This window comes from Magallana gigas, chromosome 1 (assembly GCF_963853765.1).
Source record: "Magallana gigas chromosome 1, xbMagGiga1.1, whole genome shotgun sequence".
In the NCBI taxonomy this organism is placed as follows: domain Eukaryota; kingdom Metazoa; phylum Mollusca; class Bivalvia; order Ostreida; family Ostreidae; genus Magallana; species Magallana gigas.
The window spans coordinates 31071889-31132836 of NC_088853.1; the positions used below are offsets into that span (position 1 = coordinate 31071889).

General features: G+C 32.3%; 3 protein-coding genes and 1 long non-coding RNA gene across 4 annotated transcripts; 3 read left to right on the top strand and 1 right to left on the bottom strand.

Annotated features, from left to right (window-relative positions):
• Positions 1 to 33391: 33391 nt before the first annotated feature.
• LOC136269977 (uncharacterized) lies at positions 33392 to 35384 on the top strand. The gene is made up of 4 exons (XR_010707599.1): positions 33392 to 34348; positions 34595 to 34672; positions 34759 to 34881; positions 35311 to 35384. It is a non-coding gene; the product is annotated as an uncharacterized lncRNA (long non-coding RNA).
• Positions 35385 to 35742: 358 nt separating this feature from the next.
• On the top strand, positions 35743 to 39640 carry LOC136275814 (chitin synthase chs-2-like). The gene is made up of 5 exons (XM_066085856.1): positions 35743 to 35933; positions 36459 to 36563; positions 37506 to 37641; positions 38137 to 38337; positions 39459 to 39640. Exons 1-5 carry the CDS (start codon positions 35859 to 35861, stop codon positions 39638 to 39640), a joined length of 699 nt encoding a protein of 232 aa, XP_065941928.1. The 5' UTR covers positions 35743 to 35858.
• LOC105336663 (chitin synthase) lies at positions 39488 to 47410 on the top strand. Its single transcript, XM_066066037.1, has 7 exons — positions 39488 to 39608; positions 39973 to 40699; positions 41623 to 41723; positions 41802 to 41967; positions 42054 to 42175; positions 46360 to 46505; positions 46854 to 47410. Exons 2-7 carry the CDS (start codon positions 40571 to 40573, stop codon positions 47000 to 47002), a joined length of 813 nt encoding a protein of 270 aa, XP_065922109.1. The 5' UTR covers positions 39488 to 39608; positions 39973 to 40570; the 3' UTR covers positions 47003 to 47410.
• Positions 47411 to 50999: 3589 nt separating this feature from the next.
• On the bottom strand, positions 51000 to 55677 carry LOC136275815 (putative nuclease HARBI1). Its single transcript, XM_066085858.1, has 5 exons — positions 55540 to 55677; positions 55221 to 55338; positions 52109 to 52128; positions 51251 to 51588; positions 51000 to 51123 (listed from the first exon to the last, which is right to left on the bottom strand). Exons 1-5 carry the CDS (start codon positions 55675 to 55677, stop codon positions 51000 to 51002), a joined length of 738 nt encoding a protein of 245 aa, XP_065941930.1.
• Positions 55678 to 60948: the final 5271 nt, after the last annotated feature.

A 60948-nucleotide genomic window follows, 5' to 3' on the forward strand; every position in this document is an offset into this window, starting at 1 on the left:
CTGTTTTTCCACTCACATTCTTTTACTTTAGAATTGATATCTGGTAAAAATATAAATATGCATGTTAATATATACGCTACACATTTCGTTAAAATATTTATGTTTCCTAATTTTTGCAGATTTAAATTTGAATGTTATCGAAATCGTCATTCTTATAATATTTGAGGACTCACTATATGCTGTAAGAACTTTTATAAAGATTGGGTGAATAATATGAGATTAAACAATGAAATGAAAAACCTGCTAGATCAAAAATTCAGCCTGCGGTGCTATAATAACAACAAAACCTAAAATCAACAAAATGAAATGAAAAGTACTTTCGAATGAAAAAAGAATCAAATAAAAACTCATTTAAATTGGTGATATTTGTATTTTTTTACCAAATATATGCTTTGACTCTATCAAAACCAATCAATATATCGTACGTTTAGTGGTTTTGTGACAAGCTGAGGTGTTATCTTTTAATAAAGTTAAGAAAGTTACAAGCAGATCTAACGGATTATAATGTTGAAGATCTTACTGTATGTGACATTTTTAAGATTTGTTTTAAAACTACCAAAGATTCTTCTGTTCAATGGCTTCAATTTATTATTTTACACAAAATTCTTCCAGTTGGCTTCTACCTTAAAAAAATTAATGTCAAAACTACTGACAGATGTGGGTTCTGTAAATGTAATGTTGAAACTATTATACATGTTTTTATTTCTTGTGAGAAAATACATACCCTGTGGAGTGAACTTAGTTTATACATTTACAGAAAGACCTCTGAAAGAGTCGGATTGTCTAATATTATACTTGGCCAACTTCCACTGTCGTTTCATAACAAAGTCACTAATTTTATAATTCTTTATATGAAACAATATATTTATTGCTGTCTTATGTCAAATAATATTCCATGCTTAATTGGTTTCCTTTGTTATTTAAAACTAAAATACAATATTGAAAGATATGCTGCAATACAAACTTGTAAATTACAATATTTTGAAAAATTATGGAATAGTTGGAAAGGTATCTTTGATGCTGATATCTAATTTATTTTCATTATGACTATTTTTTCTATTTCTCTTTTGTCACTTAAACTTTTTTTTTCTTTTTTCTTTTCATGTAGGCAAGTAACCACTAAATAATACGTTTAGGTGTTTTTTCATAAGTGTGGGTGTGTATGTGTGTTGGTGTGACTGAATGTCTTTTCTGTATGTCTTTTCCTTGAAAAAGAAATAAATTATTAAAAAAAAAAAGAAAGTTACAAGCGTTTAAGACGGCGCAGCGGTAACATAAAAAACCTGTTAAGACCTAAGCGGTATTTGAATTAAATAAGAATAACAGAATTGCTTTGAAATGCATTTAGTGAAATAGAAGTCTAAAATCAAAGTACTGAAGTACTGACGGGAGTTGATTTTATCGATTATCTTTTATTTTTTAATAAACGATATGTTTTTGTTGGGTTTTTTTTGCATGGTAAGTATTTTCCTATATTATTTGAATTACGCATATTTTTATTTTATGAATTCTCCGACAGGAATCTCGTGAAAACCCCATATGAATCTTGTTGTGTAATATTCAAATTAATTCCATCAAACTACGTATTAGTAATCGAAATAGTTCTGAGAAATTGCATAGATTCAGGCAATATTAAATTCTAGTCTCGTTCATCCTGATCGACGTTCATGTCCGACAAGCGAGAGCTAGAAACTCTGTGTTTGTCGGAGATTTACGGAGACAGTCGAGCGCCTGGTTGTTTAGACTATATTTAACTCTGGCGTAGGAATACATACAATGTCCGACTACAATTAATATTTAAATTGTTCGTACCATTTCAAGTCTGACAATTTACAAGGTATCTATGGATAAGTTTCCTTGAAAACAAGTCTTAAGAATACACTACATCGAGTATATCGATTAGAACTATATGTTGTCAGCGATGCTGATTTGTGCTTTGGCCCAAACACTGTTTCACTTTCGGTTTGCCAGAGTAACTGCATAGGAGAGTTGATTAAAATCAACTCCCAAAAATTGAAAATATTCGGACAAGTATGATTTCAGTAAGTAAAGAAAGAAACCTCGACAGTTTAATTTGAAATCAAAATGTAGAACAACACATTTTGGTCAGACGGACGTTAGACAAAGAGTAATACAGGGAAAGTTTATAGTCGGCAGATTGTTGGTAAAAATTTTAATCCAAAACAAGAAATGCAGATTGAATGTGCACTCGCGTTACATGTATTTTTTTCAATATTTTTTTCGAAAAAAAAAAACCGTAAATGTTATCATAGACGATGTAGAGGGTTCAACAATAACATAAGATTGGACATTTTTCCGACCTCGCTCATTGCACCGCTTGTTACTATTTATTTATTTCTCAAGAAATAATTAAAGTATAGATTTGATTTTTTTTAACATCGTTTGCCTACGCTATTTTGGGACAACCCTCGATTTAGATGTCCAGAAATAAGTTATTTAGAATTAAAACCTAGTTATTTAAAGACATAAAAATCTGAATCAATTGTGTGTTTTAATTGAAAAGGTAAAAAGTAGACCGACATGTTATATTTTGACAGTTTAACGTTTTTATTGCTAATTTGGCGTGAATGAAGAACCACGAAGAAGTAATCTTTCAGTGGTAAGCAATATCATATAACTATTGATAATACAATTTGCCAGACAAAATGCTGCCATAACATATAAACTGTCACAGGCTTAGATATGAACATGAATTCTAGATTTTTAATTTTACAAAAACGCAAAATTTAAATAATTTATTACGTTTGACGAAGACATCGTTGGAATTTGTCAATTCACCTCTAAAAAGATGACAGAAAAAAACCCGAAAAACAAAACAAAACAGGATGGTTTCTCTTAAAACACAACATCGGTAGTAACAATCCCTATAAACCGGCTAGAATATTTTTGTACCCAATCCCTAGTAAACAGACGGAATGTATAAATTGAATGGTCTACTAAAATAACAATATGAGATTTAAAAAGTTGGTCTTTGTGCGTTTAGATTTAAACTGCCATTAAAAATAAGTTGAACAAGCTTTGAAAAGTCTCTTTTATGAAAACGTTGAATAAACGGACGGATAACAATGACTAAAGGAAAGGTAGATCGTTGCAGGTCAGTGTTCCTAATTCAGTTTTGGTAAATGACCTCTGAGAAATAGAGATTATTTCCAAAAAAAAAATATGAATTCGTAGTAGAGTTACAAAAATAAAACAGGAAAATCCAGTGACATTTCTTTTGAATCAATCTTTTTGTAAGTAATTGTGTTTTATCCCTTATATTCTTTAAACGGTATCATATTTTTTCGTTGAAAATGAAAGTGAAAAATTACCAAAATCAGAACAAAAATGATACAAAGACAATGAATGAAATACTATAGTATGTAATTTATTTTAAGAAGTTAAAAATAATCAGAATATTCCTAACAAAGAAAGTAATTTGTTTTATTTGATTCAGAAAAAATGGCATTAAAATCCTACTGACATAACGAATAAAAAGGTATTTAAAGCTGAACACCGCTTGTAAATAGGCATCATCACACAGATACCTAGTATAAAAACCCTTCGATTTCGTTACACCCGATTGCACACCTGAAACTCGTGGCTGACGTGTAATATTCCTTTCGTGGTCTTTGAAATTTATGCATTTTATTCATATTTTATGTGAATATTCTGTTTTTAAATTATATTTAGACCAGTTTAATTAATGTTAATATTCTCCTGGCTTGGAAAAAGAGCGTAACAAATTTGATAATTTCATGGCGACCGAGTAACACGGTGGGGAAAGATGTACGCCCACACAGGTGAGACTTCTACAGCAAAATATTTTAAAATGCTAAGAGGTCTCCAGCTTATATAGAGGTTGTAGGGATAACGGTAATAATATAGAAATATGGCGAACAGTGCCTACATGTACTTACAAGCGACGTTCAGCTTTATCTATTTATGGTATAATCTGCACATCACGGGTTCGTGAAAAAAAAGTTATGTTTGAAAATTAAAGACTTACAGGATGCATTGCTTTAGATAGGGCACCAGTGTAAACATATCCGGGATAGCCCATGGTGGAAATGCTCTATAAAAAAAATAAACGAAACACATCTTTGAAAACTTATGTTAGAAACGTTGAAGGTGTTATGAATAAAATACCGGTATGTATTCAAAAAAAGGAATTGACAAAAAGTGTTATATCAATGGCTTGAAAGTACCGTTTAACCTTATGAAGCTCAGTTTTTAGTGGTAATAAAAACATAGGTATCTTATCAAAGACCTGCACACACAGAGAGAGAGAGAGAGAGAGAGAGAGAGAGAGAGAGAGAGAGAGAGAGAGAGAGAGAGAGAGAGAGAGAGAGAAACAGAGAGAGAAACAGAGAGACAGAGTGACAGTTTCTTGTATGCAATTTTCCATGTTTCATTTGATTTACATTAAAACTTATAAACAGAAGAGCACCGCCCTCTACATATAACGTGTGTATAGGTGTGTGTATCTATATATATAATTATCTCTTTAATATGCATTAGGTTCCAGATTCCTTACACTCTTTACAATTTCATATCAGAAGCAATTGTTGAAGATATCGATGAAAAGGGCTAGTTATAGACATCTATTTTTCCGATCAGGACGCTCAAAATTTTTAATATTTTTTTTGAAAAAATGGTATGAGGGCATATTGGGAAAAAAAAACCTGTTTAATATCATATATCTAAAAAAAACTATTTTTTTAAACATTAACCAGTAAGTGTTAAATAAAATTTCAAGAACAAAAATAAAGTTGCTATTCCATCTATAGAATTTAATGTACATCAAATAAAAAATAAGGGATGTTAAGTGAATGATAAGGTACTATTTGTAGACGCTGCAACCTTATCTTCTTAATGTTTTTTGAGTCGTTTGCCGTAAAGTTTAATCACCTACTTAAAAGAACGCCTATCAATTAACCTGTCTTTCAAATGCATAATGTAACCGACAAACATTTAATACGATATTCATATTATTTCATACAATGAAATTATCAGATTTAATCATTGAGATGTCTGTGTCTCAGAATTGATACAATATTTGATAGGTTATCCATTGTTTTTTAGCATTACCTTACAGTTAAACTTGTTACTCGAGTGTAAATACTCGATTCTTGATAATGTTCACTTTAACAGTTTTGATTATATATATATATATATATATATATATATATATATATATATATATATATATAATAAAAGAAAAAAAGCAACACTAACTGCAAAACATAAGCGCTTATATATATATATATATATATTTTAAATAAACCCTTTAGCAAAGAGTCTTTGTGTACCTTAAACATTTGGTATGAGAATGATATTTTAGCAAATCATTTCCTTTTCTATTTCATCAGGATTTTTTTCAAACAATTGAATGACAGACTTGTAAATGAGTTAGGTTATTTACATTGCGACTGACTTTTTTTTCTATCATTAAATAGATATCATTCTATCATTAAATAGATATCATTCTTTATGTGAACTATGCAAAAGAGAAAATCATCATACAAATACACAACAATTACTTTAAAATATTTGATCACATTACAAAATCGTTAACTTTTTAAAGAAAGAAAAACTGATCTCATGTTTAAACATTATTATAAAGAGCTAAAGTTTTAATTAAACGTTACATTTATTGAATGTCTTGTAAATCATTAAAAAATGTTGTTATATAAAAAGAAAATATATCTTAACTTACTGGAAACACAAAATTCTCACTCATTTTCTCAAGTATAATGTTTAAGTTATTCGTTGCTTCTACTCTCCTTGATGTATCTTCTGCTTATAAATTGTTCCATTGTTATGTGTTTCAATGACTTCTTGGAAAGGGAAAAAAACCCGCATGACGTCAACGTTAAAAACCATTTCTTGGTAAAGTATGCTATAGCTTTGAATAATGGTTTCGGGATACATGTACTTTCATTTTAAATGAATTTTTTGTGGAAAAAAAACCATAATTGTAACAGTAAAATTACATCTTTGGTGAAGTTTAATCATTAAAACTTTCTTTCATTTCGACCAAGACGGGTTGAATCTGTGTAATTCATTCTATTAATAAGTAACTAAAAGGTGACTTTTTCAGACATTTTACTTAAGTTCCAGTTTCATACTGTGCTAGATAATTATTTAAATTATAAAATGATATATATTTTATATACAGCTGGACGGTTGGTGTCCATAAGTGTTTATATATTTCATATTTTATCCCTGTTCATCATTAGTTATAAAATTTAAATCAAAATTTTTTTGTTTGTTAAATATTAGAATCTATGTTTACTAGAAAGGTACTGTAAAATATTTAATGTACTGGTGTAATCAATCAATTTACTTGGCAATTACAATTGACAAGTGCACATAAAGCATATCTCCACTTCCTAGGAGGTCCATCTTTTTGGTTTTAAAGTATCTTTTGTGCATATCTGCAGTTTTATTAAGAAATTACATGTCGTATTAGTAATTAAATGATGTCATCAATAATCTCTTTTGTGTGTGAAGGGAATCTTTTGTATTTAGAAGTTGATCTTTCAGTACTTTTAAGTTAAAATAATGTAGCATGACTATTGGCAATGCTAATATAGAAATGCATTATAAAGTAACAGACGATGAGAATAGACATCGCTCTTTCATTGTGTAACGATTACAGCGTACCCAATGTTATTATCAAACTGATTCTTTCTGACTAAACATTCAATGTTTAAAGATATGATACACAGATATATGTTTAATACACTGTGAAATTTGAGTCTCTTTCAAAGTTACCGAAAATAACCATCACCCTATTGAAACTTAATGCATGGGGAATCCGGAACTTTATTTTACATTTTCATTGTTTTTGATAATGACGAATATAAACTTTACAACCTAAAACACCAGATGCCCTGTGGATTTTCGCATAATTATGCCCTTTAGTAACATCGTTCATTTAAATCTCCTGTGATCAGAAAATATAATTATCTATCTTAAAATCGACCGGTTTCAATTGAATGATATATTACAATAACTACACGAGGTCTTTGTGTGTTTCGATTTAAACTGCTATTGGAAATTCATTTGCACCAGCTTTTAAAAGTCTCTATTATGAGAACGATGAATTGACGGATGGATAACAATGACTAAAGGTAAGGTAGATCGTTGCAGGTCAGTGTTCCTAATTAGTCATAGTAGATGGTATCTAAGAAGCTATGACTGAAAAAGAAAAACCAAAGCGATTATTTCCAAAACAGGAACCATGAATTCTTGGTATTCAATTTACAAGAAAGTATCGGTTACTCAAACATTACTTTTTTTTCGGTTCTAATCTATGATCTTTAATCTCTCTCTCTCTCTCTCTCTCTCTCTCTCTCTCTCTCTCTCTCTCTCTCTCTCTCTCTCTCTATATATATATATATAATTTGTGTGCTAATAGAAGGAAAGGGAAACGAAATAATAAAAAAAAAACAAAAACAAATTATTCAATATTTAGAATAAATAGTTTCGTCTGTACTGTAACAGTCATGAGAGATGAAGCCACGCATTGTTATTAATTCATAATTTCCTGATGTTGAATTGTAAGATTCGCTTTCCATTCCTTGGTGCTTAAGTTAAGACATTTTATTGCCCGGAGTATGGAGGGTAATCCTGTTCAAAAATCCAGACATGTAAACTTGTAAATCCGAATATGTAATCGTGTTGGTGTGTGAGTCTGAGTATGAATATGTACTATTCTGATCAAGTAACCTATAAAACTCAGGGATAAACACTATAGAATTGACCCCGCCGCAGGCCTTCAATATAATTTTTCCTACAGATGATAAGTGCAGCTGTAAAATGGTGTTTGTTATTTACATGTACATGTAACCTGCCACTATAATACAGACTTTCCATCTGTAGTCTCTGAATTTGTGTTTTCGTTTTCTGAATCAACAAATGTAAAGTCTAAAAGTTTGTCGAATTTTGACATGACCATATATGGAAACAGTGACGTCACCGATAGAAAAGGGCTAGCTGCAGGTACAGGCATGCCGTAATCGCAGGAAATGGGACGGAATAAATACATTTTTCCGCAAAAAATTACAAAAACTTTGAAGGTCGTTTATTCTAACTTATTCAGAAATATAACAAAAATAACAAGAGAAATGCTGTCAATGTGACAGCAAACCAGGTTTTCTTTTGTGTGAACAGTATCCATAATCCATTTGTCAATTCTGAATTGATAAATACTACCTATCCAAAGAACTGGGGTACTCTATATGCAATGTATATTTTGATAAATTATCAGAAATCAAAATCTTAGCAATTTGCATACCCTTGTTATATGTATAATTGATATGCAAAAATACAATTTCCTATCTCGAAAACTGTACGAGGAGTTATCGGTACAATAAGGGCACCTTTTTGGCAGCCACTCGTCCGCCCACATTTTCACTATTTCAATAATAGAAAATCACAGTTAAAAATTCTCTCTAAAACTCTAAGGATACAGAAGCAATGGAGCCACATGGGACCTCACGGCGGTCTCCGAACCTCATGCCGCTCAAAATATGTTTACCCCCTTTGCATCTCTTTTCTAGAAAAGAGTACGCATTAACTTATATTCCACTTTAAATTACATGTCAAATTTTTTTTAGAGAAATAAGATATTGGGCATTTCTTTTTAACCCTTATCGTATAATACCATGAGAATTATATTACAGAAATTAGCGTTTCGTCACATCGGCGACGATTTTTGTATGCATGACCCTCTTCCTGTTTGGCCCAGTTTCAATCATAGCTTTAAAAAAATTCTAAAAATAATACCGGTATTTAGATAGAAAAAGTATCGTTCATTAAAAGTTTATTGCAACAATTAAGCTGAATATCATGTTTATTTCTCATCCATTCCGGCGATTACGGCATGCCGTTTCCCTGCAGCAAGGCAGTTGCCATATAAGGTCATGTCAAAATTCAACAAACTTGTAGACCTCCGCTACAAATGGAAATTCGACAAAAAAATCCAACAAATACTGGTTATATAATCGAAAGTAATCATGATTACCAGAAGGAAAAATAATCTAATGTAATCAGCTTGTAATCGATCTCTTTTTAAAAGCCAATTCTTTTTAAAGCAAATTGTTATTGTTATTTAATCGATAATTTCGGAAAGTACTCTACCCTATCCTTGATCCTAGGCAATTTAACATAGTAATTTAACTCGTGTGAATGAGACGTATTTATATTAATATTTAAAATCTTCTGCTGTGAACAACGCGAAATCTGATCAATTATGTGCACAACAAACCTCGATTTTATCCAAGTGCACATCTTTCGTTTTATTCATATCCTTAAAAGCTTCGTATGATCATGTTCTGTTCCGATATATTATGACCTCTACATCTTGCGTATATCGAACAAAAAACAATCAACCTTTTCTGACAAAAAAGGTCCAAAAAGTTAAAGAAAAAAGGTAATTTTTAGCTTTAATTGATACCTTGTCCTTTTAAAATTCTGTTCGTTTTGGAAAAATTACGATTACACTTTGCTTGCTTCGACATATTTAAATGAGAATATTCATATTTTCTTTTGGAATGATTTTTTACGATATTTTATGTAACTTTAAGTTTGATCATTAACCAATCCTTATACTCTATGGGAATTTTTAGCTCTTTTAATGTTATAATCATGTTATATAAATTCATGTTATAATTTTGACCATTTCAAACGGTTCACACATTTTCGTGAAGTTTTGTAGGCATTTTTGATCACTCTGTGTATCGATTCCTTCATGTTTCTGGGAATGCCAACATTCAATATGATGTTTGCAAGTTATGCACTTTTTAAAAATTATTTCTGTGTTTTTTAATGATTTTGCAGATTATATGAAAGATTGATCACTTGTTTCTATTAAACAAAATCCAAATCTATGCCTCAGCAATAAAAACAGTATACTGGTCACTATCTCTCTGGACACAGGCATCTAGGTTCTTAAAAAAACAAAGCTACGAAACACAGCCGAAGATTCAAAATACCAACCGATGCGTCATAGGATTAAAAAAGAAACCCGTATTGTGAATCATTATAAAAATAATTAATTTGCTAAATATACTCCAATCAATTTGAGGAGAACTTCATTTAATATACAGTTTATAAATCCAATGCGAAATCTATATTTTGCACAGGAATGGTGGCATTAATACAACAACTTTTTTCCGTTCAAAATCAATTAAATGTCCTTCCTCGATGTATAATTTATTTAGCATAACGAACAAAAGCATTTCATAGTTGCCATTAACTACTAGTCGTTAAAACGTAACCATGTTTCCAGTGTTTTAATATGTGTATGCCCACAAGAAATCTAATGAAAAAAGTATCAAACAAACTGAAGTTTTATCAGAGCACAAATGTTTCTGTTTATCTATAATTTTCAGTGCCTTGTATGATCACGTTCTCTCCCTCGTTTAGTTATGAGATCTATATATTGTGCATCTGTTTGTACTTATATGCTGTTTGCTTCAACAGTATTAAATTATAGAATTCATACTTTCCTAAGAAGTGACTGTCTTCTCTCTATACTAGGTAAAATCTGATCCTCAACGAACCTCTTTACTCATGAACATACCCTATCACTGTGCCTCAATTCTTGGTTCAATTGCACTATGGTATTTAGGCTATGAATGCTTTTTTAGATGTCGTCGGTCCTACATGTATAACTCACCAAGGCAGTGCAGACAAAATATTATACCGCGCGATTGACTACTTCTCATCTGATTACATACATTTAAATTTCACACATTAAGTCTTAAATGTACTTCATTTTTCATTAGAAATATCCGTGATCTCTTATTACAAATATTCGTCATTTTTCATTAGCAGTATTCCTTTTTAAAGGGACTTTGACACGATTTGACTTCAAATTTTCAAATTTTATTTTGCCATTTTTAAATGTTAATACTTATACATGTAGAAGTTTATAATGCTATGTCAAAAATTGAAACTCAAATATCAAGTTATAAGCAAGATACAGAGTTCATAATATTTTGTTTTGTAAACAAAGCTCGAATATTATCATTTTTTACATATGTGTTTTATTGTTGTAAGTTTCAATCAAATCACAGGATGAAGCTCTGCCATTTAGTCAATTAAATGTTAACTGAATGGTCTGGAAATGTGACTGAATGGCACAGCTATGCCATTCAGTCACATTTCAGTTACCTTTCAATTGACTGAATGTCAAAGATTCATCCTGTGAATGTACCTTTCTTTTGTTAATATTGGTATTTATGGAGATATCGAATTTGTTTTTTATATGTCATTTTGTCTACGAAATGATAATTCTCTACATTACATTTTTGTAAACAACTACATGCATAAGACTCGATCCTTGTTTACATAAAAAACCTTCTTTAAAAAATTCTTACCTCTGTATCTCGCTTGTAATTTGACTTTAACATTCATTATATTAATCAATCATTTGAAATGCACCAGTCAACCATTCCATACATAAAAAAAGATTTTTTTTTTTATCTCAAATCGTGTCCAAGTCCTTTTAACTAAAAAAAAACTAGTCTTCCTCTTTGTTTTATCAGATTGACCCAAGACATACACCTAAGTCAGAGTCATGGAACATTACTAGCAATGGTCAATAAAAGATTTGTAAAAAGGCTAATGTTGCTGTATACTAAAATAAACTGTTAATTTTTTTTCCGTGTTTGTGATTTATGTATACTCTTAACATTTTTATTCATTATCATTTGATTGTTAACACAAAGTTGGGTTGTTGGTTATTTAGGTGTATTAGCCTCAGTTTCAAACGGGGCGTAGTTTGAAGCCACGTGTTGTCTTCGCTGATATCTTCCCAAGGATTTCAACAAACCAGTTACTTTCCTCTACTACATCGACCAGTCGTTTAGTAGACGGAACCTTTGATTCTCATAAGTAACAAAGATCTACTGCATTTCTGGTTATTCTTTATTAAAATGGCAAAACGTTTTAATAAACGGAACAAAACCAGAACAAAACTATCGTAGATCTAAATCTAATCTAATAAAATTTAAAAATACATACAAAAATAACGAGAACAACTCTCAGAAGTATGAACTCAATCTTTCTAAGTACAAAGTCAACTAACACGAGTACTCTGTGCTTAGTAAAGGTTTAAAATTTATACCGACTCCACAAAACAGCAACATTAAAAAAGTCATCTTGAACGACTTTGACGAGTTTGCTAGAAAACTCCGATGCAAGTATCATTTTGACAACGGGGAAAATCTTCCAATTCACCCATTCAAAAAACCATCTGGTTACAACCCCCCGTTCACATGTTATGCATTAGAGGATTACATCGACAAAACTAAATTAGAATCGTCATCTATTCCAATCAAGAAAATTCAAAATAATACGTCTAAGCGTGAAAGAGAAGCACTGACGTCTCTGAGAAACAATAACAATATTGTTATCAAAAAAGCGGACAAAAGCAATACAATTGTTATTATGGACAAAGACCAATATATTGCAGAGGACATGCGCCAACTCAAATCAAAACATTACATGCAAGTTGATAAACCAGATCTACAGAACCTGCATCATACCATACAAAATAGAGTAACGCAAATGTACTCTAGGGGCTCAATAGATAAGAAAACGTATCGTTATCTCTGCGATAACAAACCATCGCTAAAATGCGGTCATCTATACTTGCTCCCTAAAATACACAAAATCAAAGATGAAGTCCGATATGCCCTTCAAAACGGCCTATGCAGCATCAGACAATTACCAACCTGGCCGCCCGATTATTTCACAGTGTGATACGCCAACACGGAAAATCGGCGCATATTGCGATTACTTTCTCATTCCCATAGTACAAAATCAATCAACTTATATTAAGGACACCGCCGATTTTATCAATAAAATTGAGACTCTCGAACTTCCAGCAGGCAGAAGTGTTACTAATTACATATGATGTAACTAGTATGTATACCAACATGGAATTCGGCGAATTACTCAGAGCCGTCAATGAAACTTACAAAAACGCAAACAAACCACAAATCGACATTCCTTATCCAGATAGCGAAGATCTTATCTTCTTATTGAAATGCGTCTTGCAAAACAATTACTTTGAGTTCAATGGAAAATACTTTAAACAAATCATAGGATGCAGTATATGTGCAATACCATCTCTAGAAATTTCAGATACAAGAATGTATCAAATCACCAACTATATAATTTAAAAATTCAAATTCGCCAATCAAGTTCTTTACCACGGGCGATTTAGAGACGATGGTTTTATAGCCTTTAACGGCACACAAAATGAAATTCTAGAATTTTTTGACGTCGGCAATACATGTCACGAACACCTGAAATTTACGTATGAAATCTCAGAAAAAAAGCGTCAATTTTCTGGACACTACTATATACAAAGGCGTAAGGTTTCAGGAAAATAACATACTTGATATTAAATCATATATAAAATCAACAAACACAGAAAAAGTACCCACAGCCCTTCTGTCTTTAAAGGGTTTATAAAAGGCGAATGCATCAAATATTTGATCACATTACAAAATAGTTAACTTTTTAAAGAAAGAAAAACTGATCTCATGTTTAAACATTATTATAAAGAGCTAAAGTTTTAATTAAACGTTACATTTATTGAATGTCTTGTAAATCATTAAAAAATGTTGTTATATAAAAAGAAAATATATCTTAACTTACTGGAAACACAAAATTCTCACTCATTTTCTCAAGTATAATGTTTAAGTTATTCGTTGCTTCTACTCTCCTTGATGTATCTTCTGCTTATAAATTGTTCCATTGTTATGTGTTTCAATGACTTCTTGGAAAGGGAAAAAAACCCGCATGACGTCAACGTTAAAAACCATTTCTTGATAAAGTATGCTATAGCTTTGAATAATCGTTTCGGGATACATGTACTTTCATTTTAAATGAACTTTTTGTGGAAAAAAACCATAATTGTAACAGTAAAATTATTCGTTGCTTCTACTCTCCTTGATGTATCTTCTGCTTATAAATTGTTCCATTGTTATGTGTTTCAATGACTTCTTGGAAAGGGAAAAAAACCCGCATGACGTCAACGTTAAAAACCATTTCTTGGTAAAGTATGCTATAGCTTTGAATAATCGTTTCGGGATACATGTACTTTCATTTTAAATGAATTTTTTGTGGAAAAAAAAACATAATTGTAACAGTAAAATTACATCTTTGGTGAAGTTTATTCACTAAAACTTTCTTTCATTTCGACCAAGACGGGTTGAATCTGTGTAATTCATTCTATTAATAAGTAACTAAAAGGTGACTTTTTCAGACATTTTACTTACGTTCCAGTTTCATACTGTGCTAGATAATTATTTGAATTATAAAATGATATATATTTTATATACAGCTGGACGGTTGGTGTCCATAAGTGTTTATATATTTCATATTTTATCCCTGTTCATCATTAGTTATATAATTTAAATCAAAATTGGAATACACCAATACACTTTTTTGTTTTTTGTTTTTTTGGTTTGTTAAATATTAGAATCTATGTTTTTCAGAAAGGTACTGTAAAATATTTAATGTACTGGTGTCAGCAATCAATTTACTTGGCAATTACAATTGACAAGTGCACATAAAACATATCTACACTTCCTAGGAGGTCAATCTTTTTGGTTTTAAAGTATCTTTTGTGCATATCTGCAGTTTTATTAAGAAATTACATGTCGTATTAGTAATTAAATGTTGTCATCAATAATCTCTTTTGTGTGTAAAGGGAATCTTTTGTATTTAGAAGTTGATCTTTCAGTACTTTTAAGTTAAAATAATGTAGCATGACTATTGGCAATGCTAATATAGAAATGCATTATAAAGTAACAGACGATGAGAATAGACATCGCTCTTTCATTGTGTAACGATTACAGCGTACCCAATGTTATTATCAAACTGATTCTTTCTGACTAAACATTCAATGTTTAAAGATATGATACACAGATATATGTTTAATACACTGTGAAATTTGAGTCTCTTTCAAAGTTACCGAAAATAACCATCACCCTATTGAAACTTAATGCATGGGGAATCCGGAACTTTATTTTACATTTTCATTGTTTTTGATAATGACGAATATAAACTTTACAACCTAAAACACCAGATGCCCTGTGGATTTTCGCATAATTATGCCCTTTAGTAACATCGTTCATTTAAATCTCCTGTGATCAGAAAATATAATTATCTATCTTAAAATCGACCGGTTTCAATTGAATGATATATTACAATAACTACACGAGGTCTTTGTGTGTTTCGATTTAAACTGCTATTGGAAATTCATTTGCACCAGCTTTTAAAAGTCTCTATTATGAGAACGATGAATTGACGGATAGATAACAATGACTAAAGGTAAGGTAGATCGTTGCAGGTCAGTGTTCCTAATTAGTCATAGTAGATGGTATCTAAGAAGCTATGACAGAAAAAGAAAAACCAAAGCGATTATTTCCAAAACAGGAACCATGAATTCTTGGTATTCAATTTACAGGAAAGTATCGGTTACTCAAACATTACTTTTTTTTCGGTTCTAATCTATGATCTTTAATCTCTCTCTCTCTCTCTCTCTCTCTCTCTCTCTCTCTCTCTCTCTCTATATATATATATATATATATAATTTGTGTGCTAATAGAAGGAAAGGGAAACGAAATAATAAAAAAAACCAAAAACAAATTATTCAATATTTAGAATAAATAGTTTCGTCTGTACTGTAACAGTCATGAGAGATGAAGCCACGCATTGTTATTAATTCATAATTTCCTGATGTTGAATTGTAAGATTCGCTTTCCATTCCTTGGTGCTTAAGTTAAGGCATTTTATTGCCCGGAGTATGGAGGGTAATCCTGTTCAAAAATCCAGACATGTAAACTTGTAAATCCGAATATGTAATCGTGTTGGTGTGTGAGTCTGAGTATGAATATGTACTATTCTGATCAAGTAACCTATAAAACTCAGGGATAAACACTTTAGAATTGACCCCGCCGCAGGCCTTCAATATAATTTTTCCTACAGATGATAAGTGCAGCTGTAAAATGGTGTTTGTTATTTACATGTACATGTAACCTGCCACTATAATACAGACTTTCCATCTGTAGTCTCTGAATTTGTATTTTCGTTTTCTGAATCAACAAATGTAAAGTCTAAAAGTTTGTCGAATTTTGACATGACCATATATGGAAACAGTGACGTCACCGATAGAAAAGGGCTAGCTGCAGGTAAAGGCATGCCGTAATCGCAGGAATTGGGACGGAATAAATACATTTTTCCGCAAAAAATTACAAAAACTTTGCAGGTCGTTTATTCTAACTTATTCAGAAATATAACAAAAATAACAAGAGAAATGCTGTCAATGTGACAGCAAACCAGGTTTTCTTTTGTGTGAACAGTATCCATAATCCATTTGTCAATTCTGAATTGATAAATACTACCTATCCAAAGAAATGGGGTACTCTATATGCAATGTATATTTTGATAAATTATCAGAAATCAAAATCTTAGCAATTTGCATACCCTTGTTATATGTATAATTGATATGCAAAAATACAATTTCCTATCTCGAAAACTGTACGAGGAGTTATCGGTACAATAAGGGCACCTTTTTGGCAGCCACTCGTCCGCCCACATTTTCACTATTTCAATAATAGAAAATCCCAGTTAAAAATTCTCTCTAAAACTCTAAGGATACAGAAGCAATGGAGCCACATGGGACCTCACGGCGGTCTCCGAACCTCATGCCGCTCAAAATATATTTACCCCCTTTGCATCTCTTTTCTAGAAAAGAGTACGCATTAACTTATATTCCACTTTAAATTACATGTCAAATTTTTTTTAGAGAAATAAGATATTGGGCATTTCTTTTTAACCCATATCGTATAATACCATGAGAATTATATTACAGAAATTAGCGTTTCGTCACATCGGCGACGATTTTTGTATGCATGACCCTCTTCCTGTTTGGCCCAGTTTCAATCATAGCTTAAAAAAAATTCTAAAAATAATACCGGTATTTAGATAGAAAACGTATCGTTCATTAAAAGTTTATTGCAACAATTAAGCTGAATATCATGTTTATTTCTAATCCATTCCGGCGATTACGGCATGCCGTTTCCCCGCAGCAAGGCAGTTGCCATATAAGGTCATGTCAAAATTCAACAAACTTGTAGACCTCCGCTACAAATGGAAATTCGACAAAAAAATCCAACAAATACTGGTTATATAATCGAAAGTAATCATGATTACCAGAAGGAAAAATAATCTAATATAATCAGCTAGTAATCGATCTCTTTTTAAAAGCCAATTCTTTTAAAAGCAAATTGTTATTGTTATTTAATCGATAATTTCGGAAAGTACTCTACCCTATCCTTGATCCTAGGCAATTTAACATAGTAATTTAACTCGTGTGAATGAGACGTATTTATATTAATATTTAAAATCTTCTGCTGTGAACAACGCGAAATCTGATCAATTATGTGCACAACAAACCTCGATTTTATCCAAGTGCACATCTTTCGTTTTATTCATATCCTTAAAAGCTTCGTATGATCATGTTCTGTTCCGATATATTATGACCTCTATATCTTGCGTATATCGAACAAAAAACAATCAACCTTTTCTGACAAAAAAGGTCCAAAAAGTTAAAGAAAAAAGGTAATTTTTAGCTTTAATTGATACCTTGTCCTTTTAAAATTCTGTTCGTTTTGGAAAAATTACGATTACACTTTGCTTGCTTCGACATATTTAAATGAGAATATTCATATTTTCTTTCGGAATGATTTTTTACGATATTTTATGTAACTTTAAGTTTGATCATTAACCAATCTTTATACTCTATGGGAATTTTTGGCTCTTTTAATGTTATAATCATGTTATATAAATTCATGTTATAATTTTAACCACTTCAAACGGTTCACACATTTTCGTGAAGTTTTGTAGGCATTTTTGATCACTCTGTGTATCGATTCCTTCATGTTTCTGGGAATGCCAACCTTCAATATGATGTTTGCAAGTTATGCACTTTTTAAAAATTATTTCTGTGTTTTTTAATGATTTTGCAGATTATATGAAAGATTGATCACTTGTTTCTATTAAACAAAATCCAAATCTATGCCTCAGCAATAAAAACAGTATACTGGTCACTATCTCTCTGGTCACAGGCATCTAGGTTCTTAAAAAAACAAAGCTACGAAATACAGCCGAAGATTCAAAATACCAACCGATGGGTCATAGGATTAAAAAAGAAACCCGTATTGTGAATCATTATAAAAATAATTAATTTGCTAAATATACTCCAATCAATTTGAGGAGAACTTCATTTAAAATACAGTTTTTAAATCCAATGCGAAATCTATATTTTGCACAGGAATGGTGGCATTAATACAACAACTTTTTTCCGTTTAAAATCAATTAAATGTCCTTCCTTGATGTGTAATTTACTTAGCATAACGAACAAAAGCATTTCATAGTTGCCATTAACTACTAGTCGTTAAAACGTAACCATGTTTCCAGTGTTTTAATATGTGTATGCCCACAAGAAATTCTAATGAAAAAAGTAGCAAACAAACTGAAGTTTTATCAGAGCACAAATGTTTCTGTTTATCTATAATTTTCAGTGCCTTGTATGATCACGTTCTCTCCCTCGTTTAGTTATGAGATCTATATATTGTGCATCTGTTTGTACTTATATGCTGTTTGCTTCAACAGTATTAAATTATAGAATTCATACTTTCCTAAGAAGTGACTGTCTTCTCTCTATACTAGGTAAAATCTGATCCTCAACGAACCTCTTTACTCATGAACATACCCTATCACTGTGCCTCAATTCTTGGTTCAATTGCACTATGGTATTTAGGCTATGAATGCTTTTTTAGATGTCGTCGGTCCTACATGTATAACTCACCAAGGCAGTGCAGACAAAATATTATACCGCGCGATTGACTACTTCTCATCTGATTACATACATATAAATTTCACACATTAAGTCTTAAATGTACTTCATTTTTCATTAGAAATATCCGTGATCTCTTATTACAAATATTCGTCATTTTTCATTAGCAGTATTCCTTTTTAAAGGGACTTTGACACGATTTGACTTCAAATTTTCAAATTTTATTTTGCCATTTTTAAATGTTAATACTTATACATGAAGAAGTTTATAATGCTATGTCAAAAATTGAAACTCAAATATCAAGTTATAAGCAAGATACAGAGTTCATAATATTTTGTTTTGTAAACAAAGCTCGAATATTATCATTTTTTACATATGTGTTTTATTGTTGTAAGTTTCAATCAAATCACAGGATGAAGCTCTGCCATTTAGTCAATTAAATGTTAACTGAATGGTCTGGAAATGTGACTGAATGGCACAGCTATGCCATTCAGTCACATTTCAGTTACCTTTCAATTGACTGAATGGCAAAGATTCATCCTGTGAATGTACCTTTCTTTTGTTAATATTGGTATTTATGGAGATATCGAATTTGTTTTTTATATGTCATTTTGTCTACGAAATGATAATTCTCTACATTACATTTTTGTAAACAACTACATGCATAAGACTCGATCCTTGTTTACATAAAAAACCTTCTTTAAAAAATTCTTACCTCTGTATCTCGCTTGTAATTTGACTTTAACATTCATTATATTAATCAATCATTTGAAATGCACCAATCAACCATTCCATACATAAAAAAAGATTTATTTTTTTTTATCTCAAATCGTGTCCAAGTCCCTTTCACTAAAAAAACAACCTAGTCTTCCTCTTTGTTTAATCAGATTGACCCAAGACATACACCTAAGTCAGAGTCATGGAACATTACTAGCAATGGTCAATAAAAGATTTGTAAAAAGGCTAATGTTGCTGTATACTAAAATAAACTGTTAATTTTTTTTCCGTGTTTGTGATTTATGTATACTCTTAACATTTTTATTCATTATCATTTGATTGTTAACACAAAGTTGGGTTGTTGGTTATTTAGGTGTATTAGCCTCAGTTTCAAACGGGGCGTAGTTTGAAGCCACGTGTTGTCTTCACTGATATCTTCCCAAGGATTTCAACAAACCAGTTACTTTCCTCTACTACATCGACCAGTCGTTTAGTAGACGGAACCTTTGATTCTCATAAGTAACAAAGATCTACTGCATTTCTGGTTGTTCTTTATTAAAATGGCAAGACGTTTTAATAAACGGAACAAAACCAGAAAAAAACTATCGTAGATCTAAATCTAATCTAATAAAATTTAAAAATACATACAAAAATAACGAGAACAACTCTCAGAAGTATGAACTCAATCTTTCTAAGTACAAAGTCAACCAACACGAGTACTCTGTGCTTAGTAAAGGTTTAAAATTTATACCGACTCCACAAAACAGCAACATTAAAAAAGTCATCTTGAACGACTTTGACGAGTTTGCTAGAAAACTCCGATGCAAGTATCATTTTGACAACGGGGAAAATCTTCCAATTCACCCATTCAAAAAACCATCTGGTTACAACCCCCCGTTCACATGTTATGCATTAGAGGATTACATCGACAAAACTAAATTAGAATCGTCATCTATTCCAATCAAGAAAATTCAAAATAATACGTCTAAGCGTGAAAGAGAAGCACTGACGTCTCTGAGAAACAATAACAATATTGTTATCAAAAAAGCGGACAAAAGCAATACAATTGTTATTATGGACAAAGACCAATATATTGCAGAGGACATGCGCCAACTCAAATCAAAACATTACATGCAAGTTGATAAACCAGATCTACAGAACCTGCATCATACCATACAAAATAGAGTAACGCAAATGTACTCTAGGGGCTCAATGGATAAGAAAACGTATCGTTATCTCTGCGATAACAAACCATCGCTAAAATGCGGTCATCTATACTTGCTCCCTAAAATACACAAAATCAAAGATGAAGTCCGATATGCCCTTCAAAACGGCCTATGCAGCATCAGACAATTACCAACCTGGCCGCCCGATTATTTCACAGTGTGATACGCCAACACGGAAAATAGGCGCATATTGCGATTACTTTCTCATTCCCATAGTACAAAATCAATCAACTTATATTAAGGACACCGCCGATTTTATCAATAAAATTGAGACTCTCGAACTTCCAGCAGGCAGAAGTGTTACTAATTACATATGATGTAACTAGTATGTATACCAACATGGAATTCGGCGAATTACTCAGAGCCGTCAATGAAACTTACAAAAACGCAAACAAACCACAAATCGACATTCCTTATCCAGATAGCGAAGATCTTATCTTCTTATTGAAATGCGTCTTGCAAAACAATTACTTTGAGTTCAATGGAAAATACTTTAAACAAATCATAGGATGCAGTATATGTGCAATTCCATCTCTAGAAATTTCAGATACAAGAATGTATCAAATCACCAACTATATAATTTAAAAATTCAAATTCGCCAATCAAGTTCTTTACCACGGGCGATTTAGAGACGATGGTTTTATAGTCTTTAACGGCACACAAAATGAAATTCTAGAATTTTTTGACGTCGGCAATACATGTCACGAACACCTGAAATTCACGTATGAAATCTCAGAAAAAAAGCGTCAATTTTCTGGACACTACTATATACAAAGGCGTAAGGTTTCAGGAAAATAACATACTTGATATTAAATCATATATAAAATCAACAAACAATTTTCAATATCTACACAGAAAAAGTACCCACAGCCCTTCTGTCTTTAAAGGGTTTATAAAAGGCGAATGCATCAGACATACAAGGAATACCAGTTATCCTTGCATTCTATTTACAATTCTAACGAATTTCAAGACACACCTATCAAATAGAGGTTACTCTGATAAGGAAATAGATCCCATTATTCGTACAATGGAAAACATAAATAGAAAAAAAGTACTTGGGTAAAACAGATCTAAAATGCAAACAACGACAACCAAATGTCATGATAACCAAGTACAACCCACACTTAAAGGGTCTCAAAAAACGCATCCTGAAATACTGGAATGTCCTTAAAAATGATGAAATATGCAAAGAATTATTTACCAGTGAACCTATAATCGCTTACAGTAAACATAAGAATATCGGCGAAATGATAATTCCATTACGATTACAATAATGTGAAAATCATAATACATGTAGGTAGACCCCTGATGAGGTGGGCCTTTAGAGTTAAACCATAACTCTTACAAATACCGCCGAAACACTTTATGCATCCATAATAACAATTTCAGTGTACTAACGTGTACTCATAATGTGGTCTAGAGTGTCGGGTCTTAATAAATTAACAACAAGTTTGGTTGATTGATGTCGTCCTTTTTCAAAACTTGAAAAATCAATGTTTAGGGAAAGAAATGTTTTGGCATGGCACCACGTGTTTGTAATAAACACATTAAATGCTGCTAACTTGTCTTGATCACGTTTTCTGTTCAAAACCAAGTCCTGTTCTAACAGTATTCCACAGTACAAAGGATAAACAAATAATGTATAAAAGAATTCAAAGAGTATATGGTAACCTATACCTTACAAACATAAACCAAACAATATGGTGTCCTTATAATAAAATGTTGGGTATATGTTGCCCATTGTAAATGTTTTAAGATGGAATAACACACACTCACAAAATGGCATACCTCTGATCAAAACAATATTCCTTTTTTTTTTTTTTTTAAAGAGGATTTTATCGACAGGAGCATGAAACTCACTCATTGCCATTAAGTCTTTCATAACCAAATAATTTACTGTTACTTTTTTTAGGCATGTTAAAAAATATTCCACCTTAAAACAGTGAATGAAGACTATTTATTCATAAAGAAACTATAATTTGTTGTAAATGATGATATGCATCCCTAGAATATTCCTTAAAGGCCGAACATTTTACAAACGCCCCCTTTTTTACCTGTACAAACTTCAAAATGATGCCGCTTGTCAATCAAGTTTAAAACAATAGCACCCAGTTTGATTGACGTGATCGTCCGAGCGTGATCTTGCCAGGTCCGCGGATTTCTGTTTACTAGCAATTAACAACGTTATCGTTGATATCTTCCGTCATGTACCGGTATTAAATGGGGGAATTGAAAAGTGATTTTTAAACATTACCAGTATTAAAATTGATTATGAAAAATAATTATTCAGTGATTGAAAATACGCACAATTTATATTTGAATTATGTTGAATGTGTGTGACCTAATAAATTCAACGAAAATCCATGGACAGCTCCAAAACATATAAAATTTTCTTTTACAACAAACGTACAATATGCTACTAAAGCTATATTTACTGGTAAGAAGTTGGTGTATGTAAGCGTCACTCCATGGAAATGAACTCCATTAATTGTCGACGTATAATGGCTGTCTTTACATTCCACATTCTTACTGATCGTATGGTTTTCTTATACTATTATAATTGTTAAAATTATCTTTTTAAACAATGTCAAGTGCTAAACACAGTGTACTGAGTTATACTATTATAGCAGAATTATTTTACTGCATTTTTTCAATTGTGCTTTACACACGTGTGCTTAGAGAAAATTCGGACGACATATACCATTTCCGTATAAAATCGCTTCGTATGGTCATTAGAACAATAAGATATTTAAACTAAGACCAATTCTGACTAATTCTTTATTTCCTGTGTATTAATTTGCTTCCTGTGTATAACGATTAGCAACGTTCACGACCACAGGTAGACTGCAAGCCCCGGAGGCTTTCACACCTCTAATAATTAAGCCCCGCCCTCACCTGAGATTTACCACCCGGTAAAAATGTTCGGCCTTTAATTGTAAACAAACAAAATATTTCAATAATTAAACATGTTAACAGTAATATTGTATTCTGACAATTTACCATCTTATAACAATATTGCAGTTGTTTAAAGGAATCAATACGCACCTTTCGATTTGTGCTATCCTCTCTTGTTTCGGGAACCATATGTGTCCGGCAGTCCAATAAAATGACAAGAGCCATAGTGAAGCCAGAACAAAGTAGTAGTTAGATCTCAAATAGTTCGCGTCACAATTAGAACCACAGTCAAAATTAAAATTATCAAACAAAAAATCCTCATTGTTTTCACATATAAAAGTTATTAGCGCTGTTGCTGCTGGTGTAGAGAGCAGGCATGGACTAGCAAACGAAAATACTTGCATTTGTAGCTTACAAGTAAGACATGCTAGAAAGTAACAGACTATACTCGATATGACTAAAAGTATTATATCTAAAACGTTTTGATGACTCTGCTTTGTTAATTCCTCCCAAATTTCTGGTTCAAAGATATGTAATTTTGCTACTAAACTCGTAATAAGAAATGAAGTTAAAATTTTTGACAAAGACACAAAGATATTAATGAAAGCTCGATTTTTCTTGATATCAGATTGAATGAGTGAAATGAATCCTTTACTAATTTCACGGTCTTTCTTCTCTTCCAAAATTTCAAGAAAGTTTTCCAGCCATGCGAGTGATGTTAAAAATATAGCAAATAATGTCAGGAAACGTGATCCTAAACCATTTATGCAATCTGTGATAATGTCACCGGTAGGGGTAAGTCCAACAGACTGACAAACAGCAAGTACAACACACTGAAATAAAGAAAAATCATTACATGCTTCTTGTGCGATGTACATACTTTTAACGATCGTTTGTTTAGCTTAATATTGATTGATACAATAATTCTTAAACTTGAGAAAAAAAAATAAAACAAGAAACACTTGGACCACATCGCTCAACTGATCATTTCTATCTCTAAAATGAATTAAATTTTGACACACTTTAAGGAGACAGTGCAGCGGAAACACATGTGTAATTTTACTTAAGATTTACTCGTTTTATCGTTAGGAATAAGGAACAATTTTGACTGTGTCAGTTAAAGTACATAGAAATCCCTTTCACATACCTAATTCATATAATTATGAGCTTCCGAAAATGTTAGGGTCATACAAACTGAAATAATCTTACATCGTTTAAATTTTGATTAACAATAATTGACACCTGCCCAAAACTACATAATCTTCGCCCGAATACGGTCATAATGGAATACGAAGTAAAACAGACTCTCTAAACGGAACACATCAACACTTTCTCGATAAATTATAATTTGTTTACCAATTTCAGTTCATTTTAAAATGAGTAGACATAGATATGTCAATGAACCCCTCAAGGGGTCTCACAAAATAAATTAAGCAACTCCTGTGATAAACACGCAAAATACACGACACAAAAATAACTCTGATTATTTTGAAGCAGTGAACAATTATTATCTGTGAGGAGTAGAAAAGACATATTTCTATTAACAAGCCTGTCCAGGAGAATCTTGGCGAGCCTTGTATGTGTTTTGTTTATAATAAATACGCATGCGTAATAGTATTTAATTTAAGGTTGATCTCAGTAACACGTTACGATATATATATATATATATATATATATATATATATATATATATATATATATATATATATATATATATATATATATATATATATTATACGTAATAATTAATTTTAATGAAATAATTAGATTTATTTCATGGAACAAATTTTCATTTTATGAAAGTTTATACATTTATGAGTAGTACAGAAATGCCTAGCCCCATTGATTAGTTTATTCAATTTTTTTTATGCAAAATGCGCCGTACTGTCTCTTTAAAAAGCTCTGGTAAACTCTCAAAAAATATAATTCAATGCTTTTAAAGCTGCTTGGTCCGATTTTATATTAAATTTAAGCACGCTTTTAAACGATGGCTATGCTTAGTGTATGTATAATAATAGACATTGCAGTAGTTTTACCCGTCAATTATGCCAAATTTCAAAGAATAAAAATACGTGCAAAATGTGTTAACAAAACAACGACATTAAAAGGTACCTCGTTATTTCGCCTCATGTTAATTTTCACCCCTGACGACGAGACGGGTATAGTTGTATTACGAATTTGAAATCGCCTTAAATAAAGGTCGAAATGATCAGACAAATTACAAATAAACATGTGTACGTTTTGTTCGCTAATATATCTAAAGTCTACTTTCTTTACAATCGATGCATAGCACGCGGGTTGAATAACCCTAATCATTCGGGGGACGAAACCAAGCGGTTTCCTTTTCTAAACATTCCCGTGATGCATTTTGGTTTGTTTTTTCGTTTGCCCAAAGAGAAATTATTTCTATTTACTTTGAATATTTGTAACTTTGAAAGGGGACTGATTCTGCTGATGTAAATAGGAGAAAGTCCATATCTTTCTAAGATAAATGATTTGTATGAAAAAAAAAATTGATACTGTAATTACAAAAAAAAAATCGGACCAAGCAGAAGAAGAAATGAATTCATGAAAGAATTGGTTCGCCATATTAATTTCAATCGTCTCTACTGTCAGTGGGGTATATATACCGGTCAAGAAAGTTACGGCCGGTTGCTTTCCGATTGAGAGGCACTCAGATTGCACAGACTTCTATATTATACTTGAACGCTTGTAAAAAAAAATAAAGGAAACAACAAACAATAAAACACAAAAAAAATATTTATTCCTTGAAAGAATTTCCAAAGTATTAGTATTCTTTTTGGCACAAATAGTGCTGCCTTATTTCGCATGCGCATCAAAAAAAAAACCACGTGGGTCGTTCATATAGCGTGCATAATGTCTTATTCTTTTTTGAGACCCCAGTGGCACTACTTTAGACACAGTAGATACGTGATAGTAAATCCAAGAAAGTAACAAAGTAACATTATTCCCATCGGTTTCTACTAAAACACTCCCGTTTCTAAATAGCTGCAATAATGTAGCCCTCTCCGATTTTTTATATCTGATGTTTACTGGAGAGGGCTACAATTCCACAGGATCTCCGTAATGGTGCAGAATTAAGTTTTTAATGCGGCTGACTTCGGTCTGAAAAGATCGATTTTATATTTGTCTTCCTTGAGATAAAATGATTTTTTAATTCAGGTTGAACAAATTAATCGTATATAAATCAAAACCAGATAAAACACATCAGCATGTTTACCAGTCGTCTTTTTCAGCAGCCATGACAGTTCTCGCGTGATTTTATGGGATGTACGCTTGGAGTTTTGATGGGCTTGATAACGTGAATGTCAGTGTAAATAATTGATCTTACCTCGTTATATCACTAAAACATCATTTAAGGAAATGGTATATAATGAAAAATTCATATTTACCGCGTTAATTATGTTTATAATAGGGGAATTCCTACATTCAGTTCAAGATCCGCTCCTGAATTCTCATTGGCTGTCCCAAAATAAAACCGGTCAAGGGCAGTAGACATGGCGGACAAATTCAACTTTCGTTGTTGACATACACGAAAAGTAACCGATATATGGACTATACTTGATATTTTTGGATTAATTTATGCCATAGACATCTACAACGTTTGAGTTCAGGTAAGAAATGCAAATGTTATTGTCATTTATAAACGATTTGAGACGAAATCGTTGCGGGAGTGAAGCACTTGCACCATTACGGAGATCCTATTGAGTTGTAGCCCTCTCCCTAAAAAAAAATAAATTTTTGTTATACCTTTAGTATGTATATATTACGTTTTAAACAGATATAAACTTCAAACACATTCAATGTACAGGTAGCAACCATTATCTTACTTCCGCTCAATCTAAATAAAATATGCAAAAACACTTTGAAAAATCATATATATTTTGATTTTGTTTTAAAGTGCCTTTTTAATTTTATTTTTACAAAAAAAAATTTCTGGTATTTTTTTTTTTTTTTTTTTTTTTGTGCTTTTTGAGAAATATTTCTGAAATTGTTTTATTGATGCTGAAATCAAAATACCCAAGATATCTACTCCCCATGTCAATTTTAACCTATAATAAAAAAAAGGTTTTATCGCCAAAACTCGGCCTCTATCTCTGCAGCGTAATGGGTGTAACTTTGATTTACTGGCGATTTGAGTCCTGAGTTTGAATACTAAAGAGTCTTTGTTTATATAATAAGTTGAAAAAACTTTAAAATAAAAGTTTAACCTTAATTGATTGTTTCTGTCATTTTCAAGTCAGACAGATTGTAAAAATCCATATCGTAACAAATTTATAGGTTTCGGCTTGTATGTTGTTTTGCATTTTATTACATGCAGTTTTGTGATATAATTATATTAAATTCAATGTGAATAACAAACATTGTCAAAGGAAATTGAAATACACCTATTACGATAAAAGTAAAAGAAATTATCTTGCTTTCAAAGCATTTTTCATCCACGTATCAAGCCAAGGGAATTCTTACCTTATTTTCATCGTTGCAATCTGGAATGAGTGATTTCGGTGTTTGTGTATCGACATACAAATGATTGGTATTCTACAAAAAAATAAGTGATCATGTTAGGGGAAAAAAGGTTATACCGAAGCATCGGTGGTTGCACCCCTTGATCTTTGTGAAGCTGGTCTACGTAGAGCCACTAAGACAAGCAGTTGGTTGGAAAGATATGTGTAATATAAACAATACAAGACTTATTAAGTTTGTCTTATTTAAAAGGCAGAATTATGATACGAACAAAATTAATTTCGGATAATTTTAAAGTTTGTGATCATTGCTGAGCATCGGAGATCGTTAAAAATTATACACAGTTATAAATAATTTAACTGCATACAATTATAATAAAACAAATATTTACGATGTTTTATGTGCAAACAAGATGCATATTGTTTATATAAGAATCTGTTTTTCCACTCACATTCTTTTATTTTAGAATTGATATTTGGTAAAAATATACATATGCATGTTAATATATACGCTACAAATTTCCTTAAAATATTTATGTTTCTTCATATTTGCAGATTCAAATTTACATGTTATCGAAATCGTCATTCTTATAATATTTGAGGGCTCAATATATGCTGTAAGAAGTTTTATAAAGATTGGGTGAATAATATGAGATTAAAAAAATGAAATGAAATACCTGCTAGATCAAAAATTCAGCCTTTAGTGCTATAATAACAACAAAAATTAAAATCAACAAAATGAAATGAAAAGTACTTTCGAATGAAAAAAAAAATCAAATAAAAAATCATTTAATGATATTTGTATTTTTCACCAAATATATGCTTTGACTCTATCAAAACCAATCAATATATAGTACGTTTAGTGGTTTTGTGACAAGCTGAGGTGTTATCTTTTAATTAAGTTAAGAAAGTTACAAGCGTTTAAGGCGGCGCAGCAGTAACATAAAAAACCTGTACTGGCACTGTACCAGTTATCGGCTAAAATTTAACGATTTCTTTTCGTATTTCCTTATTTCTTGATATTTTTTAAAAACACTTGACATACTTTAAATGGTGAACACCTTGTTTATCCATATTTTAAATTATATTATTTTTTAGAACCCAAAACATTGTTTTGTGATTTTTAAAACGCCCCGAATTTGCCGAGTTTTCACGATTTAGTGTACCAGTTATCGGCTTCGTGATAATAACATAGTAAAATTCCTGTGTATGTTGATTTTATACATTGCAACATGCAATTTGAATTATGTCCCTTGTGGGGTCAGACTAAAGGTCGTAGGGGTTATGATACATAAACACACCTCTTAAAATTATTCGTTTGTTATCATACGGTAATGCACAAAATCGTTGACTATTCAATACATATTTGTGCAATCAGGCGTTCAACTGCACAATGAATCTCACCGAATTTAGTGAACTCCCTTTGTTTATGCATGTTATATGTATTGATATAATATGTCAAATCAAAGAAGGGATATAATAATGTATCACAGAGGTAATATTCTATTTTTAACTTATTACGTCACATCCCTCACTGCTGAAAGTGCACACATGTAAATCAGCGGTAAACAATGATCTTTTAAGCTCATATTTAAAACATATTCCAGAAAGTTTTCAAGCAAACTTACTTTTCTTCGAAACAGACGACTGAATTAAAAAATCTCAGTCGCGTGCTATTAACCCGAACTGTCAGTTTAGCCGATAACTGGTACAGTGTCAGTAAAGACCTAAGCGGTATATATTCAAAAAAAGGAATTTACAAAAAGTTTAACCTTATGAAGCTCAGTTTTTAGTGGTAATAAAAACATATGTGTTGCTGTAATGTACAAACACGTCTTATCAAAGAGCTGCACACAGAAAGAGAGGGGGGGGGGGAGAGAGAGAGAGAGAGAGAGGGAAGAGAGAGTGTTACAGTTTCTTGTATGCAATTTTCCATGATTCGTTTGCTTTACATTAAACTTTATAAACAGAAGAGCACCGCCCTCTACATATAAAGTGTGTATAGGTGTGTGTATCCATATATATAATTATCTCTTTAAAATGCATTAGGTTCCGAATTCCTTACACTCATTACAATTTCATATCAGAAGCAATTGGTGAAGATATTGTTGAAAAGGGCCATCCTTAGACATCTATTTTTCCGATCAGGACGCTCAAAATTTTTAATAATTTTTTTGAAAAAATGGTATGAGGGCATATTGAAAAAAAACCTGTTTAATACCATGTATCTAAATAAAAAAAACTTACTTTTAAAACATTAACCAGTAAGTGTTAAATAAAATTTCAGAAACAAAAATAAACTTGCTATTACGTCTATACAATTTAATGTACATCAAATAAAAATTAAGGTATATAAAATGAATGATAAGGTACTATTTGTAGACACTGCAACCTTATCTTCTTCATGTTTTTGAGTCGTTTGCCGTAAAGTATAATCACATATTTAAAAGATCGCCTATCAATTAACCTGTCTTTCAAATGCATAATGTAAACGACAAACATTTAATACGATATTCATATAATTTCATACAATGAAATTATCAGATTTAATCATTGAGATGTGTGTGTCTCAGAATTGATAAAATATTTGATAGGTTATTCATAGTTTTTAAGCATTACCTTACAGTTAAACTTGTTACTCGAGTGTAAATCCTTGATTCTTGATAATGTTCACTTTAACAGTTTTGATTATATATATATATATATATATATATATATATATATATATATATATATATATATATATATATATATATATATATATATATATATATATATATATATATATATATATATATATATTAAATAAACCCTTTAGCAAAGAGTCTTTGTGTACTTTAAACATTTGGTATGAGAGTGATATTTTAGAAAATCATTTCCTTTTCTATTTAATCAGGATTTTTTTTTCAAAAAAAATTGAATGGCAGACTTGTAAATGAGTTAGCTTATTTACATTGCGACTGACTTTTTTCTATCATTAAATAGATATCATTCTTTATGTGAACGATGCAAAAGAGAAAATCATCATACAAATACACAAAAATGACTTTAAAATATTTGATCACATTACAAAATCGTTAACTTTTTAAAGAAAGAAAAACTAATCTCATGTTTAAACGTTACATTTATTGAATGTCTTGTAAATCATCGAAAAATGTTGTTATAGAAGAAGAAAATATATCTTAAATTACTTGAAACACAAAATTCTCACTCATTTTCTCAAGTATAATGCATAAGTTATTCGTTGCTTCTACACTTCCTGATGTATCTTCTGCTTATAACATGTTCCATTGTTACGTGTTTCAATGACTTCTTGGAAAGGGAAAAAAACCCGCATGACGTTAACGTTATAAAATCATTTCTTGTAAAAGTATGCTATAGCTTTCAATGATCGTTTCGGGATACATGTACTTTCATTTTAAATAATTTTTTTTTGTGAAAAAAAACCATAATTGTAACAGTAAAATTACATCTTTAGTAAAGTTTATTCATTAAAACTTTCTTTAATTTCGACCCATATAGGTTGAATCTGTAATTCATCATATTAATAAGTAACTAAAAGGTGACTTTTGCAGACATTTTACTTACGTTCCAGTTTCATACTGTGCTAGATAATTATTTGAATTATAAAATGATATATATTTTATATACAGCTGGACGGTTGGTGTCCATAAGTGTTTATATATTTTATATTTTATCCCTGTTCAACATAAGTTAAAAATCTAAATCAGAATACACCAATACTGGGTTGTTGTTTTTTTTAAATATTAGAATCTATGTCTATCGGAAAGGTACTGTAAAATATTTAACGAATTAGTATTATCAATCAGTTTACTTGACAATTACAATTGACAAGTGCACATAAAACATATATACACTTCCTAGGAGGTCAATATTTTTGATTTCAAAGTATCTTTTGTGCACTGTTGCAGTTGCATCAAGAAATTACATGTCGTATTAGTAATTAAGTGATGTTGATCTTTCAGTACTTTCATGTTGTTAAAATATTGTAGCATGAATATTGGTAATGCTAATATAGAAATGCATTATAAAGTTACAGACGATGAGAATTATGATTAAAACACTGTAAAATTTGAGTCTCTTTCAAAACTACCGAAAATAACCATCACCTTATTGAAACTTAATGCACAGGAAATCCGGAACTTTATTTTACATTTTCATTGTCTTTGATAATGACGAATATAAACTTTACTGCCATGTAAAAACAGATGCCCTGTGGATGTTTGCATAATCATACCCGTTAGAAACATCGTTCATTCAAATCTCCTGTGATCAGAATATATAATTATCTATCCTAAAATCGACTGGTTTCGGGTTAATGCATTTAGACATCTTATTTAATGAGACTTTAACAATATTGAGTGTTATCGACGGTGCACCTGAAACTGTTTTGTACAACGGAATGCGAAATTTGAATTAAGTGTAATGTACGGCACACAATAATGGCATGGGCCATGTACAGCTCACCAGTTTAAATAATTGTAAAAGCTTTTTTACAAAGAAAAGAAGACTTCAAAATAAAACTGATGTAGTAATTATTTATTGGGTTTTTTTCCAGAAATTTATATATGAAGCGTAATCTGTTGTCAAAATAATCGCATTTGAAAAAAATATTCGTACGAAATTTGCACGATCTAAGCGAGCTTTGTGCGATGTAAACGCATTAAATCTTGCGATATATTTAGCGTCTACATCTATAGCTATATATGGGACTGTTTTACAACGAAAGCGACTGTTGAAAGATAATGCCGTGGATTCGCGCGAGAGACCAGGTGATTAGACTAATCAGTTCAGGTTAAAAACAATTAAACACAAATGTAATTGTTTTGAAAATGCTAAATAAATTCATGAATTTACAGCAATTTTGCATGACAAGCACATGTGATATTTTTCTTCGCCAATGCTGCACCAAAAAATAGTCCTTGTCAGATTCTAAACTTGATTACTAATCTATGTCAAGTTGTAAATTATTAAAAAAGAAAGGAAGAAAATATGATATTTTAATTTACTTTTACTTGATTATATGAAAGTTTAATCAAATTTACTTTGACAACTCGATAACCAGATAAGACTTCTTCATTAAGTTTAACAAACATACATAGTCCCCATTTTTTTTTTCTTTTTATTTTGTAGTGCATTGTACTGGCTGTCTGTCAGTCTGTTGGACTCTGCCTCCTCGTGTTTCATTTGCTGTCAAAAATAGGAACAATTCAAGGACTTCTGGTGCTGAGTGCAACAGGGGTTATCCCAAGTCTTCTAAAATTGCCTCACACTCTCAAAAAAAGCAATTTGCATCAACAAACTACAAACAAAAAACGTAATTCGCTACCAAAAAAGATCTTCATTTTTTCGGTGGATATGCTAGCACTTCTTTTGCAGATGTCAGTCGGAGCATTGATTTTCATTCCGGACGTGAAGTTCTTTTGTCGAATATCAACACTCCATGGGAACAAAGTGCATACCCCTAACGGTGATATAATCACAGAATGCATCAATGGTTTTGGGTCATGTTTCATGGCATTATTTGCTTTATTCTTAGCATCATTCGCATGGTGGGAAAACTTTCTTGAAAGTTTAAAAGAAAAGAAAAATTGTGACCACATACGATTGAAAACACTCATTTCAGACATCCAAGCCGACTTAAACAAAAACCGTGCATACATTAATATATTTGTATCTTTGTTCAAAATTCTAACGTCATTTGTTCTTACAAGTTTTCTTGCAAAATGCAAACTATATGATCCAGAGACATGGATGGAATTAGCAGAACATAGTTTTCATGATGTTTTAAATATAATACTTTTAGTCTGATCTAGTATTGTTTGTTACTGTAAAGCATGTCTTGCTTGTAAATTACAAATGCAAATATTTTCATTTGCTATTCCATGTCTGCTCTCTACACCAATAGCATCGGGCATAATGGCTTATTTATGTTTAAGAAGAGGGGATTTTTTGTCCAGGAATTTTAATTTTGACTGTGACTCTGATTGTGACGTCAATTATTTAAAGTCCAACTACTATCTTGTTCTGGCCTCTTTATGGATCCTGTCACTGTATTGGATTGCCGGACACATATGGTTTCCAAAGCAGAAGAGGATAGCAACAATCGAAAGGTACAGACCCCTGAGAGTGAATGAAAGTAAATAACAATTTTAAAAAATATTTATCAATGCAATCGATTTTACAATTATATATATTTTCTAGCAACGTATTAAAACATTTAAAGTAGAGAAAAAACAAAATATAAATTAAAGATTCAGATTTGTGTGAAGGTTAAAATTTTAAAATATGACCTCATTTTGTTGATTTTATGATGTGTAAATATACCTAACCATTGAACTTTGTATCATCTATTATAGCTTATTTGTTAATCCTTTTAACTGTGGAATACTGTTAGAACAGGACTTGGTTCTGAATAGAAAACGTGATCAAGACAAGTAAGCTAGATTTCATATTTTAATTACTAAAAATAATGGGTTATATACATTTTGTACATTTTTATATTCAAATTCTATTTTGACAGAGTTCAAACACAAAAGGATAAGAACAAGTTTGACAAAGATAATATACCTATGGTTTACGCATGCGCAACAATGTGGCACGAATCACGAATGGAAATGAAACAACTGTTGAAGTCCCTATTGAGGTAATATTTCAGTGAATATAATACAGTGAAAATTTATATCTTAGGGTACCTGTACCTTCTTGATTTTTTCATAAAGCCCATTTACAAATTTTGATTGAGATTTCAAAATGCCTTGCTATTCTTTATTCATTTAATGTCATGATCAAAATAATTACAAATACTTACCTGGGGCGTTAGAAATTTTGACTAATAGTATATATACATGTACATGTATGAATTATAAAATTATTAAAAAATAAAAATGTTGACTTATCGTGGCCAAAAAACTGTTGGTTTGGTCTTACATATAGTTGATATAGAGGGATTTAATAATAATATAATATGATAATGCACTTTAATAATTAACAATTTTAATTGAAATGTCTATACATTATACTATAATCGTTGAAAATGAGCAAAATAAAAAACTTGTAAGCATTCATATTGTAGAGTGGATAAAGATCAAGCTGAACGAGAAAATCAATATCCGAACGATTTTTATCGATTTGAAGGTAATTGTTTTTAAAGAACAAATCACTGGTCATCGGACTTGGATAATATTTGATGGTAAGACAGAACTGAAAAATGTGTAAAAGTAATATGGATTTTTTTTGGAAAAAGTAATTTTTCATGAAATATTGAAATAAATTTAACTAACACTTTTTTTTATAGTTCATATGTTTTGATGACGCATATAAAGATAACGGATGTGTTAACGAATTCGTCACAAAATAAAACTCAGTCATAGACGATGCTACAAAGTAACACTATAGCATTCACATATATAAAATAACATACACAGTTTCAATTTTACTTTTACAAACTCACACATATGTATGTTGTTACTCCTATGGTCGAAGAGGTTTTGACATTTTATGAATGAAAATCCTATGAATATCTGACAATAATTCATTTTTAGTAAGCGCAATTCTGAGCGAATTGATCTGGAGGGGCCATATAAATTCCCAACATGTTATGGAGAGCAGAAAGTCTACAAAATGCCTGAAGGAAACTTCATGTTTATTCATTTGAAAGATAAAACTAAAATACGACGTAAAAAGAGATGGTCACAGGTCAGTCTTTTCTTTAGCACAAACATGTTCAATTTGCATGTACTATGATTAGCATTGCAAATTTGATAAACAAAAGTTGACAAAATCAGAGGTACTAGGAGCAAGCTTACATGATACCCTCCCTTTTTATGTAAAGAAAAACTGTCCCGAAGTTCTTGAATAAGGAAGTTATTAACCAGATACGAATTTTGCATTTTTCTTTCGAATGACATTGAAAATCGCCATATGGCCTTACGACAAATTATAACACTTCTTTGTCATATGCAATGCTTGCGTGAAGTAAGAACGTCCAATGATCCTCCATAAGAATAGAAACTATTGAGTAAACAGACAAGTTGATTACTATGTACCTCCAAATATTTTCTACGGGGGGTATGACAACAGCATAGATAAAATAATGCAAATATTGAAATATTGCTTCTTCTTATTTACACTATTTCGACAGTTTTAAAATGCACCTTAGCAATCAAAAGGATTCGAACTTAACTTTATTAAATACTTATTCATCTGATCTACTTAAAACAGGTCATGTATTTGTACTACTTGCTGGGATATAGACTTCATATGGAGAAAGAATACATGCAGAAAAAAGACAACAACGTTGACATCGATGATCTTTTTAAAATGAAGGTAACAATGATTATTTACTTCACCTGCTATTACATGTACAAAGAACGTATTCATATCGAATAACATGTCACTTTACATGTATATTTGCTTCCGACGCCACTGTCATATAAACATATGTATACACATATACATTATTTTCTTATCCGAGAGGTATATATGCTGAATTTCATTATCATTCAAATTCTGAAATTAATGAATTTGATAAAACGTAAAACGATATATTATTTCACTTTTAAATGTAGCCGATATGATAATACTTATGACACATTTTGTTGACCAGATTTGAAATAGGAAAAATTATATTGGCAAAACTTCAACACCAAAAATGATGTAATTGAAACCTAGTATCTTTCTGAAAAAATATCAAATCAACAATTATGCAACACAATTAATATTGTAGGAATCAATTTCTGGATTCTTCAATCTGTAATGCATCTAGATAAACAATGTACAAAAAAGCTTTACTTTTTTCATTTACCTTAAATGGTGAATAAGTTAAATTTCAACTGTCCTTTGATTGATTCATATGTGTACTATTAAGGTAGAATGACACATTGTCATAAAATGGCTGGCTTCTGATCGAAACGACATTTTGTTTTATTAAAAGGATTTTATCAACTGCAACTTATAACCTACCTCATAGCCAGGCTTGTGATTACTTCATACCGAGTTCGAATCCCGCAGGGGCTTTTGTTGTTACTTACTTAATTAATATTTTTAGATATTAATTTTTTATCCCCAAAATGCAATTTTTTCGCTTATTTGACATAATTATGTATAGTTAATTTATCATTATATCTTTCATAATCAAACAATTTACAGTTAATTTGAGTGACTTTTTTAAGGTGTGTTATTCCACATTAAAAGTAGATATATTTGTAACATGTTGTTTTATATTTTAGAAATTAGGATTGCATGCTTAAACTTATGATATGATTGTAGGCTGAGAATACCTTTATTCTTGCACTGGACGGTGATGTGGATTTCACACATGGTGCTGTCAGAATTCTCATCGATAGAATGAAGAAAGACAAAACTGTTGGGGCAGCCTGTGGACGAATACACTCTATTGGAAACGGTCTGTGTCTCCTCAAATGTGCTCACTTTTTTTAACTTGTTGGATACAACTATATTATTATGAATTTACTATATTCATCACACATTATGTATGGGTAAGATCTTTTCTTCAGAAGACTAAATTGTATCTGTCGTATTACTAATACAGAATCGTTATCGGATCTTTTAGATATACATGTAACATCACTAACTTGACAAACTCTGACGTCAACATATTATTGCTTGCCGAATTGAAAGCTCGATCTTTGATAAACAGATAAAAAAATTAACTTAAAATCGTCCTTTCTTTCTTCAGTCATTCCAAAAAATTTGCAAATCTTAAACACCTGTTTTGTTTTTCGTAGATCCACGTTACATACATGTTAAATCATTTAAATATATAGGTACACGTGTTGCAGTTTCCATTGATCATTTCTTTTGTTCTCTTTTTTTTCTGCAACGGGAATAAATTCCATTGCAAAATATCAAGCTTATTAATAGATTCGTTTTATTGTAGGGCCAATTGTGTGGTATCAAAAATTTGAATATGCAATTGCCCATTGGCTACAAAAAGCTACTGAACACGTCCTGGGGTGTGTGTTGTGTTCTCCAGGATGTTTCAGTCTTTTCCGAGGATCTGCTTTAATGGATGACAATGTAATGGGAAAGTATGTTCAGGTTCCCACAAATGCAACTGAAGTCCTGATGTACGACTTAGGCAAGTTATTTAGTCAATTTTGTAGTCTTTAGCACATATGATCATACTGTTCAAAACAACAAGTATCTTTGAAAATCATAATTCAATTTATAAAGTTGTATGTTTATTTTCATTTTAAAAATGTCCAATTGATTTGCTAATGTTTTTTCTTTAAAAATAATTAACAACTTAATACTTCACTAATAGATTATACTTACACTTCTCAGGTGCTTAATCCTCGCTTACGATAGATAATTCTCACTAATATTTCACTCATCATGTATTTTATTTTTCTGGTATACTCTAGGTTTAGTGTTGTACTGTTACGGAGAAAACACTTAATATTATAATCTGGTGTAATATGTCAAGGTCATGATATAGACCATATTATATCTATTGCATGTGAAATGTCTATATAGATCTAGCATATTGATTAGAGAAAAGGTGAGCAAAATCATATAACCAACGCCCCCCCCCCCCCCCCCCCCCACACACACACTTATTATAAAAAGTAGCGTCATTGGTCCGAATCTTGACTATTTATGAGATAATTTTATTATTAAAATACATAGGCGTCCAGTAATAATATCGTTAAAGGTTAAAATTCACATCCACTGATAATAAAAAAAAAATTACGCGAATAATGTACATATGCAGGCAAACATCGTGTTTCTTGAAAGCGTGTACCTATTAAATTAAGACTTATATTAATAAAACAATCGGATATGAATTGAATAATACTTACTATGTTTTCTGCTGCACGTACATGTACCAGAGATATAGACAGAGGGGTATGCAAGGATGCATCTTATCAAATCATTAATTTATTAGGTTATATTATACTTCTGAGATACAAAGTGATGATTCGTTATCTGGACGTAACCTTATCTCTTTTTATTGCTCTTTCTATTACGCTTCATGTACGATAAAGGGTCTTAAAGGATTCGTTACCTGGACGTAACTTTGTCTTTACTTATTGTTTTTTTTTTCATTTCAATACTTGTTTTATAAAGGGTCATGCTTTTAAACGATAATAAGTAAAAAAAAAAAAGCTTTCTAAATTAAGAGCTCTGAACTGACCATTTTTACGTGAAATATGTAATTTTCAAACTAAACACCTTATCCAAAACTGATTTTTGCAGGTGAGGACCGCTGGCTGTGCACACTTCTGTTTCAACAAAGAAAGCGCTGGGGTCCGACAACGCTTGCAAATATCATGGCACTTCTACAAAACTTGGAGAAAGTTGTAAAAGAAAATCCAAATATAAGCTGGCTGTACATTATATATTTAGGTGAGCATGTAAATGGGAGGAAGATACGATAAACGAACTTTTATTCGCGTGCTTGAAATTTTCGTGATTTTCGCAAAAACCTCAATATCTCTAATATTTTTTTCGCCGCGGACTAGTATTTGCCATGCATTTGTACTTAAACATCAGGTATTGAAAAGGCTTAGTCGCGAACCAGCTTATCCCGGGTACATCGCGAAATAAAGTCGTTACGAATAAAAGTTGGTTTACAATTACAGTATATCTTGCTACGATCTGTGTCAGCAAAGTTCGACGCAAGAAAAAAAGTGCTAAATTATTGCAGTTCTTGAATTTTCATTGATTAAATGTGTAACCTCTATGTTCCTTTACGTGTATCTTTATCTAGGTTCTTTAATGGTTTCAACTATCATAGGGCCATCAACAATTCTGATGCTCATCGCCGGAGCTTTCGTAACGGTATTTGATATAAGCATTGTGAATGCATATATTGCCTCCGTTATTCCAGGAGTTCTGTTCTTTGTCATATGCCTTGTGTGTTCAACAAAGGTGCAGCTAATCGTAGCCCAAGTTCTCAGTGGATTTTATGTCATAATAATGATGGTGGTAATGGTTGGACTTCTCATTACTGCACTAACTCAGTCATTTTACCATCCGAGTGTGATATTTTTACTTGGGCTTGTCCTTATATTTGTCGTTGCGGCGTTGTTGCATCCTCTAGAATGGGTTAATATCTTATACGGATTCCTATATTTCGTATCCATTCCAAGTGGATTTTTAGTACAGTTATTTACTCGCTGTGTAATCTAAATGACGTGGCATGGGGAACAAGAGAAAATTCAACACCAGGAAAAGAAAAAATCAAAGACAATGGAGTTTTGTCAAATATATTTTCCCCCGTTTCAAATCTAGTAAAGAACAGTTTTCAACGAGATAGTTCCGACAAAGAAAAACTCTTTTTAAATCTTCTACAAGAGACAATAAGCATGCTTGGTCATAAAAATCAAAGTGCAGATAGTGTGTACAAAAGTGACTTGCCATCTGGTGATGTAGCTGATCAACCACCCAAGGATGAGAACAGCACCCACGAAAAAGACGCTCAAACTACACCTAAGGTTGGTACGCTGGCAAACTCTAAGAATATAATCATCACACTTACATTTTTTCTACATGATCAAAAACTTAAAACATCACGTAGTTTAGCTCGAAATTTGCATTTGTTATATTGTTAAATGGACGTTTTCGGTTGAAAAGCGGCATAGAAAAAAATATTGTTATATCCTCATATATAATCAACTATGCAGTTCTTATCAATTAGCAATCCTATCAATACTATTATTTCAAATGTTAATTGTTGACTGGTCTGCCCGTAAAATATTGAAGTTATCTGTTAGGTTGCAGTTTATTAATATTTGTCAAGTATTGCGCATATATAATTGTGCGATGACTGGTCGTTACCCTTTCTGGTAGTTGCACCTGTAAATGATATTCATTTTGATATATCTTTTGTACCTGAAAAATAAAATAAAGACATAGTTACGTATCAAGGCAAAAGAATGGCTTTTGAGAAGGTGTCACCACGCAACAAATCCATAGTAACGCAATTGTAAAAGCTTTTTAATGCAAAAACGTGGTATCATCTTTCTAAAAGGCATTATAACACCTTTTGTCAAGCGTTATAATGCGTATCCAAAGAGCACTAAAACGCTTTTCTAAAAAGTTTTATACTATAAATGTTTTAGTGCGAACACAGATTTTTCGAAATCTCGAATAAGTCGTTCGCGTCCCCGATAACATTCTTTACACATCTTTGCAAACTTTAACGGTTATATCGAATTCAGATTAAACGCGTTATAACTTATAATTTTTCAGTAACATATGTTTATACATGTAAAAGGTTTTCCAAATGTATATTTGTAAACGGTTGGGATATTGAAATAACGTGCATCAGGTTTTGTTCCATTTAGAATTTTAAATTTAGAAATAATTTCTTTGACGTTAAAAATTGAAAATACATACTTTTTCTTTCTTAATGCAGGCTAATAATTCTAAATGTTGGATAGACGAAGGCCCATTCCAAGGGGAAAAACTAACTATGGATAAAAATGAAAGCAAGTTTTGGCAGGATCTCGTCGAAAAGTGAGTTCCATCTTCATAGCTTATATTTTGTAAGACTTTGCAGCAAGGTGAAATATATTTGCAACTTTTTGGTTGTAGATACTTAGATCCTAAAGATGTAAAGATGAAAAAAGACTTAACAGGAGAATTAAAGGAACTCCGAAACAATGTATGCAGTGGTATGGCCCTTGTGAATATCTTGTGGATAACCGTCAACTTCATGTTCCAGTTCAGAAGCCCAACTGTAGTAACTTTTCAACTTCCGGTATGTCAAAAAATTTTAACCTCAGCATAGAAAATAAGGAATCGTAATAATAACCACCATTATTTCATACTATTTGTAAATTGTAGATAGAAGATTATGGAGACGAACATGGCATCTATGAGATGAAAATCGAGATGTTGGGGCTGTTGTTTATCATATTTTTTCTTGTTCTTCTTTTAATCCAGTTCTGTGGCATGGTCATGCACAGGTAAGATAAATTTTAGGTATTCGTGGCACATTATTTTAAACTTTGTCACTACCTGCATCTTATTAGATGGTGCTCTGGGAATGCATTGTAAAGTGTAAAGAACAAAGATTGTGTTAAAATTTCAAGGATCTGCGATAAATAGTTTCTTAGAAATCTTTGACGAAAATGTCTTTAAACATATGGCAAAAACAAAATCGCCATTTAACAAGAAGATTACTGCCGATAGGTCAATAAAATCTAACCAAATGACAAACCTAAGCAAGGAGTGTGTTTAAAGTTTTAGCATCTATGGTTAATAGTTGCTGAGAAATCTGACCAAAATTTGTTGAAAATATTAGGCTTAAAATTCAAAGTAGTGATTTAACAGGAAGTTGACCTCTGATGTATTTTAAAATTTAAAATGCACGCATGCTTAAGCGAAGGTTGTGTTAAAATTTCAAGCATCTGCGCGTACAAGTTGCGGACAACATCATATACTGTGGAATCATTAGAATTCGTGGTGGCTCAATTTTCGTGGTAATCGTGGGTAGGCCTCACCCACAAATTTACATCCTCTACGAAAACTAATGATAATAAATTTCTTTACATACTGAAATTAAAAACCGACGCATCCACGGAAATTACATTTCCACGAATAAGCAAAATGCTGACAATCCACGAACATTGGCCCCCTCGAAATTAAACGATTCCACAGTATAATCCTTTAGTCTAAAAATAAACAAGGTCGTCATATAACAGAACTTTGATGTCTAATTGGTACACAAATGAATCTCACAATATGACATATGTAATCAAAAAGTACGTTGTAACTCAAAAACATTATTCTGCGATTAATAGTTGCTGAAAAATCGTTGAAGGAAATTTGTTACGGACAGACGCGCATACACACATATCATGGTACTGTGTTCAACAGTAAACATCTTGTCTTTCGGAATTTGGGCATAATAATACAAATTTTGAAACAACATACATTGACAATTTCAGCTTTTTGTATCATTTTGTAAGCTCTTTAACGCCTTCTTTTTCTAACGTCAGTCAATCAACACAGACATCAATAAGTTTGTTATACAACAACAACAACAAAAATCTATTATTTAAATTACAATCTAAGTTAAAATTATTTTTTCAAACAATGAGAGATCTTCTGATCTAGAGATATTTTGAGTGTTTTACTTTTCTGTGCAATTGATAATGTTAGCTATTAACTAGAAAACCGTCCAGTCAGGAAGGGCCCGCTATGACAATTAATATAGAGAAGTGAAAAAAACTTTGAATTCCATCCTCTTTATATTAACAGTGATGAAAAATAAATGCCCGGCAGAAGATGTAAAGAACTGGAATATATATGATATCGTGATTTGTAGTTGGATATGATTTTCATGCAACAATTAAAGTTTTTTTTTTTTTTTTAGCCTTAGTGAGGGGATAAAACACACAAGTTGGATAAAAATCATATTATACTACAAATCATATGAGATTATATTTATCCCATGTTTTATACACCACAATCAATGTTTACACTGTTTATAAAAGTCCACATTAGTTTACTTCATTATGCCTACACAAATCCCATTGTAAAGTCACAACTTTGGGATATCAAAAAATATCCAATGAGTCATATCCACGGGATAAAGGGGGTTAACATGGGATGAAATAAAATTTGTTAAAAACAAACAAAGAATTGATACCAATGCAATGATACCTAGGCTTTGCCTCAACTTCAAACAAACATCACTTGCAGACACATGTGTAAGGTAATACATAAAACAGATAAAGACAGACCTTAGATTTTCTGAAACAGGCAAGATAATGAATCTCAGGGGATTCATTATCCTGCTCTCATCCATTTATTGAATTTAATCAGGGCTTACAGAAGGAACATTTTCAGGTTCTATTCTTCAGTTTTCTTTCATATAAACATAGCAACCAAAATCAACAACAACACCAAAACATCCATTAAAAAAGAAAAAAAAAATAAAAAAAATGATATCTAATAAAAAAAAATTTTTTTTTTATTTATTGTAATTTATATACTTTTTTTATTTAACAGAATATAAGTATTTGGACTAGAATTAAATATATTCTTTATCAAATACCATCCTTTAAACTGAGGGGTAAAAATATTAGGGTGCAGCTCATGGAATAAGAGTTTAATTTGCTTCAAAACAAACATCAGTGCAGACAAAGGTGTTCATTAATCTCGATATGACAGATAGAGATAATCCTCTAAATTTTCTGCAGCAGACAAGATAATTAATCCCAGGGGATTAATTGTTCTGCTCTCTCATCCTTTTCTTCAAAATTTAAAATAAGAATTTTTTTTCAGAAATGACAGAATGGGGTTATTATCTGTTTACCTGTTAAAATTAACAGCATTAAGGCAGAACAAAAATAAAATAAAAATAAAAAAATAAAATAGTGAAAAAGGATATCTTAATATATATCTTGGTTTTAGAATTCAATATATCATAAATTATTGTGTACGGTATTTTAACCAAAATAAAATATGAATATTATATTTTAAATCCATATTTCAAAGAATGTACACAATACTACGCATAATTCAAAATTGACCTTAACTTCAGAACAAAGTTCATTTGCAGACACAGGCAGTGCAGTAATTAATCTCATTGTGACAGATAAACATAAAGCTTAGGGTTTTCTTCCTGTGGAAGGTTAATTAATCCAAAAGGACAAATATTGCACAGCCTTCCATGTATACAATGGTAACAGTCTCAGCAGTTATCTTTCTTTGTTCATTCATTCTCAGCAGTTCAGGGTTGGCAAAAAAGCGGGAAATACTCATATTTCCCAGGACAGTGGGAAATACTGGGAATTCCCGGGAATTACTGGTATTTCCCGGGAAATACTGGGAAATAAAGTTTAACTACATATAATAGTACTTTATACTTAGTCTTAATCAAATCTGTTGGGATGTAGACAATAGTACACCTTGTCAGCTATGAACTTTTATAATAGTCTTTTAATTTTAACAAGTTTTGACTAGCCAGTAATGTATTGGTTATTTTCTTATGAATATTCCAAACATGATTTATTCATACACCATTGTTATTTGTTTTTAAGACTTAAGTCAAGTAAAGGTGCATTTATACAGTTACCTAAAACATGATATCAAAAATTCCATTTTCTGGTTATTTGGTGTATGTGAAAATGAGCCAAGAAAATTATGAATATAAAGTGTAACCTGTGTCACTTCCTCAGTATGCAACACACTTGAGAAGCCAATTAGCCCCACTCATAGTATATATCTCCCCAAAACAGGAGCACAAAACTGTCAAGAGTCAATTATTAAAACAACATTGATTGTTTAATTGTTACTTGTAACACATATACAGTAATTATGACAGTTTATTTTGTGCTTTGAATTATAAACCTGTAAAACACTAAACTTGGGGTACAAAAAGCTAGAAAATATTTGTACTCTAGCAGCTATAGAAGTCTTTGGGAATGGGTGATCTTGTGAATTTAACATTCATAAACTGACAGTGAAATGGCAAAGTATGCTAAATGGTGTTTTGATGCTTATTGTCAACAACTTATATCCTTAACATACATTTTACATTGAGCAAATTAAAGAAATAAAGATTATAAATTTGTATTTCCCAGTTTAGTGAAAATCAGTAGTATTTACCAGGACGGGAAATACCGGTATTTACCACCGGTAATTCCCAGCACTGGTATTTCCCGGCCAACCTTGCAGCAGTTATCTCTCTTTGCCCATTCATTCTTATGCATAGTTAGGAATCTACCCCACCACTCCAGCTCCAAACCAGAAGACATAGAGAACCAAACTTAGCATCAACATATGTATTTCTGCCTGCTGAAATACCATACCAAATTTGAACTTGATTGGGCAACCATAAAAACAGTTATTAGAAAAAAAACAGAAAATTTTTGGACGGAAGAGTGACAGACGGACGGACAGAAGGACGGACGGACAGTGTGATTACTATAGGGCACCCGCAAATCCTTGCGGGGCCCTAATTATCAAATTGATGTAAATAAATGATTTTTTGCAGCAAATTGTAAGATTTAACATGAAACGTTTGTGTTTGAATAAACACAATTTCACAATACTGGAAAATTTATGTTTGTATGCCAATTCTGTTTACATAAATCAAAACCAATTTGATTAAAATATCTTGAAAAAATATTTCTTGTAGATTGGGAACATTCATACATCTCGTAGCTATTACAGAACTTTGGAATCCAATTAGCACAAAACAGATAAACCGGCCTCCAAAAAATGACAGCGTTCAATCGATCGAAATATCTACTCTGATACAAATACGACAATTACAAGAATATGGTTTGTTAGTTTTTTTTTAATATGGACACATTTCATACAAATGGTGCTTTACTTGAAGTTAAAGATTGATAGATTCATTTTAACAAGAGCTTGGACTTTGGATAGTTGTGTCAAACAGCAATGTAACGTAAGCGTGTTTATTTCATTGCTAGCCACTCACCCATGGCTCTTTGAACTCAACAAGATTTGTGCGGCTTTTGAGCCAAAACTTACGCGATTGGTGCATATTTCGCTTGAAATTGTGTCATTTTAAACTTGTTTTGACGCAAGAAATAGATTGCTACGTCCAACCGAAAATCCAGGGTCTTGCTAAAATCGTTCTAATATCTTGAGAATTTTTTTTTGAAGGAACCAAATATATATCAACTCCATCCAGTTCTGAAATTAACAGTGAGCAGACAGAAGAGCTCCGGCATGGACAAAGTCAACCCAATCTGAGACACAGACTTAGCAAATCAGAAACAAGCAATCGAACAAACAAATCAAGTGAACATTAATTTATACACTTGATTGGGATCATGTGCTCACGTTAGACTTGATTGAAAAACAGTGTATTTAGTCAATAATAATAAAAATCGGAAATTATGTTGAATATGACGATTTAATTGTATTATAAAACATGTTTAGAATTTTATTTCACTGTTTCATAACAATATATCTTTTTGTAAACTGATATATGTTACATCCAAAAGGATGTTTTATCAATGATCCAACCATTAATATAAAAAAAACAAACAAACAAAAAACAAACAAACAAACCGACATTTATACGTTATGTGAACCCCACATAAATCAGTGAAACACGTTAGTAGGAATCCTAGACTGTTAAAACCGTCAAGCATTTTCAGAGAAGAAATGTACTATTTTGTATATCAAAAGACTACTGCTTTTATTATACGTAGATTTGTTACACGATAATGTGTTTGTAAAACACAATAAAGATTGCTCTCGAGCATACTCAAGTTGTAATGAATTTATTTAAGTTACTCTGATGTACTTTTAATATCACATAATTAGAAAAGCATATTCCATAATGATGATTGCGCATGCAACTTTGCGAAATTCTATAAAAGCGCATTATGACGCAGGGCGCCTATTGGGCAGGCCAGCGGAACAGAGGAGCCCCGATAGCTGTACCCTCTCTCATCATTAGGAAGCTGAAGCCTTAAAGCGTGGCAAGGTCCCAGCGCGAGCGGTCCTGTCCCATCCCAAGACGTCCAGCGCCGCAGAAGGAAGAGACGAGGGCCACTTTCACCCTGCCCCTTTCAAAATTGTGCGGAGCGAACTAACAAAATAAGTGACCACGTGACGGGTTGCAACCTTCGCCCTGTTTTTAGGAGGACTGTGCTTTTAAGGGAGAAAGCCACCGGAATGAGGCTCCGGGTGTGCGAGTGGTTGCCGGAGCAGATCTTAGGAAGTTGGGCAACTTCGATGGACCTCGTCCAGAGCGTTCCCACCTTCCAGGTGTTCAGGTAGTCCGATGCAGGTATCCCCAGCGACTTGCATGAGACAATGGATAGCATGTGCCGGTTTGTCAGGGAGATGCCGCCGCGCACATACCATTTTTGGGGGATCCTGCATCCGGTCGTGTTTTGCACAGGAGGGTGTAAGTGCACCTCGTCTCAAGGTTAAACCCGGCATAGCGCCGGGCTCACCGTGGACGCTTCTCAGCTGAGACGATCGATTGGCGCCCTTATTCCACTATGGGCTGCATGGGATGGTTGACACCCCCGGGTCCTGGCCCAACTGTCAGGGTAGTACTTGTGGACCGTCCTTGCGACACAATCCTCAGCAAATATTATTACTTAAGAACTTCGTAAGTTTTTACTTAAGATAACAATGTTCTGTTTTACTAACGTGTTCGTAAGTTTTATTTGTAACCTTAACTTACGAAACGTTCGCAAGTTTCTGTAATGGTACTCTCTTATAACGAATGTGTGAATATTCGTAGTTACGAATGCTGCCCAAGCGCAGGGGGCACTTTCGTTTTCCCGGCTATTTACATTTTATCGTCTGCGAAAGTGTTTTGAACAATGGAGAAAAAGCTGAAACGAAGAAAACCCAACTGGAGTGAGTCGGAGCTAATGACTATAGCAGATGCCGTATCTCCGCACATTCGAGTTTTAAAGGGGAAGTTTTCCCCTTAAATAACTTCTGAGAAGAAAAATCAACTGTGGCAGGATCTTGGTAACCAGTAAGTAATTGGGAGAAAGTATTAAAATTGGACCTCAAATCCTTAGAAATGATATCATAGCACATACAATGACACTATTACAGCACCGTATATCAGTTGTTTTAAATGTTTAACAAAACAATTCTCTCTACATACCAGAATATAAATTAAGTTCACATAATCTTGTTATAAAATTCCAATGCCTGTAAGACTATATAATGATTGTAACACTGGAGTAAAGATATTGAAAACTAATTATATTTTTTATTCAGTTGTTCTAAATGTATTAAATATATTCATTTGAGGACAGTTTTTGAAAGAATTTTATGAATGTTTTACATAAAGTAGCACACGCTGAAATTGACATATGACGTCGGGATATTTTTAGATATTGTGTTGAAATCGTTGTGAAAACCATGAGTCTAAAATGAGAGATTTAAATTCATACAAATAACAATTTAATAATTCCAAATTGTGTGCACACAATTACATACACTCAGAGAGAGAGAGAGAGAGAGAGAGAGAGAGAGAGAGAGAGAGAGAGAGAGAGAAAAGAGAGAACTTGTGTGTTGATTATATTACTTTAATTAAAGTTTTATCATTGAACTATATTATTTTGCTTTAGGTTTCTTTAGTTGGCCATTTGAGCGGGATTTTATCTCAGGACTCCACGTGCTTTGCCTGTCAATGAGTTTAAGTACATATATAACATTACAGATCACGCCATGCGCTGCGTGCTACTGGGTTCCTCCTATATGGCTAAAAGAAAATTGTCGATTGAAATCTTTTTGTTTTGTTTTCTGTTTTCCTAAATCCCTATTAAAAAGAGTGTTCCTATTTGAAACTATGCAACAATAATATCCTTCCGACGTCATGATTACATAACTCCTGTACTGGCGATCGGAGTCTTTTTCCCTCGCTGTCGTATTTTTTGTTCTTATATAAATTCTTAATATATTTATCACTTTTAACATTCATTTGTTGATTATCGGGTATATTTTTCCGTGTCCTGTTTAGAACTAGTATGTTTGTAAAAAGGTAAATAAAATATAAACAGGTTAGTCAGCATTTGTAAAACGTCAGCTAAGTCGCATGCATTAAGTGAAGAGCGGACCTTTGTCCAACAAAATGACAAATATTGCCATAAAATGCTATTGACTTGTTGTGTATATCAAGTTGCGTACATATTGTAAGAAATATGTTACATGTACATGTTTAGTTGTTCATTGTTTATCTCATCATTAACTGCGTGTAATTTTACATCGTCTAATCACTAAGGGAATTTGATCGGAAAAGTACTACAGTAATACGCAAAAAAGAATGATCATACGAATTATGAATAAAGAAAAGGAAAGATGCTTGTAAAAATAACAACTAGCCGAGAATCAAGACAACGACAAGAAAACTTAAGAAATATAAGAATAAAGTCGGGGCAATTTTCATAGCAATTTTAAATGGATTAGAAATATTTAATGACTTCAATTCAATAAAGCGTGCAGCTATTTTTAGCAAAGCGTACCGTGCAAGAAGCGAACCGTTCCGTTCACCAAGCGTACCGTACCGTTCACAAAACGAGCTGTACCGTTCAAAAAGCGTAACGAACCGAACCGTGCAACTGGTGTAGTAGCACGTTTCAGGGTCTGTAATAAAGATTCCTGTACAATGCAATATATAACAAATCGATCTGTGTACAGGGCGACAATAATGTAGTTTTGCTTCAATCAGAACCTCAAAAAAGGGGTCTCAACAAAAATATGACTAATCGAAGTCTTTAAATCATTTCATTGTTGGTCAATAAAATAGTAAAACCTCCAATTTATCCCAAAAATTTTAACATGAAAATTGCAGCACCTTAAAACCAAAATACTTCTTCAAAATCTTTGCACAAGTCTATCTCTCAGCATTGCTGCAGTACAATTTTGGGGGATAACTCGAGCAAATGGTTGCTGGACATCGTCTTCTTCCTCAGTTTCTACCATGAGAGGCACCCTCTCATTTATAGCCAAGTTGTGTAGCGTCATAGCACATAATCAATTATTTTCGTGCATTTGTCTGATCTATAAGGCAAGCATCCCCCAGTTTTGTGCAAGCAACTTTGAATTGTTTTAGGCTTTTCACTCTTTTAGAAGAATTTTTTTTTCAATACACCTTTTATTGATCTGAATTAAATTTGATATTTTGATTAAAAGGCGACGTACCTGAAACGTGTCTCAAGCACACCAAATGCCCTTTCAATAGCATTTCTAGTACGGCAATGAGCAGAAATGTACCGCTCTACTTGTCCACTCCTCGGGTTGCTGATATGAGTCATCAGACACTCTTTAAGAATCACCTATCACTCTACCTCCATCATGAAGGTTTTCAATAAAATTTGGCGAGGAGCTGTTTTGCAGAATGTACGTATCATGGGTTGCTCCTGGAAATTTGCAGACGGCATTTGTGAACCTGGAAATCAATTAATACTGGTATTTGAAAAATAAAGACACAAGTATTTCTTTGGTGTATATATAAACGTTTAAACTTTTAATTAGCAATTCATCTTTATTTAACTTGAGAGTTTTAATATCCAAACCTTAAATCTGCGTCAACAACCGCTTGCACGTTTATGGAATGGAGACCCTTTCTGCAGACATACAGATGTTCATCATCTGTTCCAATGCCTTGTATGGGTATCTGAGTGCATTCGATGGCACCAATCACATTTGGGAACAAAGCATTCTTGTAGAAGGACGCTTTGATACGTGAATTGTGTTCCCTACTTGTTGGGAACTCGATGTTCCGCAATGCTTTACAGACAGCATCGACCACTCGATGAACAGCCAGACAACCAGATGATTTGGAGATCCCATGAATGTCTGTTGTTTCTGAGAGGTAGTCTCCTTTAGCCAGGAAACGTAAGCATGTTAGAACCTGGAATGATTTAAAGGTACTGTTGACATCACACACCTGTAGTGTGTTTATAAAAAAGGGTGAGGGCAGCCTGGAAATTAGTTTAACATCTTCGACAAGCAAACAAAGTAAATAAAATAAAATGAATAAAAGATAATGATAATATGTAGTAGTGTGACTGAGTTTTAATTTTAGTTTTGTGTAGTATTAAGATATTTTGATTCACATATCATTCATTCGCTCATTCATTCAATCTCTCACTCTTTACGCTGCACTGCAAAACTAACTGGTGTTGTGTGTGATTAAAACGAAACACTCCTATTTAAAATAATGGTTCAGTCAAAATATATAGAGTAAAGAAATGATTTTGGAATAGTCCATGTGTATAAAGGTGTTTTTGTTATTATATGCTTTGATTATTCAGTATTGGTCACTGCTGACAGTGACGCGAGTATTTCTTTTGTGATCTGGTTTTGTAATTAATTCTACAAGACGTGGTGAATAGTGAAGGCGGGTGTGACTTGTCAACTTTATGACTTACAACAATGTCCACTCTTAGACCTGTATTAAGAGTAATTCTCTTTTAAACTTTAATGATTAATTGCTAAAGTATAGGTTAACGATATAAACAAATAATAAACTAGAGGTACTGTGAGCAAGCTCACAATTGATACCCCCCGCTAAGAAAATCATAACTCATGTATTTTTTCTATTATAGAAAACATTGGATGAATCTATTTCACTGTCCATTTTCTATACATAACAACTGCTCTATTTTTTAATAAAATTGTTAATGCTAATATGAGTACACAAACCAATTTCTATTCTTTAAATTCCATTTTAGTTCAAGTTAACTGTTAATGCATGAGGACATTTGCATCCTTATGTTAACAAACATGACTCGAATCAAACAAAATTCCACATGTCAAGCAGCCATTTAATATAAACATTTTGAATCATAAGTATACTGAGCCCGATTTTTTTTTAAAACAATGACCTTGAACTTCCTCAATTGACCTTGGGTCAAGGTCATGACACACCTTCAGACTATAAGCAATCTTGATGTGAATTAAGAACTTCCAATATTTGTCCATTAAAAAGATATGGACTGGACATGAATTTTGTACTTTTTCTGCCAGTGACCTTGGCCTTGCCCAAATGAGCTTGGGTCAAGGACATGACACACCCTTAGGTCATAAGCAATCTTTGTGTGAAGTAAGAACTTCCAATGTTTCTCCATAAGAAAGATATGGACTGGACACGAATTTTGATTTTTTTCTGCCAGTGACCTTGACTTTGCCCAAATGACCTTGGGTCAAGGTCATGACACACCCTTAGGTCATAAGCAATCTTTGTGTGAAGTAAGAACTTCCAATGTTTCTCCATTAAAAAGATATGGACCGCACACGAATTTTGAACTTTTTCTGCCAGTGACCTTGCCCGAATGACCTTGGGTCAAGGTCATGACCCACCCTTAGGTCATAAGCAATATTTGTGTGAAGTAAGAACTTCCAATGTTTCTCCATTAAAAAGATATGGACCGGACACGAATTTTGAACTTTTTCTGCCAGTGACCTTGACCTTGCCCAAAAGACCTTGGGTCAAGGATATGACACACCCTTAGGTCATAAGCAATATGTGTGTGAAGTAAGAACTTCCAATGTTTCTCCATAGAAAAGATATGGACCGGACACGAATTGAACAGACAGACGGACAGACGGACGGACGGACAAGGTGATTCCTATATACCCCCCAAACTTCGTTTGCGGGGGGTATAATAAATCTGTTTAACCAGTATGAGTGTGGAGAGTGAATGTTTTTAATAAAGTACATGTGTGTAACTTTGTAATGAATTATCATGAAAAGCTCCAAGATTAAATTGCGAAGAGTGTTCATTCATTCATTCTATCTTTATTTCCTCCCATAGGAGACTGCATGAAGAATAACATTTTAACACAAATAATAAATACAGCACATGAGTTACAAAGTTAATAGAAGTTATAGTGAAAAAAGAAATATAATTTAAAGGAGTAAAGTAAATTTACGATATTCATTGTATACTGAATATGGTGATCGATTCATGATATGAAATCCAGTAAATAGGACCTGCACTCAGTTCCATAAATTGGTAACTATATATTTCTGTCATTGCTGTAACAGTTTTATTGATATCTATTACCGTAAATATTTATGATCATTTGGAATTATTGTATAAAAATAAATTATCGCTCTTTGCTGATAATATTAATAGGTGACCTAAGTAAATATATATTAATGTCAATGTCTATGCGATGTTAGTGTTAGTATTATCTTTGTTTTGTGCTTATATGTTTTATGTATGGGTTGTTCTAGTGTGATTTCCTGCAATTGCCATATTCCTACTATTTTTTGAAAAAGGAATCGAACCCTATAAAATCTACTTGGTGTTATTATGTCATCTGCATCAAGACCCAGTTACAATAAATGTACTAATAAATCAATGAATTAAAGAAAAAAAAAAACAACATTATTTGATGCGGGGGATGGTGGGGGGGGGGGGGGGGGGGGAGAGAAAAGGTTCAGAATTTTTAACCAGACATTAACACAAATAGCGGATAAAAAATCTCATATACATTTATATAGGCTTAACAAAATTGTATAGGCCTATTCATTTAAATAAAAAAAGTCCATGGCAAAAAAGCCCCTCTCCTTTGATTTCTTTAACTATGTAGTAATTTATTTCCTTGATCACCATTTTACTATATTATGATTAATACTTGAACTATAATATTGCTTAGTATGGATATGGAAATTTATTCTAACTATACTTGACTGTCAACAAGAAATGATATGAATTTTAAACAATAAATCAAAAAAAAATGTTTTATATATCTTTTAGGCAATATTTTAATTTTATTTTAAATTTGTATGGTTCATCACACACAATCTTGTTAAAGGGGAACAACTCGTTGGAGTAATAATACAGTTGTGGCCCTTTTGTTTACTTATTCTTTTTTCAAAATAGTGGACACTGTCAAATAGAAATGTTTGCAAGGATATCATTCGGAATCATTCTTTGTACATAAACAACATAGTAAGTGTATTTTTTTTTATTAATATCATGAGTGTAATGTATTATGATATTAATATTTAGTAAGAATTTGATTGATGGGATGCTTTATAAGTCCAGCTTCATTTAGAATTTCTTCTGTTAAATCATAACCATAACATTACCCGGATGTGAGCTGGAATGTCATGCGACCTCAAAGTTTGTGGTTGTATTTAGTCTTTGACATCGTCTGTCAGCTGCAGAGTAACTCGCCTTGGAAACCTATATCGCCCAATTAGCTCCTTGTCGGTCACCATATCAAGAACTTGACGCATGTCTTTAAAAACGCGTTCCCAACACAAAGTTTTAATTTCATTTTCTCTCAAAACTTCAATAAACAATAAGTAGGCGGCCATTTTTAGTTATTTATTTAGAAAAATACGAAAAAATGTTAACTTAGAGTAGTCCATAGGCTGTCGTAAGTTACGACGATATTTTTGACGTAACTTAAAGTAAAGACTTTTGGTAAAACATATATTCATCGTAACTTATGGTTACGATGAAATCTTAAACTTAAGAAACTAACAAAACTCAGCACAAGAGCTGGGGCGAGCTTTGCCCCTACCCCGAATACCCTCGTCCCCCTCCCGGAGCCCTGAATGGAGGATATGTCCTAGCGGAGATGCCACGAGGCTACTCTGGGGCCCGCTTTGTTCACCTCCTGATCCTCCAAGAGTGGTAGGCTGAGCCACCACCAAAAAGACATTTACACGTTATGTGAACCCCATATAAATCGGTGAAACAACTATCCAAGTATTCTAGATAAAGTGTTGGGATGAATCCAATGATTTCAGATGATACCTATTAACAATAATAATGAGGCATGTCACAGCTGCGGAGGAACAAACTTATCACCAAACCGCAAAAGCAGAAAATTTACAAACTGGAATTATGGCCATTGGACTCAGCTCCTGCAGCCTCCCTTCAACGGTGCGGAATCCATACAGGCCTCCTTCCACCACTTTTTGCTTGATATTTAGATAATCACAAATACTTTTGTGCTCATCACAGGCACGTAGCATCGTTTTTGAAAGTGGGGGGGCCAGACCCATCCAAAAAATCTTGACAAGCAAAAAAAAAAAGAAAAAGAAAAAAATTAATTTAAAGTTTCCAAAAATCTTCAAAATCCTAATCCGTGGGGGGGGGGGGGGGGGGGACTCAACTATACTTCCAAAAAAAAAATCTTCCCTACCAAAAAAATTTTTCCTTCCAAATCATGAAATTCCTAATCCGTGGGGGGGGGGGGGGGGGGGGGGTACCTTCCATTTGACTACTCATTTCCTAATTTTCATATCAATTTTTTAGTAACTTCCAAAAAAGTGGGGGGGCCAACTCCATTATAATTCATTTTTTAATATGTAAATTTTAAAAAATTTGTTGCTGCGAGAAAAAGTGGGGGGGCCAGGCCCCCCCTGGCCCCCCCTGATGCTACGTGCCTGCATCAATTGATGGAAAACTTAATTTCAGCAAAAGTGAAAATGTATGGAAACCTTGGTAAAATTTGAAGTTGAAGTTTCATATAAAGCTTTCCCATTAATTAATGTAGAAACCTTTTACCGATTCAGCAGGTATTCGTTAGGTTTCAGTCATTAGACACATACGTCTAAGACTCCTGATCAGGTTGGGCACAGTTAACCAATAGAGGATATTGTGATAAATTGTTAAGTCATACAATGAAGTCAAAATTGATTTTAGTTTTGTTTACATTCCGTTTCGTTTCGTTTCGATTTTTGGTTTCGTTTTGTTTGATTTCGTTTTCTTTTCGATTGGTTTCGTTCGATTTCGTGTCGTTTCGCACTTTACAAGTGCCCAAATAAATCCAAGCACTACTTGCATTGAAAGTAAATTTACTCACTTCATACACTTGTTTTTTTTCCAGATTTATACTGCATTACACTTCGTTATCTGAGTTGTAACTTTCTTGAACATAATGTCGGACGAGGAACCTTCGACCTCGAAGGGTCGTTCTTTACACACTGATGGCATGCATTTATTTGCCTTATACGATGTGGGCAGTTTTTTGGGGTTCGAATTATATATATTTACATTATCCAGTGTCTTTGTCTGTGATAACACTACGTATCGATTTTGTACTATATAACCCATAATACAAATGACGCCAAATTGAGGCGCCGGTGGGGTTTGCTTATTTATATTTAAAGATTTAATCGTGCGATGGCCTAAATTTATATAGATATAAGTAATAAGGAATCATTCTTTGAATATTATGAGGTGATAATTTCGGTCAGGGCGTGATCAAATCTATCATAAAGCCCTTCGGGCTTAATTAGATTTGATCACGCCCCGACCAAAATTATCACCTCATAATACTCAAAGAATGATTCCTTATTCCTTATAAAAATTACAACAACTTGGCTGATGATATATTAGAACACGTATCTTAAAACATGTCAGTCAACTTTGCCCCAATGCTCAAATAAACTAACCGGAAGAGCGAAAGGCATGAAAAAACGTAAACCGGGGCAGTCTAAAACGGGAAAAAAGGATAAGAGTAAATAAAAAAAACTCTTTGGCAAAATAAAATGGACGAAGTCTTGAATCAAGTATTAGAAACGGCAAATTTGGCAATTAGAAAAATAAATGAGAGTTCACAAGAGGTTGTTACTAATAGAAATGAAAACCAATGTACAATCAATGACCAAAGCATGTCAAACTCAAATACAAATGATCAAAATGACCAAAGTGTCACAAACGAAATTGAGTCTCACCATATTTTTTTGATAATGAACAAAAGGATTTAGAAAGTGACAATGAAATTGATGATTTCTTGAGTGAACTACCCCATTTTTTTGAAGAAGATGAAAAGTGTGGCGATGATATGATCGCGGAACATTAACTGGCAAGATTGGAAATAAACAGCTTACGTCAATTTCACCCGTACAGTCAAAACATTTGAAATGGGCGGGAACAAATTAACGTGGAGAAAACATTGGAGTGAAACTGTGGTTTTTAGGAGTGTATTTTCAATCCACCTCAGTATTTCTTAAGCAATTGAAAAAACTTGTTTGGTATCAACAAAGCGATTAATAAACATTTTAATTAATCAATAAGTATAGTATGTAATCAGCAAATATGGAAAGATTCCAATTTGGGAGTTATTATAATAAACTTTAGGCAAAGCATTGTCCGATGGCTTTTAGAGAATCAGTCGTACAAGTAACAAGTCCGAATTCAAGTGGGGCAATTGTTGAACCAGGGTTTATTCCCCGAGGAGAATAATTCAAACTTCGATTGAATAATTTCAAATTTTATTCAGATAATTATATTTTTCCGCTAAGTTAATGTATACGAATAGATATGCGCGTCCATTGCTTATCTAGGTAAACACTAACTTGTGACGACTGATTTTCTAAAGTCACCGAACAAAGCTTTGATTTGCCTTGCGTATGATATCTCCCCAATTAGGATCTTCTCATATTTGCTTATTATATACTTATTGATGACATAGAATGTTTATCCATCGCCTTGCTGATACTAAAAAAAAATTTTTCGATCGATCGCTTTTAGTCATATACCTAAGCAAGTTAGAAACACTGAGGTGGATTGAAAATACACTTCCTATAACTACAGTCTCAATCCAATGTTTTCTCAGACGTCCGCTTCAATTTTTACCCGCCCATTTCAAATGTTTTGACTGTAACGGGTGAAATTGACATAAGCTGTATATTTCCAATTTTGTCAGTTAATGTTCTGCGGTCTTACAAATGAAAACAGAAACTTCTGGGTAATGGAATTGTTCCTATTATTAGAATGGCCGAGGAATTAAAAAATAAGTCGCAAGATTCAAAAAAATTTAAAATATATATTTCAGATTCTCTAATAGTTTTTCTGAATGCCTTTTTGAACTCTCAGTTAATAGAAGACTCTTAATGAAACACTTTATTGACAAAAGAAACAATCAGTTGTGCAATCGCACTGAGAACATTGGGAGAAATAAGTTATTTAAAGATGTGGGAAAAGACTTAAAGACATAAATGATGCACAAAAAATAAATAGTAATTATTTCTCAAAAAACTTTCGAGGAAGTCGAGGCAACAGGATGATGGCAAACCCTCGATTCATTTACGACCAGAAAGGGAGATACAGAACAGGAGAGTTCAGTAATACAGACCAGAACAAGAGTTTTGTTCGGGGATCAAGAGGCAGGAGAAATCTGCGCAAAGGTTACTACAATTAGTGGAAACAACTTTCAAAGCAGGCAGCCTAAAAAAAATGTAAGATAAGTGGAAACATATAACAAAGAATGATTGGATATTAGAGACTATTTCAGAGTATAAAATAGAATTTGAACAGGAACCTTTTCAAAACTGTATTCCAAACACTCCAAATTTTAACAATACAGAGTGTGCATTGATTGATGATGAGGTTGAAAAAAATAAAAAGCATGGGGGCAATTGAAAAATCTCAACATGAGGATAATGAGTTTATTTCAAATAGTTCTCTGTTAAGGAAAAAGAATGGAAAATCTTGATATGTTATTAATCTGAACAATTTGAATAAATTTGTTGAATATCATAATTTTAAAACTAAAACTTTACAACGTGTTGCAGAATTGCTTTAACGATATGCATATTTTACTTCGGTTGACTTAAATGCATATTTTTCAATCCCAATTCATCATACTTCAAGTAAATATCTCAAATTTAGTTGGAAAGGTACATTATATGAATTTACTTGTCTTCCTTTTGGTTTGTCAAGTGTTCCAAGAGTTTTTTTTTTAAATATTGAAACCAGTATCTTCATACTTGAGGAGTATGGGGATTTGTTGTTTTTATTATATAAATAATTTATTGATTCATTGAATCGGGATTTGGATATAAACGATTGTAGATAAAATGCAGAGTTTTTAATAAAAGCACTAAAGGATTTAGGACTTCATATGAATTCTGAAAAATTGATGCTTTTTCTTACCCAACAAATTCAGTATTTAGGATTTATAATAGATTCAGTGAGTTTCCAGTTTTATACCTGATGACAAAATTGATTTTTTTTTTAAATTTATCTTCTGGTATTCTGAGAAAAGATCAAGTTTCTATTAGAAAAGTTTTGATTGGTCTTTATAATTCTGCAAGTACAGCAATACAACTGGGCCATTTGTATCTTAGATATTTAGACAGGGACAAATGTACAGCGTTAATTTTTTTTTTCAGAATTATGATAGACCGGATTCTTGTTCTTTAACCACTCTATACTAAACAGAAAATAAAACATGTGCGCGGGGGGGGGGGGGGGGCTTAATTTTTTTTACTGATTGAATAAAATATTTTAAATTTCATTTATGTATGATATATGTGATTATCCCTGCGATTTTAAACTCCTGCAGCTATTTTGCTGGACTTCATCTCTGCTAATGTCGAATAAAATTTCTCTGCCAATACTAAAGGCTATCCATTAAATATCCCCTATCTTTAATTTCATTCCCTTCAAAAAATTTCAATTTTTTTTCACAGGAATTGGTTGGTGTTGTGTCTGTGTTAAAATAAATAAATATTTGAATTGTATTAGGAAACACCGTGCAAATTATTTGCTATGAAAAATACTTTCAATTTGTACTGAACATATTTTGTACCATTTAGTATTTTTTTATTTGCCATTACATTTTGTTCTGCATAGTCGGCGCATCAAATTTAAAAGGAATAAAAACAGATAGACATATTGCATTTGGGCCCAGTTTTTCGCTGATAAAGGCAACAAAACTAGATCTTGCTTCAAAACCGACTTTCAAGAATAAACTTTTACATAACCGTATCCTCTCATTAATGAGACGAGCTTCTTTTAAATTTAAGTACATTGTTTTATAGTTTTTGCTTCGTGAATCGTTACAATGTACATGTATGCAATATAGGTTTGTATAGCCTGAGGAATACGAATGTATATACATGTATTTGTGTGAAACATGAACAAAGTCTCGGTGGCAGGAAAATTGTAATTGTGTTGTCAGATAATAACAATTTTAATTAAAATATCACATCCTAACTATCAAATCTACCCCTATTGACTTTTCCTAGTAAAACAATTGATTTCTCTTTTTTACCCTTTAACATCTACAAATACACCGCTCCTTAAATTAAAGGAGCATTGGGGTTTTTTCCGTTTCCATATTTATCTCGCAGTTTGTTTCTGTTCTCCCAAAGAAACAAATGTGTAAAAGAGCTCGTAACCGTTGATGCATGCGGGGTATTCTAGTATTGTCGATGATAACTTAACTGTTCTTTTTCCAGTTATTCTTAAAATCTGGCGATATATATATTTTTTACATTTATACAGGCAAG

Bases quoted from the DNA above. Each gene is read 5' to 3' on its own strand.
- LOC136275814 (XM_066085856.1), top strand. From the start codon at position 35,859: ATGCCTGAAGGAAACTTCATGTTTATTCATTTGAAAGATAAAACTAAA. The intron at 36,564-37,505 runs GTAACAATGATT...ATATGATTGTAG, and splicing joins ATGATCTTTTTAAAATGAAG to GCTGAGAATACCTTTATTCT. The intron at 37,642-38,136 runs GTCTGTGTCTCC...GTTTTATTGTAG, and splicing joins AATACACTCTATTGGAAACG to GGCCAATTGTGTGGTATCAA.
- LOC136275815 (XM_066085858.1), bottom strand. From the start codon at position 55,677: ATGCTACGTGCCTGTGATGAGCACAAAAGTATTTGTGATTATCTAAAT. The intron at 55,339-55,539 runs GTTTGTAAATTT...GTGGTGGCTCAG, and splicing joins GTCCAATGGCCATAATTCCA to CCTACCACTCTTGGAGGATC. The intron at 51,589-52,108 runs GTAAGTCATAAA...AAATCATTCCAG, and splicing joins GTCTAAGAGTGGACATTGTT to GTTCTAACATGCTTACGTTT.
- LOC105336663 (XM_066066037.1), top strand. From the start codon at position 40,571: ATGCTTGGTCATAAAAATCAAAGTGCAGATAGTGTGTACAAAAGTGAC. The intron at 40,700-41,622 runs GTTGGTACGCTG...TTCTTAATGCAG, and splicing joins ACGCTCAAACTACACCTAAG to GCTAATAATTCTAAATGTTG. The intron at 46,506-46,853 runs GTTTGTTAGTTT...TTTTTTTTGAAG, and splicing joins ACGACAATTACAAGAATATG to GAACCAAATATATATCAACT.